The sequence below is a fragment of the Mus caroli genome, unplaced genomic scaffold, assembly GCF_978045245.1.
Source record: "Mus caroli unplaced genomic scaffold, Mus_caroli_1 scaffold_7, whole genome shotgun sequence".
In the NCBI taxonomy this organism is placed as follows: Eukaryota; Metazoa; Chordata; class Mammalia; order Rodentia; family Muridae; genus Mus; species Mus caroli.
In genome coordinates this window covers 91034612-91092036 of record NW_028227262.1, presented here as the reverse complement: position 1 = coordinate 91092036, position 57425 = coordinate 91034612, and the positions used below count along the sequence as shown (strand labels likewise).

The following is a 57425-nucleotide window of genomic DNA, read 5'->3' as shown; positions in this document are numbered from 1 at the left end:
CTGAAATCATTTATATTTCTTCCCCTGTGATCAAGCTACAATAAAGTCCAGAATCCTGAATTAAACATCTTTCATGTGTCCACTGTAGTAAAATGTAAGATAAATTCTGAACTTTGTCTGAACCAGATATGAAGGTAGAAAAGACAAGTGTTCCATGTTAGTGTGGATACCAAACATCTGGGCCAGTGTCTATACCTAAGACCAGTACTTCTCAACCTTATGTCCAACCTCTTAATGCTGACCCTTTGACATGGTTCCTCATGTTAGTGACCCCAAACCATAAATCTATTTCATTGCTACTTCAAAACTATAATTTTGCTACTGCTATGAATCATAATGCAGGTCACGACTCACAGGTTGAGGACTGCTGGATGAGAATAAACAATTGGCTTCTATGGCGCAACCCAGACACTAAGCAGACATAAACCTGTGCTGTTCTGATAACTGTCATTTTGCAACACTTATTTTCTAGCACTGAATACCTTGCAGACACATTCCTAATGTGTATGAGAATTTAAATGTATCTCTTACATTGAGAATTATGAAGCAAAATAAATAAAATAAAGACTCTCATTAAACACAAACAAGGATGCCATTAATGAGACACCAGCCACACATCTTGGAGTTAACTTAGAGAACATTCTCACCAGTGAACACATGTCCAAGACCAAGGATTTTTCTATGCTGTTTGGGTTGAAGTTCATCTGCCTTGATTACCACTTCATCATATTATCAGTTGTCTAGTGGGTATGCAATATTTGATGGCAAAAAGAACCCTTGAGATTTCCCACAGTCTGATGAATGCAATGACAAGAAATACCCTTCTCCCTTTGCAGCAGGAATGTGTACTTGCATCAGGTGTTAATTCTATTGGCAATATTTCAAAAATGCTAATGGTGAAAATTAAAAACTTTACTTTAAAAACTATCATGGAATATACTCACATATGCCTATATATTTGATGTATTCTTCAGCCTATCACTGTTACTCCTTTTTAATTTCTACAACAGGAGTCACTGAGGTCATGTCAATCAACAGTACCTTAAATTCCTGATTCTCAGAGGTCTTCCTATTAAAAAGATGGACTACCAATGATGAAAGGAGCTAGTTTGGATTTGGAAATAACTGGTAAGGATGGCCCATATTATCTCCTTGTAGACTCAAAGAATGAAAATATAGAATATTCAGGAATTTTAATTCATGGGACATATTGTGTATCGCTGACCTTTTCTTAGTCAACTTTTACAATTATGAATAAAATACTAAAAATAACATTAAATCACTTACTATTGGAACAATAAAACCATCAGTTGAAAAAAAAACACCTTAGTATTATTGAGGAAATATAATGAATCCTTGATGTGGGTAGTGTAAACTATTTTTATTAAACATGAAGGCAAACGTGCAATTTTGCGCCTACTACTACAGCCATTATCTTAGTTAGGTTAGCTTAAAACTTTATTCTTGGGAAAGGGTCCTGTTCCCTTGAGAGTTTATTCAGACTCACAGAAAACAATAAACATGGGTAGCTAGATGTGTCTGGTATTACCTTGTGCTGGATAGTTTTTGTCAACTTGAAACATGTTAAAATCATCTGAGAGGAAGGAACCTCAATTGAGAAAATTCCTCCCTAAGACTGGGCTCTTGGCAAACCTGTAGGGCATTTTCTTAGTGATCAATAGAGTAGGGACCAACCCATTGAGTGGTTCCATCCATAGGCTGGTTGTTGGCATCAGGACATCCCAAATCTATAACACACATAGGCGACAGTGTGACCTGCAGATTGGTTGCCAACAGGCACCATATTTCTAGCATCCACTTGGCTCACCTCTCACGTTTACCTTTATTACGTCATTTTCCATATAAATAAGGAGAACACCCCTTTCTCATTCTCTTTCTTCCGTCTTCTCTTTCTGCCACTACCTTGTCTCTCCCTTCCAATAAAACCTCTTCCATATGGAACTGCCTTGGCCTAGTGTGCTGTTGAGACACGACCTGCCATTCTAGTCCTGGGTTCTCTAAGAAAGTAGTTAGACTGAGCGAAACCGAGAGAGCAAGCCAGTGAGCAGCATCTGTATCAGCTCCTGCCTCCAGGTTCCTCCCTGTTTGAGGTTTTTGTCCTGACCTTCTTTGATGATTGTGATGGAAATGTAAGCCAAATAAACCCTTTCCTCCCCAACTTGCTTTTGATCATGGTATTGCATGGCAGCAATAGAAACCCCAACTAAGACATATCTGCTATTATTTTCTGAGTAAGCATATTAATTATGCAAAATAGAACAGAAAATTTTATCCATGCATAAAATGCATTCTGATCATGTTTATCCCAGTACCCTCTTAATGCCCCTACCATTGAAACACCTTCCTTTTCTTGTCTTCTTGGTGACCCAATGGGCTTCATTAGTTTTGATAAACAGTTCTCTAGCTCAAGATGTCCTTGACTGACTTCCTGATCCTGCTGCACATCTCAAGTGCTGGGATTCAGAAGAACTCCCTGGCTCAAGTAGATACTGTAATGCTTCTTTGTCTAGCTGTAAAATTGTGCTATTATCTCCTCTCCAGGTTCTGAAAATAAAGACTCTGTACTACGCCAATAACTGCACCCAGGGTTTTCTGTACAAGTAGATTCTTTGATGAGAGAATAAATACTGAGCTCCCTTAGAGACAACTGCTCAGATGATTAAGTTAAAAAAGCTGCAACTGACTTATCAGGTTAACACTAGCTTTATGGAGAAAACTCCACTTCAGGAATGGAGACACTCTATGATCTAGTTCAGCTCTGTGTTGCCACTGGATAATATAAGAATGCAACTTATATTGAAAATAGGAAACAATTATGACAGGCTTTAATTTTCTCTTTCCCAGGGAGAATCATGTACATCTTTTATTAAACTAGTCTAGGAGGCTAGCTCATTTCGAATCAATTAAGGGCCAGTGAGACAATTAGGATGATAAAGGTCTCACCACCGAGCCTGGCCACCTGACTTGAGGCTCCATCACCCAATGGTGCAAGGAAAGAATCAACTCCACCAATCTGTTCTGTGACTTCCCCCATGCTATGGCTCTTCCCCACACAGAGAGTAGATTAATAAATCAGGGGGAGAGGATTTCAGTGGTCACACACTTGCCTAACATGCACAAGGTGTTGGGCTGGGGCATGTGCAACCAGTTACATTTATAACCAATTCTTGCATTTCTTTAGGGGAAGGACTGAAAAACTCAGGCTATGTTTCTAAAGTAGATACTATATCATCCTCAATCAGTTCTGTTACAGTTCTAGAAAACTGAGGTTAAAGGCCCGAGGACTTATCACAGTTTCCAGGGCAAGAAAAACTGGAATGTACTTTGAAACACTAAACTTAAAAGGATATAACCAGCTTCCCATTCCTGACTTTACCTACTGAAGGGACCTCACTGGAGAATTATTCTATTTTGAATAGTAAATGACTCTGTATAGAAAATGTAGTTACATAAACTATTTTCACATTTTTTCTTCCTATCAGACTCTTGAGATAAAACCATCCATTCAAGCAGACATCCTTCCACCACTGCAAACTGTGAGCATCTTGTTTTATTATTGATGTAACCATGTAATACCAAAGTTCTGAAGGCAAGTTTACAATGTCAGAATTTTCTTAGCACTTAAGCTTACCATTGACCTTGAAACTAAACAATACTTGAAATCACCAGCTTTCAAATGAATGGGATTTGAAGCAAGCCTCAGCTGATGACTGAAATGCTTCCTCTGACAGTGGTTGTAAGTGAAATCTTCAAAAAACAAGGATATAACATGCATGAAAAAGCTTCCACAGCCTGCTTCCTGGTCCTAAGCCTGAGAGAAATAAGACAAACAGATCTTGTTATGTTATAAATCAAATGGGTTTATATGTAGTTTTCACAGATGTTGCTGCAGATCTCTTATTAATCCATGTGCTGTCCCGGGTATGGTTGTATTAACTACGCTTAAAGAGTTTTAGACCTTTCTGGTTCCAAAGGTGGGAGAACACACACACTGCCATGTTGGTTGGCAAGAGCACACTGTAAAATCAAAGTCTGTCTGTGGTCTGTGCTGGTGCAGCCCTGTGGGACATTCTCCTCCAGAAAAGCAGATCAGAATAGTCCTGCTAAAGAGGGCAGGGGAAGAACAGTCAAGCAGGCCGAGGCAGAATTACTGTTCCACCCCAACTCTCTCTCCCTGTGTTAAAGGTGTACAGGATTAAGAGAACTCAGTAGTTATGTTTTTAACAATCAGGGTCTAGGGCTGCTCAGCTTCTTCTTGCTTCTCATTTTGACGTGTGGTCCTTGCTGCCTGTGGTATCATATTAGGGATCCCATCAATGATTGGATATGCTATTCCCAACTCTTCATTAACCAATTCATTTGTCGATGCTTCATATCTAAGGGAGAAAAAGAACAAAACGAATTGTGGAAACTAAAAGCTTAGAAAGGCTTGATGCTCAATAAATGGCACTATGTATCCACTATTTATAGTTATTCCTCCAGTCCTCCAGTAACTTTAGTCTTAGAAGCATAGGCCGATCCAACCTTTTCTTTTAGAAAAATCATCTTACAATCTGTAATTATTCCCATTAGAGTGTTTCTTATATTATTATTATTATTTTTTAGTTTATTCCCAATTTATGACTTAGCTTTTTCATAGCAGTGAATTGCTTTGGACTGCAAGCCCCACATTGCTCCCAAGTTTGAGATTCAGTCTACATTAGATGCCACCGTGTACGCAGAAAACCTTGAGACTCAGTGGAAAGGCCCTTATCTTGTATTTTGCTTCTGCTTTTCCATGTGTGTTAGAAAATAATGTCTAGTTCTAAGATTAGAACTATTTACTAGAAAGAGTGGGGAATGAAAGCTCCTGAGAGTGAAAAATTATTTAAACCCTTAGACCTGTGTCCAAAATAAAGAACCTGACCCATTGGTCCAGGATGCCAGGTGTTTGCAGTTTTGCCTTTCTAGAGCCTAATGCCAGGTGTTTGCTGTTTTTACCTTTATAAACCCTGACCCCTTTAGCTCGTGGTCTACTCCTCTATCCCTGTGTGGGATACGAGTTGTCCCTAGTGCACTGGTCTTTCCCGATTAAACCTCTTGCAGTTTGCATCAAGACCGTTTCTCCTGAGTAATTTGGGGTGTCACCTATCCTGAGTTAGAACATGGGGGAGTCCTCACGTTGTGGGTCTTTCAGGATCTGCCTTGATCCTTTATGGTTCATATCCATGACAGGAAACTGGGAATGATAGGCGTTTTAAAAAGACTGAAGCCAAGCCAGACATGGTGGCACGCGCCTTTAAGCCCAGCACTCGGGAGGCAGAGGCAGGAGGATTTCTGAGTTCGAGGCCAGCCTGGTCTACAAAGTGAGTTCCAGGACAGCCAGGGCTACACAGAGAATCACTGGCTCAAAAAACAAAACAACAACCAAAAAAAAACAAAAACAAACAAACAAACAAAAAAAAAACAAACCAAAAGAAAAAAAACAAACCAAGCAAACAACAAAAAAAACCAAACCAAACAAACAAAAAAAAAAAAAAGATTGAAGCCAGAGGTGGCAGTTAACTCCTGTGAGCTCCTGCTCTCAGGAAAAGTATCACAACTTTGAGGCTAGCCTGGGCTATAAAAAGAGTTCCAGGAAAGACCAAACCAAAGAGAGAAACTTGTCTCCTTTTCCCCCATCAAAGAATGGAGAGGCTGGAAAGATCAGTAAGTCAATAGTATTTGCCCTGAGTTTTGATCATATCTGAATGTCTCTCTCCCAGTCTCTGTCTCTCTCCACACACACACACACTCAGGCAAGTGCGCATGCGACTAAAAAGAAAGGGAAAAAGGAAAGAATGAAGAAACAAACCAAAGGAAGAAAAGAAAGAAAGGAAGGAAGGAAGGAAGGAAGGAAGGAAAGAAAGAAAGAAAGAAAGAAAGAAAGAAAGAAAGAAAGAAAGAAAGAAACCAACCAACCAACCAACCAACCAACCAACCAACCTAGGTCCGGACGCTGGCCCTGATACTGTGTTTCAAAAGGCTCTGGAGCCTCGCCAGTCTCAGAAACCAAGTCTTTCTTTAAAGCCTCCAGGATAGATTGTAAAGAGCAGCCAATGGCGAGCCAGAGAAAAGCTCACGCGGGTCCTGGGCGGGGCTGACCCTAGCATAGGGCTCAGCCGGGCGGATTGCGTCCAGGGAGTGAGCTCCTGATCCGCTGGCGGGCCCACGGGCCACCATCCTTCCCCAGGCCAAGGGGGCAGGTGAGTCTCACCTAAGCGGCTTCTTGGAGAGCGGACACACCAGGAACTGCAGCAGCGCCGGGTGGAAGGTGTGGGGCTGCTCAGCCCTCTCGCTCTGGTCAGAGCAGAGCCTGGCCCCGGGCACCTGCAGAAACCTCCCGGCGACCGCAGACAGTGCGCAGGGCCTCCGCAGCGCCCGGGCGAGCCTGCGGCACGTGGCGCTCAGCATGGCGGCTCAGAAGGCTGACGAGGCAGCGCTCGGAACTTCAAGGCTCTCACTACTCCTAGCCGCGGGGTCACCCTGGCCCGGCTCCGCTCCGCCCCCGGCGCCCGGCCCCGCCCCCCGGCCCCGCCCCCGGCGCCCTGCTGATTGCTTCGCCAGCACAGCTTGAGTCGGTGGTGTGGTTCCGAGGGCAGACCGACATTCCCCGGGTCAGTGGCTGCTCCACCGCTTTTGCAAAACTGTAAACTAAAGCAGTATTCATTCGGGTGTCCAACTTTTCAGCAGGGCTAATCACAAAGGTGCCAATTAGTCAGGGACCGGACTCCAGTCACACGGAGCTCGGCTTCAACTTAGTTTTATCTTCAAGGAATCTTCAACACAAGCGTATTGTGTTAGAGGCAACAGCAGGTTTAATATTAATCTTACAGTAAGTATCACAAGCAAAAATTTAAGAGCCTGAAGAAAATGGCTTTTTTTCTCGTATTCCGTAAACTGTGAAGGCTTTTACAACTTGAGGCTTGTTAGTTGTGAGTACGATGGTAAAGCACGTCTAATGCATGATTGGACTTGGACCCCTTTGGGGGGCAGGAGGATCCTTTCACAGGGGTCACTGAAGACCATCGGGAAAACACAGACGTTTATATATTTACAATTCATAACTAGCAAAATTACAGTTATGAAGTAGCAATGAAGATAATATTATGGTTGGGAGTCATTACAACATCCTTTATTAAAGGGTTACAGCATTAAGAAAGTTTGCTTTGAGTTGCAAGTAGGAAGTGTCTGAAAGTCAAACAGAGGCAGCTGAGATTGAGTTAATGTGTAGGAAAGGCCTCCTGAGTGCTGGCATTTCTGAGGGGCTTTAGCTGTCTGCTGGGAACCCATATGGCTACTGAAATCTTGTCAATGCTCATCCTTTGAGCTCTTAAAAAGTACACATATTCTGCCTCAAAGCTTTGCCACTATATGTGACCTATGAGGGAAGGGACAAAAGGGCAGGAACAAGAAAGGCAGGAAGTCACTTAGCTGGACTTCTGGCAAAAGATAACTCTGACCTTACAGATGTCTCCTCTGCATACCTGCTTTCTCCAGCCCAGGCTCCTCCTGTCCCAAGATGTATGCAAAGCTCTCTGATATCCTTGCAAAAGACACTGGTCTCTGGAGGTCCCCCAGATGATGAGGGAGCGTGGAAGGAAATCGCAAGAATGCTAACATTAAGGCCATGAGTGGGACTCAGCAGAAGGCTTGCCTACCCTGCCCTGTCCTAAGTTGTAAAACATCTTTTTAAAACAATTTAGAGCTAATGTCTCTACAGCTGTGAGCTGGGTGTAGGCTGAGAGCCAGTTGGACTAGTTTCTTACTGGGTGAAGGGGAAATGGATCTTCCAGGTCCCTGTGTTTCCTAACTTATCAATTAAAACAAAAACAAAAAAACAAAAAACAAACAAAAACCATTTCTGAGCAGCCCCCAGAAGCAATGAAGGTTAGGCTATATTAGTTGTTAGTTGTAGCATAAATCACTCACTTCTGAGCGTTAAACATGCATTAAGCACTCTGCAGTTAGACTGTTGTATTTAGAGCACCTGGGATGACTCTCCTTTCTTCATGTTCTCACTTCCCAGGGCTAAGTGGTGGTGTGGTGTAGGGGTTGGTGTGGGGTGGTATTTAGTTCCACTCCCTAAATAATTTCATCTCTGTTCCTGATGCCACCTTTCCATCTCAAACTCTCTCCTTCGCCTTCCCAGTCTTTTTACTACGGCCAGGGGAAGTTGGAGGACACTGTTACGCTAGTGGCCAAGAGTGTCTTGCAGTTGTCCATGGGCTGCACTGTGGATTTTCTATTCTGATGATCCCTACCACTAGGGATCTTGAATTCCTGCCTTGTCTTCCTTTAGTGCTGGACTGTGAGTGGGATATTTAAGTCAAAGAAATCCTTTACTCCCTAAGTTACTTTGGTCAGTGTCCATATGAACATGTGTATGTGGTGGGTGGTGGTGTCTGTGTATGTGTAAGTGTGTGTGTGTAGTCCAGAAGAGATCATCAGATTACTTGGAACTATAGTTATAGGCCCTGTGAATCGATATGGGTGCTAGAAACCAAACTCAGGTCCTCTGGAAGAACATTAAATGCTTTTAACTGCTAATCCATCTCTCTAGCCTCATAGGTGGTAACTTTTATAATGCTATTTGTCCTCTCTGAGATTGGTCTTTCGTGATACGATATCAGGGACTAATTAATCTCTAATTATATGTATAAACATCACTGTATTATTGATGCAAGCAGTTAGGGACTGACAGAGTGCTTTTACTTATTTTTGGATTTTTTTTTCTCTCTAGGATATAAGGAAAATCAGAACAAGGTGATTTACCTGTTCTCATGGGGAAAAGGATCCTTTCAAATAGGCTGGCATTGGGTCTGCATGCAAGTCATCAGACCACCTCAGAAAGAACCTCCTGGTTTTGTAGCCCTACTGCATTGTAGATTTCCCTTTCAAACATTTTAACATCTGTTATGTTTTGAGGCACTAAATCTGCCCCATGACCATGCTGCTTTCCTATGTGAACGGCCTGAGTCAGAGTTAGGAAGGCAGTGGAGGCATTCAGCTACAAACACCCTCAAAGATAGGAAACTAGTGGAGAGATACTTACATTATCACACATTATATTGGATAACATATCACACATCACACATTCCATGAGGACCAGTTTCTGTATTATTTACTGAGGTCTTCACAGGGGAAGAATGACTCTTAGTATCAGTCATTAACAGGTGGGGCCCCACACTCTGCAGGCACGGAAAATTTGAACATTGAGGATATTTTCTTTGCTGAAGGTGGGAGAAAGATGAACTATGCAGCTGAACACAGGGAGGTACAGCATGCTGATGGGATGCTACCGTAACAGCTACTTGTTCTGTCAGTACTGTTTCTTTGACTCAGTTTTGCCAAGTGCCATGTGCCATCTTTGAGATGGGGCTTTCTCCTACACTGTGTGTTGTGATCAGGCCATGATCAGTTCTAAGTCACTTCACATTGTGGAAAACAGTGAGCGTTTACAGTTTTTAAGGCTTATTCTGGGGGACTCCATTACAAAAGCAGCTTTCACTCCATTTCAAGGGTGGGGGATCATGGTGTTCCTGAGAGGACAAGAAAACAACCCAATCTGTCCAGCACCACCCATGAGGCACAAATGATGTATTCCTGTAGAAAGGGTGCCACCCTGTACATTTATTGGGGGCAAATTGAGACTGGGGGGCAGAATATGGGTGTATTGAAATCATATAATGGAAGCCAGCTCAGGAATTTGTAAGACATATGACACCAAAGTGAAGTTTCTCCTGGATCCTATAAAGTGGCAAACACCCATTCCTGTATGGCACTGGCTCTGCACCTCCTATCACAGAATACTTGGTGTCTGCCTCAGGGACCGCCAGGCAGAGAACTTCTAACTGTCCCAGATGCCACAAGCCCTTCTGGGACTTCCCTTTTATCCCTGCAGCTGACTACATCTTCACTCTCAATCCTGACTCTAGTAGCCTGACCTCCAGCTGCATCTTCTTCATGATGGCTCTTTCTAAATCTGTTATCTAATCAATACAGACTCCATTTGCAGTAAAAGAACAATCATTTGCTTTGGCCCTATTACCAAAGTAGGTAGAATAATCTGTTATTGAGTCCACTAAAACTTGCAAATTTATTGTTTTCCAATAAAGTTTGTCATTGTAGAAAGGCATAAATGTGTTTTCATTTACATTTCTGTGTGGGACAATGGGCTATGCACAGACAGTCTGGTCTCTAGTGGAGCTGAGGTTGTGAACCTCAGGGAACCCCAGTTGGTGGTAATTCCCACCTATATGGGACGGAAGGCGTTCCCTCATGTCTCCTGGACTGCTGGTTCCTGTCAAAGTTACCATCCCCACAGCACCAACAGGAGAAGCATGTGGCTAGTAGTCACGTAGACAATGTCCCAAGCTTCTGATCTTCAGGCTAGACTCCTCCCAGTTACCTAGCAACAACAAGATAAGAAGCCCACTATAAGAGGGGCTACTTGGCCCCTCCTCGCTCTCTTAAGTTTTTACTTTCTTTACTCTCCCTCTTACCCTCACTCTCTTACTTTCTCCCCCTTACTCTGTCTCCTCATCCTTTCTCTCCCTAACCTCTTACTTTCTAGCCTTTCCTCTCTCTCTTTTCCCCTTCCCTCCTCTTGGCCATGGCTGGTCTCTCTCTCTTTCTGCCCTCTCTCTTTCCCCCTGCCTTTCTACAATAAAGCTCTAAAACCACTGTCTCTGTTCATCAAGGACTGGACTAAAGACTTTCGCCTGCGTGGGAACCTCTCTACCTCTGCCCTCCTCCCATATCTCCCATTCTGTTCATAGCTCCTCTGCTGTATCCAGTGTAGGATGCCAGAGACTGAGAAACTGGTATGGGGGCTGCCCCTTGACCACCTCCCACCAAGTAGAGTCAGTGGCTTCACACAGCCAGATGCCCATCCGGCCGAGTGGAAAGCATCCAGCAGTCCTCCCTCTTCCACCTGCCCAAAGCACAGGAACTCTGGCCAGTTGTGAGCTCTCTCCCTCCGCCCTCTTCCCCTGCACCCAGCCCAACATTTCTGAAATAGCATGATCTTGACAACTGGTATAGTTGTCAGGATTCCATGAAGGAATCCAATTGGATAAATAGCAGACCACTGGCAAAATAACTGAAGATACACACTTTTCAAACTAATTGAACTATCTGGTAATAATACAATGAAACACTCCCAGCAAGGTTTCGTGACCAGAGACTAAGCTTGGTGTACTGCAGTACTCAAGGCCTGGTTTGCAATACAGCTCATCCTCAAACGCCTCATAGAACTGTGGCTCGAGGGCTGTGCGTGGTGGCGCATGCCTTTAATCCCAGCACTCGGGAGGCAGAGGCAGGTGGATTTCTGAGTTCAAGGCCAGCCTGGTCTACAAAGTAAGTTCCAGGACAGTGGGCTATACAGAGAAACCCTGTCTTGAAAAACTTAAAAAAAAAAAAAAAAAAAAAAAAAAGAACTGTGGCTCGGGCTGAAGGAGGAAAACCCTCTGCTCCATGCAAAGAGATAGAGATAGGAGAGCTAGAACTCATGAAAAATGATTATCAAAACTGTAATGGTTTGTATATGTTTGGCCCAGGGAGTGGCACTATTAGAAAGTGTGGCTCTGTTGGAGTAGGTGTGGGCTTTAAGACCCTCATCCTAGCTGCCTGGAAGTCAGTATTCTACTAATACTAGCAGCCTTTAAATGAAGATGTAGACCTATCAGCTCCTCCTGCGCCATGCCTGCCTGGATACTGCCATGCTCCCACCCTGATGATAATGAACTGAACCTCTGAATCTGTAAGCCAGCTCCAATTAAATGTTGTCCTTATAAGACTTGTCTTGGTCATGGTGTCTGTTCACAGCAGTAAAACCTTAACTAAGACACAAAACCAAAACAAATAACAAATACTGAGGAGGAAGAAGAAGTGACAGAAGAAAGAGCGAGACAAGCCTCAGGCCATACTCCTTTGACTACTTGTATATCAGGTGGACTATAAAATTGACTGTATTAAAAGCTTTTATTTGAGCAGATCATGAAAAATCATCTAAAAATGTTACTTCTGAGGAAGAGGTAAGGAACAAACTAAGAAGGAAGACATTTCCCAAGATAGTGCTAGGCTCTGTGGATCCACATCCTACAGAGCCAGAGGTTAAAACCCAAAAGCTAAGGAATATTCCTAGAAGATATGGGGTTATATTTAAAGGACGCCAATAACACAAATACATAATAAAGCACCACAGAAGAATCATCCACAATACTGTTTTAAAGTCTTTTACAAATTAATCAGACAGAAGGGCTAATAGCTGAACCCTGAATTACTTAAAAATGTAAATCTACAGATACTATTATGCTCTATGGCCATACCACAGTTAACATTCCAAGTCTCATTAGATAATACTGTGACCAATAGCACAAACAACATAGTAAATGATCACTTGGGACCACAGGACTTCCATCATGAGGATCCAGAAAGTTTTAATGATCTCTGGAGGAGGTTCTATGTGACAAGACCAATTATAACTAGAAAGAATGTGATAAAGTACTACTATAAACAACTAAGTCCTCAAAACAGCAAACTATAGGGAACACACTGGGACAAAATGCCAGACCTTTAAATTTCATCGGAACTGCCTGGATCACGTCAAATAACACTAATAACAAAATTCTTCTCAGCTCATGACTCTGAGGAAATGAAACATTTTCTACTTTTAACATTAGAACCCACAACAGATCTAACATGTCCAACACAGACTATACACCTAAACACAGTTATATTTCAACTCAAAAAGAACATATTCATTAAACCTAAATAACGAGGCACTAATTCCTGGAATGTGGACTACAAGCTTGAAATAATTTCTAGAGAACTCCTTTCCTTCAAAACAAAGAAAAAATATATGAAATGGCCAAATTTAAAATATTAAAAAAAAAACCCAAACCAGTAAGAACTCCAGGTCAAACACATATTTATAAGATCTGGGATAATAGGCATATATCCAATTAACAATTTAAATTTGTAGAGACACAAGACATTATTTTAATAGACAAAGATTCTAAGAAAATGTTATTAAATTAATAATAACAACAACACCAGAATTAACAGGTAGCTATTGTAGTCAAAATGAAAATGTATGCTGTAATAATGACCCAATAAAGTAATCATATATAATTCCTCTATAATAGAACATATTTTGAACCTGGATATGGTATCTATAATATATAAAAATTGATGGCCCATAAAATATACAAAAACTATACAATATAGTAACAAAAGTACAGATAACCCCACCTCCCTAATCATGCCCAGGTCAAATATACACCAAAAAGTTACAAAAGATACAAATGGTTACTAATCCCTAAAAATGTTGCTAAAGCCTGATTCAAAATACTTCAATGGCCCTGTATGGCCAGTTTTAAAATCTAATGGCTTATTATGGATCAATTACATATTATAAAAACTTAAAGAATATACAAACATCAAAGGTGCTTTGCTAAATGTAAAAATCTATTCACACAGGTGCTATGAAGGGGAAAGGAAGTAATGGAACAGAAAGCATTAAATGAGGTGGGGTTTGAGAGGGCAGGGTAGAGGAGAGTGTGAGGGAGAAAACTAATACTAAAGACCTTTTTAATGGAAACATACTACTTTAGAAGCTTCTCTAAAATATATATTTATGAACAAGGAGTTTTTACTGAGTTACTCTATGATTATGGTATACATTCTATGTATACCATAAAATATCGACCCCCCCCCCAAAAAAAAAGGCTGAGAGCCAGAGCCGGTTATGGGTTACCTTTTTTGGAACTATTGGTCAGTGTAGTTCTATAGACACCCCCTGTCCAAAGGTTACAGCCTATTGATATTGCTCTTGATTACCCGCCCCACCCCCAGAGTCTGATGGTAAGACCCCATTTTTGAAGACACCACATATGTGAGTTGTAGAAGCAAAGCTGGTACCTAACTAGCAGTTTCATTTGTACTGGTCGGCTTTCATAATACTATGTACATATGCTATTGGGGAGCAAACAAACAAACCATTGTATTGCCCAGTTGTGAATTCTGGGAGCTACAATGACTGGGCTGGCAAGATATGTGCACTCGTGCAATAGTGTACTGGCTGTTTTTTTGTGTTAACTTGACACGGCTGGAGTTATCACAGAGAAAGGAGCTTCAGTTGAGGAAATACCTCCATGAGATATAACTGTAAGGCATTTTTTCAATTAGTGATCAAGTGGGAAAAGGCCCCTTGTGGGTGGGACCATCTCTGGGCTGGTAATCTTGGTTCTATAAGAGAGCAGGTTGAAGCAAGCCAGGGGAAGCAAGCCAGTAAAGAACATCCCTCCATGGCTTCTGCATCAGCTCCTGCTTTCTGACCTGCTTGAGTTCCAGACCTGACTTCCTTGGTGATGAACAACAGTCAGTATGGAAGTGTAAGCTGAATAAACCCTTTCCTCCCCAACTTGCTTCTTGGTCATGATGTTTGTGCAGGAATAGAAACCCTAAGACAATGAATATTGATAAGTTATTTCTCAGGCAGTCAAAGGAGCCTATTCAAGCCAGATTAAAGTATAGATAAATGCAGGTTTATTGGCAAGCTGGTCTCTGGCAGAGAGTTCACTGGCACCAAGGAAGGAGACCATGAAAGTTACCATGGGGAAGGAGACGGAGGGGAGGGAAAAAGAGAAAGAGAGCAAAAAGAAGAGGAGGAGTGGGAGGAGGAGGAGGAAGAGGAAGGAAGGAAGGAAGGAAGGAAGGAAGGAAGGAAGGAAGGAAGGAAGGAAGGAAGGAAGGCAGGCAGGCAGGCAGGCAGGCAGGCAGGCAGGCAGGCAGGCACTCACTCAAATGTCTGGATTACAAGGTAAAGAGCCTGGAGGTCAGGGATGGGGTCTGGATCAAGCTTCAGTAGATGGTCCTATACCCATGCACATATGGGCAGCATTAAAAGGAACTCAGTTGTTTTAAAACAACAACAAAAACCCCATATGAACTTGGGAGGGAAAGGGGTGTGGGAGGGCCTGGAGGAGAGAAAGGGGGGATATGCCACTTTCATTCTGAAGGACAAATTATCCATTTGTAAGACTTCCAGAGGGATAGATAGTCCAATAATAATATATTTAGTCCTGTTTCCCCAAATTAATCAGATAAGTTGTGACTCTTTAATTGTATCCTATATACATGATATAATATGTAATGATAAAAATTAAAGTCAACAGAGAAGCATGAGAGCTGGGAATACACAATAATGAAGAAAAAAATTGTAAGCTTTGGGGTGTGCCATAGTCATTAGATAGCAGATACCCAGACAATGATAGACTAAATAGTGACAATTAGGAGTATTTGCATCTAAACAGCAACCACAAAGTTAATTGAGTCCTTTAAATATTGGAGCAAACGCATGCTCTTCTAAAATATTTTGAGAACAAATTGTTTCTGTAGACCTCTGAAATATTCCTGAATGTACTACCCCTTGCTTTCTGGGAAGTAACCTTAGTTGATGTTACTTGGGAGTCTTCTCTATGCCTTGAAGATTGCTATCTGCCCCTAAAGCAAACTCAGAAACAAAATAACTAGAATAGTATGAACTCAGAGGAGGCTGACTTGGTTCAGCAGGACAGGAGACATGGCAGCAGATCAGAGCACAGAACTTATACAGAATATTTAGATTTCTGAGAAATATAATATACAAGGTAAAGGGCCATACATATTAAGCCCCTAATAAGAGCTCAGCAACAAAAAGCTAGGATGACTAGGATAATATAACAGCATATATACATAGTATAAGAATGATATAAAAGATTGTAAGAAGAGTAAGGCATTAGGATTTATCATTCCTTTAAAGATTGGTTTATACCTGATTGTTGTAATGTTGTAACTAATTTAGAAACAAAAGAATTGTTTTATTAAACAAATTCTTGTAAGATTATAGATACAAATATCACAAAATTAAATTACAGCTACAACAATTCCTAAGTCTGATTTCTCAGACTTAGGCTAATTTGCAAGTAACATGATTGACCATTAAAGTTAAAAGTATAGTGCTTAAAGCAGAGTGATTCATCTGGACTGACTCAGATTCCATCTATTTTCTATCTAAGCATCTTGAAACTGCAAAATGCTGCCAGCCTAAGAATGGGTTGCTGTATCATGCTTGCTTAAGCTGAAATGATTTGCAGAATTTTAGGAATAGGGATATGGGGTTGATGATTACATCTATTCTACCTGTGCTTAACCTAGAAACCTGGACATAGTAGAAACGCATGGCCAAAACAAAACGGTTATGATCCATATCTGAGAAATCAGGAGTGTTTTTGAAACCTTTATATAAATACATTTCTGAATGCTAGTCAGTGTTGCAAACGACCCCTGACTTGCTGTCTGACTCAACCTTCCCCTTGCCCGAGCCTTACATCTTCTCTGGAACCTGTTCATTCCTGGGCTGGGCTCCCATACCCCAGCTGTACTAATAGCATAAATCTACATGCAATCTGAGGACTTTCTCTGTGAGTAACATAATAGAGGCTGAAACTTAGGCTAGCCAGAGGAAGAACTGTCTCCTAAAGATTTCACAGTGGGAGGACTTACCACCTTGCAGAAGGTAGAGAAGCATATACATATACGGTGTTGGGCCAATGCTGAGCCAGACCTGGGCTGGACCATCTGGACCTGGGCTGCTTAGTCAGGCATATAAATCTCTGGTCTATCATTTAATCCTCAGCGAAAGGGTCAGGATCTACCAACAAGCTGGGTAGGCCGTGTGTGTGTGTGTGTGTGTGTGTGTGTGTGAGAGAGAGAGAGAGAGAGAGAGAGAGAGAGTCCTTGAGACTGCCTGCTTGTGTTTTTCTCTGGTTTGTCCCTCTCCCCAATGTAGGTACTTTCAACAAACCTTTCTCTGCTTTTCACTGTTGTCTCTTAATTGGATATTAAGGCTGGTGGCAGAGCTTAGCTAGTTAGGGCGTCCAGGAAATAGAGTCTGACTCTTGTTAACTCTGATCTACACTTTCATGATCATGCACTGGAGGTTTGTGGTTGCACATATGATGATAAGGGAGGGACAGGATAAAAACCTAACCCTTTTCCACTTTACTCCACTCTGAGGCCAAAGGCAGGAATGCCTGAAATCCTGGCTGTTTGATATTGTTTCATTATGTCACCTTTGGCATTAGAATAACAATGTACCTTGCTTGGGCTAAGGGAATCACATACATCAGGCTCTTCTCTGATTCTTGATTTTCTTGCCTACTAACCTGATATGCCCAGAGGGCAGAAACATTTTGTCACCAAGTACCAATATTTACTAAATGAAAGGACTGCAATACAATATTTCCTTTTAAATCATTACACAGATTTGGTTCTAGTAAACAGTGCAAAAAAACCCCACAGAACCAATGAAGGCTGTGACTTTGTATATTGTGATTATAGAAATGCAAAGATCTATTTGCTTGTATCCTCTTTGCCATCCATGTTATTCTGCTGGCCAATTATGTTAACCTCGTGACCATGGGGTTCTCTGGTCTATAAAATATTTAGCTGATTTAATAATTATTCTTCTATACTATTTCTCATTATTAAAGATGTGTACTTACTCAAAACAATAAGAATGAAAACAAAACATTAAAGGCCTGTGGCTCCTCCTCCAAGCAACCCCCCTCCCAGAGGTGATGAATGGGAGGGACTGTATCTCCCCCCCCCGCCCCCCGTCGGGAGGCTATCTTTTCACTGTTTTAGGCCGTTTTGAAATTCTTTTCTTTAGAAGAGGTATTTTTAATCAAAGTAGCTACTGTTCCTGTGATTGGCGCACGACCAGGGGCCGAGGACACTGACGGGCGGCAAGGCTGGGCTGGTGAAATGCAGTCCGTTTGGTGATGGAGCGTCTGAAGGTGCGCCTTTCCCTGGTCTGCGAACCGCTCACACTTTGAATGAACCCATCTTTACAGGCTTTCCCTACCGGAACGTGAGCTTTTCTCTAGGTGTGCGTTTTCTCTAGAATCTCTCGGAAGGACACGGCCACGGGAGAGGCGAGGGTAACTGGGAGACTCTGCGGTTCGGCGGGCTGGGCTGGCAGGCTGGGAGCCACTGCTGGGAGGGCGTGACTGGCGAAGGCTGGAGGTTCGGCTTTTTCGTGCTAGCTGCATCCAGATGTGCAAGCCACCGCTCTCCTGGAAGGCTTCGCCGCGGAGCCCCGGCCTAAACGCCTTCCAGGAGGTTTGTCCCTGCCTGCGCGCCGTGCCCTGAGCTCTCAGGCAGGGAAAGCGCGCGGACATGGGCGAGACCATGTCAAAGAGACTCAAGTTCCACCTAGGAGAGGCAGAGATGGAGGAACGGTCGTTCCCCAATCCCTTCCCAGACTATGAGGCCGCCGCCTCCGCCGCAGGGCTCGCAGCTGGAAGTGCGGAGGAAACCGGCCGTGTCTGCCCTCTCCCCACCACGGAAGACCCGGGCCTCCCTTTCCACCCTAACGGGAAGGTGAGTTGGTTGCCAGGGCCGGGACCAGCGGTTGGGAGGGTGAGGCTACCTCCGCCAATGGTAGCGTCCGGCGGTCACGCCCTGGGTGTGCTGACGTCATCGGCGTACGTCCCGCCCGGTGTAGGGCCTGCCCAAGCGGCCGGGGAAAGGCTGCAGGGTTGTGCTTTCCCCCTGATGAGACACTGAAACAGTCTGATGGAGCACTGTGATGGTTCCTGGGAATAAAATGTGAAATTGATGTTAGGTATTTTGTCACACCTGCCTGTGGGCACGCCCTTGCTTGGAGAAACGCTAAAGTCACGCCCTCTTAATTTTTTTCCGATTTGTTTTCTTTAACAATTTCATACATGTATTTAATGCGTTCTGGTTGCTTCTACCCCACTGTCTTTCATCTCCTTCCCTCGTCTGTACAGCTACCTCTCCTATGAATTGCCCCACCCCATCCATTTATGTCTTTGTTTCCCCCCCCCCCCCCCCCCCCCCGGGGCTTGACCAGGACTGTCTCTGTGAACTGTCCCTTGGAACCTGGTGGGTTCAGTGGGGTATACAACTGAAGACAATGGCTACCCCTCTTCCAGAGTCAGTCTGTTGCTAAGAGTTTGGCATTAAGGATTATAGTCCCGTGAGCCCCTCCCCGTCTGTGACTGACTGTTGGGAGGGCCTGTCCTGTGCACATCCTGCAAAAATAATTATAATTATAGCAATTTTGAGCTCATGGTCACATTGGCTGTATCGTCTAGGATTTTTCCATTCTTTTCCCCTATCTTTTGGCTCTTGATTTTTTTCTTTTTCCTGACCATTCTTCCTCAATGTTCCTAAATCTTAGAGGGTGTAGTTCAAATGGCTTGTTTATGGCCAAACCCTCACGTGCCAGTTGTAGTGATAAGGATCCTTTGACTATGTGCCCAAGAGTGTATAGCTGGGTCTTAAAGTATTATTTGTGTTTAAAACAAGAGCCTCACTATGTGTCCATCCCCTAGCTGGCCTGGAACTTACAGATACCTACTTGCCGTTGGCTCCCGAGTGCTGGGATTAAAGTTATACTCCATCATGCTCAGCACATAAGGTGTTTTTGTTTCTAACTTTTGAGAACCCTTTAGATTGATTTCCAAATCGGCCGCACCATATTACACTCTCACCAATAGTGTGAAAGGATTCCACTTTCCCCACACCTGTCCTAGCATTTCTTTTTTAAAAAATATTTTTATTTGATATTTTCTTCATTTACATTTCAAATGCTATCCCAAAAGTCCCCTATACCTTCCCTCCACCCTGCTCCCCTACCCACTCACTCCCACTTCTTGGCCCTGGCATTCCCCTGTACTGGGGCATATAAAGTTTGCTAGAAGAAGGGGCCTCTCTTCCCAATGATGGCCAGTTAGGCCATCTTCTGCTACATATGCAGCTAGAGACACGAACTCTGTGGGTATTGGTTAGTTCATATTGTTGTTCCACCTATAGGGTTGCAGACCCCTTCAGCTCTTAGGTACTTTCTCTAGCTCCTCCACTGGGGGCCCTGTGTTCCATCCAATAGATGACTGTGAGCATCCACTTCTGTATTTGTCAGGCACTGGCAAACCTTCACACGAGTCAGCTATATCAGGGTCCTTTCCGTGCTAGCATTTCTTATTTGTATTCTTGATGACGACTGAGGCACGATGGAATTTTAAGGCAATTTCCATCTCCATGGCACTCATCGCTGAGGATGTTGAATACTTTTGAAAATGTATACTATTTGTAGTTCCCTTTTGAGAACTTTTTTTCCAGTTGCACGGTTCCACCATGAAAAATAATTTTATGGAATTGTTTTTCCTGCTGTGTGTATGTGTGATGTACATACCTAGCACCTGAGGAGGTTAGAAGAGTGTGCTGGACTCTGCAAATGTAGTTGTGGACAGTTATGAGAACTGTGCAGGGCCAGGAACCAACCCCAGATCCTCTGCAAGAACAGTCAATGTTCTTAATCGCTGAACTTTTGCTCCACTCCTACATAGCCCATTTTTAAACATTTTGTTGTTTGTTAATTTGATGCCCAGGGTGGGCTATTTTTTTAATTTGATTTGATTTTTAAGTCTTTGTATATTTTAAACACTAGATGCTCCTTTTTTGTTGAACGTGTAGTTGGAAAAGACTTTCTCCTATTTTGAGATCCATCCATTTGTTGACTGTTGTTGGTATTGCCTAGGCTACTGGAGTACTGTTTGAAAAGTGCTTACCTATGCCTGTACATTGAAGTATACTCTCTGCTTTTTTCTCTAGTAGTTTTAGAATATTGACTCTTACATTGAGCTCCTTCATCCTTTTGGTCTTGGGTTTTGTGCAGGGTGACAGATGAAGATATCATTTCATTCTTTTGTATGTTGCGGTCTGATATTCCCACGCTGCCATGACCTTCACTGCTTTGGGATGGAGCAATGGAGGGAATGGAGAAACAACAGATACACTTACAGAAAAGCTGGTGTCTGCTGAGCTGTTTTCAGCAGGCCAAACTCAGTGCATTTATTATCTAGATCTTTTTGTTCAGGATTGGTTTGGCTGTCTGTGTTAAATTTCAGTATCAATTTTAGCATTATATGTTTTATTTCTATAAATTGTTGCTTGGAATTTGATAAGGATTTGCAGCAAATCTGTAGATTACTTTTGATAGGATCATTATTTTCACAATATTTATGTTCCTAACTTATATGTGTGGCAGCTATTCCCATTTTCTAGTATCTTCTACAGTTTCCTTGGGGTCTTAACGTTTTCACTGTAAAAGTCTTTAATGTCCTCAGATTCATTCCTGGGTATTTTGTGTGTGCATGCTTGTGGTGTGTGTGTGTGTGTGTATTGTGAATTGGTTTAATTCCCTGCTTTTCTTTTTCAGTATGTTTGTCATTGTTATATTGAAAAGCTATGGATTTTGTCTGTTAAGTTTATATGCTGCCAAATTGTGGGAATTGCTTATCAGTTCTCAAGAGATTTGTTTGTTTGTTTGTTTTTTGTGGCATCTGTAGGATTACTTATGCATAGGATTGATCATCTGCTAATAGAGATACTTTTAACTTTTCTTATTGCTATTGCTTTGTTTCCTTATCTTATTACCCTAGCTAAGAACTCAAGCACTCTGAAGTGCAATGTAGAGCATGAAAATCTTTGTCCTACTCATGATTTTTGTGGGACTGTCTTGAGTTGTTGTCACTTAGTTTGATATTGGATCTAGGTTTATCATAGATAACTTTCCTGTGATGAGGTATACCCTGCGTTCCTTAGGCTTTCCATGATTTTTATTATGAGAGTGGGTTGGATTTTGTTCAAGGCTAGATAATACCTTGATTTTCATCTTCATATGATGAATTACATTTACTTATGTATGATGAGCCAACTGTTTATCTGTGGAATGAAATCAGCTTGATCATGGTGAATATCCTTTTTATCTGAACTTTAATTTTCTAATATTTTATTGAGAATTTTCACATCTATGTTCATGAGAGAGAGAGAGAGAGAGAGAGTTGGGTCTGTGGTTTTCTCATTCTTGTGTGTTTTTAATCCATTACTTATTATTGAAATTTGTTTTACAACTAAAACCTATGGCAAAGATTTAAAAATGCATTATTCACATTTAATATCCATTGCTTTTTAAGTATGTATCTCTGGGGAAAGATGCCCACTACAAAGTGAAGTATGCTGGCAGCTGGTTGGTGGAGTAACTGTATCCATGAGAATAGTGAATGCAGCATTGATATGGCCAGCAGGTGACTTTCACTTTCAGTCTCACACAAAGAAGACTTAGTCCAGTTTAAAGTACTGAGATTGAGTCGTTTTCTTTTTATCTTTTATCTCTGGGCAAATGTGATTATGATATCAAAAATATATCAAATTTACTTGTTTAAGAAAGAAAACTCACAAACAACAAGGCTTGTGATATCTCTATACAGTTAAGTGGTAAATTGGTATCTGTGGTGGTTTGAAAACAATTTTTTTTGTGAGGATCTAATCAGAGGAGGAAAGATGTCCTGAATCTGATAGAGGAAAATTAATGTAAGGAATTGTTATTAAACTGTAATGAGATTGGCACAATGAAAAATGTCTCCTAAGTAGTTAAGAGAACTCTAGAGAATATAGAAATAGCAGATATGAGAACAACCTGTACTGTTAGGACTGAGAGATCATATAAGGACATAAGAACAAGGCTCTAGGTAGTAGCTATCTGATGATGGGTAATAAATTACCCTGAATTTAGCAACTTTTAAACACTTATCTCACACAGTGTTTGAGGGTGAGGAATCCAGATCCTCACAATATTGCAGCTAGCTGTGTGGTCCTAACTCAGGGTTTATCATGAAGATGCAGTCATTTTAAAGTTACTAAGGTAAAGACCATCTTCTCACCTCCTTTTCATTGTGGTTGGCAGGCTATTGGCTGGCGGCTTCACTTAACAATGTTTTTCTTTTCCTTTGTGTGTGTGTGTGTGTGTGTATGAGAGAGAGAGAGAAAGAGTGTGCACGCATGTGCACATGTCTATATGCATTTCTGATGCTTTTTCTTTGGTTCTTTCTCTTATTTGGTCATTTTGTCCTTCTCTAATATGTTTGTTTTCATTTTATCTTACTATATTTCATTATTATTCCTTAGATCGTTGTTTTCTAGTGAGAAACAGGAAGGATCTGAATCCAAGTAGGAGGGGAAATGGAAAGGAACTCATAGGAGTGGGGGGCACCAATCAGAATATATTAAGAAATATATGTGTGAAAAAATCTATTTCAATAAACAGAACTAAAAGAAAACAATTACCCCATTAAAAATGGGTACAGATCCAAACAGTATTCTCAAAAGAGGAAACACAAATGGTTGAGAAACACTCAAATAAATGTTTGACATCTTTAGTCATCAGGGAAATGCAAATTAAAAGTACTTTGAGATTCCATCTTACACCAGTCAGAATTTCCAAGCTTAATAAAACAAATGACAGCTCATAATAGCAAGGGAGTAGAGTCAGAAGAACACTTATCCATCACTGTTAGGAATGAGAACGTGTGCAGCCAGCACCCAGCATGAGTATCATTGTGTCGGTTCCTAAGAAGTTGAAAATAGATCTACCCGAAGATCCAGGTATACCACTCTTGGGCACATACTCAAGGACTCTATATTCTACCACAGAGACACTTGCTCAACCATGTTCATTACTGCTCTACTCAAAGTAGCCAGAAATTGGAAACAACCTAGATGTCTGTAGGTAGATGTCTGTATGATAAAAAAGTATACTTTTAATTTAAAAAAGAATTTCAACAAAAAGGAATTGCAAAAAAAGAAATATCATCCACAAAGTGATTTACAAGAAGTATGACAATTTAATAATATGTATAAAGGTAATATTAACTTACTACTTACACTGTGTATGGAATTTGGATTCACATCTTGTTCAGAAAAATAAAATAACCCAGAAACAAACAGATGAGATGGAGAAATGTTGACAAGAATGTAAGGATAAGTTTATACTTTGGATAAAAAAGATTAAAAAGAAAAAAGTTATATAATAATAGGATTTCATGAATAAAATATTTTACTTTAAAAATGAAAGGTAGAGAATGAAGGCAAATTAAAAAATTAGAACCAAGGCACACAGAGTCCAAGTAAGTTCTTCAAGGTTTGACAGGGATAAGACTTAGTATGATATATGTTTGATGATTAAAAGCTTATAAAATTGTCAATGCCAAATTTCAATACCCAAGTTAAAACCCATCCATGATTCTCAGTTCACAACAAGGGTTTGTTAAGTATTGATCAGTTCTTAGTATGTGTGCTGTTGTTTGTCATCTTGACACAAGCTAAGGTCATCTGGGAAGACAGAACACCTCATTGAGAAAACACCTCTATCAGAGTGCCTGTAGGCAAGACTATGGGCACATCATCTTGATTAATGATTAAAGTAGGAAGGTCCAGTCTTTGTAGTCCTGACTTATACAATGAAGCTAGGAGAACCTTGGAGGGCAAGCCAGTAAGCATCATTCATCTGTGCCTTCTTCAGTTCCTACTTTCATATTCTTGCCTTGATTCCCTGCCCTGACTTCACTTCATGATGGAGTGTTTCCAACTCTGTTGGACACCGTGTTTACCACAGCAATGGAAACTAACCTAATGCAGAAATTGGTGCCTGCTTCATCAGGTGTTGCTGTGACAGACCTGGCCCTGTTGATTTTGGGAGGATTGTAGAAGCCTTTTTAAGACTTTGGGATGAGAGCATTCAGAGCTTGATGAGCTGCTGTTTTGGGAACCAGGAAGATAATAATGGTGTGAGAAATGCAAATGATAGAGGCCTGGCTTGTGAGGTTTCAGAGAAAAGTTTCACAGATCCTCAAAGATTATTAAGGCTCTTCATATGCTATATTTTGTACTAAGAACTGCTCATCTGGGGCTGAAGAATCAATTGTGGTTAACAAGCTATTAGCACCACTGAAATGAACCCTTTACTGGGGTGTTGATGCTGGTTAGCTGGGTATGAAAAGAATCAGCTATGATTAAGAGACTAGCATCATTACGATGAAATCTGGAATTATTTTCTCAGGGTTAGCACAGAGAAGCAATGATCCATAAGGGCCCAAGGCTGCGTCTCTTGCTGGTAACTGAACTTGGTAATGTGTAAGAGTCTCCTATGAGTACTGGTTTATGTGGCATCAGAGCCTCAGGATTAAGGGGAGATGTGGAGGCTTGGCACCATTAAGCAGGGTCAGAGTCCTGAAGAGAGTTTAGGAGAGGCTATTCGTAAAGCCTCCGCTGCAGTGGAAACTTGAGCTTGTTGGAGATGCTAGTCTGATCTGATGAGCACGATAGCAGCAGCTGTGGTGTGAAGTCAACCTGAACCTGTAAGGGAAGCTGTGTGTGCTGTAGAAGGTAGAGAGTCACAGAAGCTGAGCTGCCGAGCTTCCCTCTGGCATACCTTCATTAAAAGTATGGATGTATATGTATTATACACTTACATGTTTTATATGTAATTATAGGTAAATAAAAATAATTTGATTCTTTGTGGCTTTTTCAAACACTTATAGTGTTGCTTCCCATGCATCTTCTTCTTTTGTATTGGCCTCCTTCTCAACGAATTGCTCCCTTCCCATTTACCTTTCATATCACTGTATCTATGATTCCCCTCTATACTGCTCCATCCATGCCACTCCATGTTACTTTAAAAAACATCTGGTTTCTGTTTTTACTCCAGACTATATACTTGTGTTGCCTAAGGGAAAACAAACAAACAAACAACCATCATAGGCATTGCCTTACAAGATACAGGTATAGGAAAGGACTTTCTGAATAGGACTCCACTTGCCCAGGAATTAAGACCAGCAATTGACAAGTGGAACCACATAAACAGCTTCTGGACGGTGAAGGAAACAAGTGAACAGGAAACTCACAGTTGGTGTGGTGTCTGCCCGCTATACATCTACCAAAGGATTAATATCAAAAACATGCAAAGAACTCTAAAAACAAAGAGTCAAAACCTGAAATATGGACTATAGATCTAAACAGAGAGTCTTCTCCATATAGCTGTTCAGTTTGACCAGCACAAATTGTTAAAGATTCTCTCTTTCTCTCTTTTCTTCTTTTCAATGTGTATTTCTGACTTTGCTATCAAAAGTCAGTTGTCCTTAGCTGTGTGCATTTATATCTGAGTCTTCAATTCTATTCCATTAATCAGCATATTTGTTCTTATGCCAATAATATGTTACTTTTATTAATATATCTCCATAGGACATTTTGAGGTTGGGGATGGAGATACCTACAAGCAGCTCTTTTATTAGTCAGGATTATTTTTAGCTATCCAGGATTTTTGTGTTTCTATATGAAATTTAAAATGATTTTTTTCAGTTTCTATGAGGAATTATTTTGGAATTTTTATGGAGAGTGCATTGAGCTGTAGAATGCTTTTGGTAGGGTAGCCATTTTTACTATATTACTCCTACCTATCTATGAGCACAGAGTATCTTTCCATCCTCTGGTGTCTTCTCTGGGTCTGTGCCTTTACACTAGGACATGTTAATTGATTTTAGGAATCAGAAATTTGTTAGTTGATTGTTATTTGTTCTGTCCCATTTGTTCTTTGAGGTAGGTATGATTGTGATGAAGATCAGGCCTGCAGCATATTTGAGGTGTCATTTTCCATGTTTAGACTGTGTTCAGGGTAGTGTGATCTATCACTAGTCTTCTTAGGGTAGTTTTTCTGACTCCAACAGTTGGGCCTCTGATTCCTTGGTTCTACCTGACAACCTGCACATTTTTTCTATTTTTTAGAAGCCTTGACTCACTGCCAGGAGTTGCTCTGTAATGGATGGTCTCATACCTGTATTCTCTGTTTCTAAGGACTATTCTGGACCAGTGTCCATGTCTTTCTATATTTCTGGCCCCTATACCTGATTTGTTTTTGACTCCTACTATGTCTTAGTGTGCTTCAGACTATTTTTCTGGCTGATGCTTCTATTTGGAACTTATTTTGCATCTGGATTCCTCTTATCTTTTTAAATGAGTTCCTGGCATTTCTGTGTTGAGTGTATGCTTGAGCTTTGTGCTCCTTGTGGACTTAGCTTCTTTGGGTTAAATACTATGTGCAATGTGAAATTAAGTTGTAGAGAAAATGGCTGTTTGCTTGTAGGTAGGTAGCTGTAGTTAGTTTCTGCTAAGGAACCTTGGTTAGTTGGTTGTAGTACAGTCTCAAACCTCAAGGGAATCTGTTGATGCTGCACAGTTCAGTGGAAGCCAGGGGGCAGGTTTTTCTTTTCATGGAGGGTGCTTGAAGGATGTGTGGGTTGGGAGGAGTCAGATGGCAGGCAAGCTTTTCTGGCTTCATGAGCATAGACTGATGATATGTTGTGGCAGTGGAAGTTAGAAGATAGATGAGTTGGCACACAATTCCTGGTCTCAATGGAATGGCCCAAGTGCATGTGTGAGCTGCTGGGCATGTAGTCTCTAACTTCACTGAGTTTGTACAGTGAGTGATACGTGGGCTAACAGGCTCTTGAAGGTATGTGGGTGTATAATCTTTGACCAAAAGGGGATAGTGTGAGGGCAGATGGGACAGTAGAAACCCTTAGTTTTTTCTTTTAGTTTGAGAAAGGGCCTGGCAGAGCCCATACTTAACTTGAACTTACTATGTAGCTAAAGCTGGCATTGAATTGTATCATTTTTCTGTACCTCCCACATGCCAGGATTAAAGGCAAGTGCTACTAGGTCTGACTTTGTTTGCTATCTTTATTTAAGAACTATGACAAGAAGGCATGTCCCTGGGAGAGTGAGAATTTGAGATGGGTTGTCACATTGCATCCTTAGTCACACACACAGGGAGAAGAATGCTGGCATTCAGTTGACTCCTCCTTTCCCTTCTTAGTCATGGAGACTAGTTAATGAGTGGCTGCCACCCAGATGTACTGTAGGTTTCCTCTCAGTTAAACCTACTTACAATTGTACACACACACACACACACACACACACACACACACACACACACACACTGGCAACTTCCCTAGATGATTCTAAATCCAATCAAGTTGACATTCTAAATTAACTATCACCCAATTTTTCTTAGTTTCCTTATATGGACTAAAAATGTTTGCAGTCAAATCATTTGCTTTTCTTTTGTTCCCTTTCCTTGATTTCTGCAAATTATTCTCTGTGACAATAATTAAGAGTTATCATCTACATAAGGCATTGTTTCATTAAAACATTAACTCCAAAGAACCAGAATAGGCTCTAGTCACCTGTGATATGCTAAATAAGATCATTTCTCTCGTGTCCAGTGCAACTTTCTACTGGTTTCATGATGTTCTCTTTTTGTGCAATTTAATTCATTTTTTCCTTTGATTTTTAGATTGTTCCCAACTTCATAAAGCGTATCCAGACCAAAATCAAAGATCTTCTGCAGCAGATGGAAGAAGGACTGAAGACAGCGGACCCTCATGACTGCTCTGCATATACTGGTTGGACAGGTGGGACTCTGTTCCATTCCTGAACTATGGTGTGTCAGCTGAGACTTTGACATTCGCTCCTATTTTAAGATGGTGACCTTTATACCTTTGAAACACTAGACAGTTTTATTATGTGATGTTTTATAGTTTTGTTGCTGAAGAACTACTGTCTGAAGGTTTGATCTTTAATATGTAGTATTTTTATAATATTATTTAATCCAATGTACAACAGTGCAAATGGCAAAAAAGGCCTACTTTATGATTAATTTTGTTGGTTTTAATTTTATTATATTTTTCTTTATGACAAGTGACTAAATGGTTTCTCTGGTCTATTTCATAGATGATTACTTTGTTGGCTATACTTAATTTGATTCAAATAATTTTAATTAAATTATTTATATACATGTATATTTTTATTTTATGGATGGATTTTTTTAAACATTATTTAAACAAAAAGTCATATAATTCAGAACAAAAAAAGTCTGATCTCAAAATTAAGAAGCCATAACTAATTTTACATTTTTACTATTATAACACTAAAATCTTTTTTTCCTGGTCCTCATAATGTATGATGAAGGAATTTAGATGATATACACAGAATATAGTTTAGGAAATGGCAAGTATTTATCGCAAATTAAAGTTGAGCACATTCTCGAGGGGATAAAAGTAGATAGTGGCTAAAAGGAGTGAACGAACAATGGATGAAGGGTCATTGTGCAACCTATGTTTTAGGCTAAATTTACACTATTTCTGGAACAGATAGCTTTTTCTGAGAGGTCTTTCCTGTTCAGGACATTGACCAATCTGTTTGGATGAACGATTGGAGAAAGGGACTTGGAGCTCTTCTTGTCCCTTTTCTGGGTACCTAATAGATAGTAATCCTACTAGATTTAGAGTTCCTGGAACAATGTTTAGATACTTTTCTATTAATGTTATTCTAGACAAGTCATTTATGTCACATCTCCCTCTAGGGCCAGAAATATGACTAAAGTCTTATTCTTTTGACTAGTAAATTCGTTTTAGACTTGGTTTTACAAGATGTTAATCAGGAAGGAGTTCAGCTCTAATGTCCTCGAAGCCTACTAATATCTAACTAGCTACTTAACAGTACCTGGGAGTCAGAACATTTTTATAGCTAAGTGAGTTATCTAAAATGATAGATCTTATTCTCATGAAGTACAGTAAAGCCTGATTAAAGTGCTAAAGATTCACATACAAATTTAGAGACTTTTCTTATTAGTTTTAAAGTTGTATTTTTATTTCTTCTTTGATATAATATTTTCATTGAACAGTAATGCTGGGTTATTTTCTGGTCTTGTTTAATTGGAGCACATTTGGCCTTCTTTTTCCTCTTAAAATATCTTCTATCTTTAGAGCTAAGGAGTGTTTCTTGTAGATAACTTACACTGATTTTGTTTTGTGATCCATTTAGTCAGCCTATGTCTTTTGATTGCAGAATTAAGGCTATTAATATTTAAAATTAGTATTGAAATGTTTGTGTTGGTTCCTGTAATTGTCGTGTTGATTTTTATTTTTCTTTCTTTTCTTTCTTTGTGTGTATGTGTGTGTGTGTGTGTGTTCTCAGTGGTACTTTTTGTTTTAGAAATTACAGTATCCCATCTTTCTACAGTTTCTCTGGGCATTCCATTTTTCTATAGTCTCTAAATTACATTTGCATCAGCTTTGACTTGTTAATATTTGTTAGGCTAGGGCAATCCCTTATTTCCTTTTATAGATTACAGGATTGGCTGGGTGGGATTTCACACTATGGGTACCACTCCATTTAGATTCAGGTATTTCTTCAAACTTCTCATGTTCTGATCACAAAATTTGGTTTCAAAATTACATTCCTTGGTGCTCTTTTTCTCCTCAGATTATACATTTTGTTATTTTTTTCTTGCCTGCTTGCTCTTTTTCATTATAGATCTGTATAAGAATAGTCACTGCTCATCATATAACAGTCAGCACTAGGTTATTTTGAAATCTTTGCCAGTGATATTACTCCAAAACTCTTCAATTTAGACTTCAGAAAAAAAATTTAGAACAAGGATAAGAAGCAGCCACATTTTTCCAATGTATCTCAGGAATGTTTCTAGTCCAGTTGCTATTGCTCTTCTCTGAATCCTCTTGATTTGGGCCTCCATAGTCTACAGTGCTTTCAGTGCTATTGCTTTCCAAGCTCCTACTAGGATAGCCCATTAAGCCCTACTTACAAAGTTCAACTGCTTTCCTAATCTGAAGCAACAAAGTCTTCCACACTCCTAAAACAGTGGTTCTCAACCTTTCTAATGGTGTGACTCTTTAATACAGTTCTTCATGTTGTGGTGGCCCCAACAATAAAATTACTTTTGTTGCTACTTCATAACTGTTATTTTGCTACCATTATGAATCACAATGTGATATGTAGGATGTTTGATATGAGACCCCTGTGAAAGGGTTATTTGACTCCCAAAGGGATTACCCACAGTTTGAGAACCACTGCTCTAAATAATAACATGGTTAGTATCATCACAGCAATATTCCAGTTCCTGGTACCAACTTCTGTCTTAGTTGCTCTTCTATTGTCAAGAAATGCCATGACTGACCCAACTTATAGTGAAATTCATTTAACTGGGGGCTTGCTTATAGTTTCATAGGGCTAGTTAATGATCATCAAGGCAGATAGCATGGTGGCAGGCAAGCAGGCATGGCACTAGAGCAGAAATTGAAAGTTTATATCCTGATCCATATGTAGGTGCCAGAGAGACAGTGAGACTGGGCCTGGCATGGGCCTTTGAAACCTCAAAAGCATATCCCAAGTGACCCCACCCCCTCCACAAAACCACATGTCCTAATCCTTCCTAAATAGTTCTACCAGCTAGGGACCAAAGTGGTTCAAACACATTAGCCTATGGAAGTTTTTCTCATGAAACTCACCACACAAAAGTTCTGTCAGTTTAGAGATTCTCTCTGGAGATCTTTAGAAACTTATAGAGGGCTCACAGGATTCTACAGGTGCACTATAGGGGTCAGTCACAAGTGGAGGCGAGTGTGGTAGAGGCCAGATTTGGTGACTTTGATTAGGGTTAAGGACTCAAAATGCTAATTGGTCCTGGGGATTCTTGGCAGGTGGGTTTACCTCACTCAGGATGGTCTTTTTTTTAGTTCTACTCATTTGCCTGTAAATTTTATAATGTCATTGTTTTTAATAGCTGAGTAATACTCCATTGTGTAAATGAACCACATTTTCTTTAAACATTCGTTGAGGAACATCTAGGTTTTCCAATTTCTGACCATTATGAATAAAGCTTCTATGAACATAGTTGAGCAGGTATCTTTGTGGTATGGCTACTCCTTTGGACATATGCCCAAGGGTGGTATTGCTGGGTCTTAAGGTAGATCTGTTCCCAATTTTCTGAGAAATGGCCAAATTGATTCCCAAGTTTGCACTTCCACCAGTTGTGGAGGAGTGTTCTCCTGGCTCCACATCTTTGCCATTATGATCTGTACCTTGATTCTGATGGGTGTAAGATGGAATCTCAGAGTCATTTTGATTTCTATTTCTATGGTAGGTAAGGATGTTCAACATTTCTTTAAGTGCTTCTTGGCCATTAGAAATTCCTCTGTTGAGAATTCTGTTTAGATCTGTATTGCCAATTTTAAAGGGGTCATTAGGTTTGTTGATGTCTAGTTTCGTGAGTTCTTCAGATATTTTAGATATCAGTATCTGTCAGATCTGGGGTTGGTGAAGGTCTTTTCCCATCCTATAGGCTACCATTTTGTCCATTTGATGATGTCCTTTTCCTTACAGAAGTTTTTCAGTTTTATGAGGTCACATTTATTAATTGTTAATCTTAGTGCTTGAGCTATAGGTATTCTGTTCAGTAAGTTGTCTCCTGTGCCAATACATTCAAAGCTATTTCTCATTTTTTCTTCTGTTAGTTTTAGTGTATCTAGTTTTATGATGGGGTCTTTGATCTACTTGGACTTGAGTTTGAACAGGGTGATAAATATGGATCTCTTTGCATTCTTCCACATGCAAACATCCATTTAGACCAGTACCATTTGTTGAAGGTGCTTTCTTTTTTCATTGTATAATTTTGGCTTGCAAAATCAAGTGTCCATGGGATTTACTAGTGTATTTTCAGTTAGATTCCATTGACCAACGTTTTTTTATGCCAATACCATGTGGTTTATATTACTGTTGCTGTGCAGTACCACTTGAAATCAGAGATGGTGATACCTCCAGAAGTTCTTTTTTTGTACAGGATTTTTAAAAAAAGATATCCTAGGGTTTTGTTGTTGTTGCTGTTGTTGTTGTTTTTCCATATGCAATTCAGAATTGTTCTTTCAAAGTCTGTAAAGGAATTGAGTTGGAATTTTGATGGGAATTGTGTTGACTCTGTAGATTGCTTTTGGTAAGATGGCCATTTTTACTATGTTAATCCTATTGATCCACGAGTATGGAAGATCTTTTCATTTTCTGATATCTTCTTTAATTTCTTTCTTCAAAAACTTGAATTTCTTGGCATATAGAACTTTTACTTGCTTGTTATAGTTACATCAAGATATTTCATATCATTTGTGGTTATTTTGATGGGTATTGTTTTCCTGATTTTATTTTCAGCCTGTTTATCATTTGTATAAAGGAGGGCTACTGATTTTTTTTTTTGAGTTAATTTTGTATACAGCCACTTCACTGAAGGTTTTTATCAGCTATAGGAATTCCCTGGTAGATATTTGGGAGTCACTTATGTGCACTATCATCTTTTGGATAGTAATACTTTAACTTCTTTTTTTTTTTTTTTTTTTAATTTGAATCCCCTTGATCTTGTTTAGTTATCTCATTGTTCTCACTAAAACTTCAGGTACTAATGAATAGATGCAAAGAGAGTAGACATCTTTATCCTGTTCCTGATTTTAGTGGAATTCCTTTAAAGTTCTCTCCATTTAATTTGATGTTGCCTATTGTCTTGATGTATATTGCATTTATTGTGTTTAGATATGGGCCTTGTATCCCTGATCTCTCCAAGACTGAATAGTCCATGAAAGGAGTGTTGGATTTTGTCAAAGGCTTCTTCTAATGAGATGAACATGTGGTTTATTTCTCTTTCAATTTGTTTTTATGGTGGATTATGTTGATAGATTTTCATATGTTGAACCATCCCTCCATCTCTGGGATGAAGCCTACTTGATCACAGTGGATGGTAATTTTGATGTGTTCTTGGATTCAGTTTGCAAGTATTTTATTGACTATTTTTGCATCAATGTTCATGGGAAATTGGTCTGAAATTCTCTTTGTTGAATTTTTTGTGTGGTTTAGGTATCAAGGTGACTATAGCCTCATAAAATGAGTTTGGCAATGTTTCTTATGTTTCTATTTTCCAGAATAATTTGAAGAGTATTGGTATTAGCTCTTCTTTGATAGTCTGGTAGCATCCTGCACTAAAACCACCTGGTCATAGATTTTGTTGTTGTTGTTGTTGTTGTTGAGAGACTTCTAATGACTGCTTCTACTTGCTTAGCAATAGATCTGTTTAAATTGGATATCTGATCTTGATTTCACTTTGGTAAGTGGTATTTTCAAGAAAATTGTCCATTTCATTTAGATTTTCCAATATTGTGGAGTACAGGCTTTTGAAGTAAGACTTAATGATTCCTTGGATTTACCACATTACAATAGTATCTATTGTTATGTCCCCCTTTTCACTCTGAGTTTGTTAATTTGGATGTGTGATTCTCTCTCTACCTTTTAGTTAGTTTGGCTAAGGATTTGTCTATCTAATTGATTTTCTTAAGAACCAATTTTTTGTTTCATTGAGTCCTTGTATTGTTCTTTGTTTTTATTTTATTGATTTCAGACCTCCCTCAGATTGGTTATTTCCCACCCTCAACTCCTCTTGAGTTATTGTTTTTATTCTAGATCTTTTGGGTGTTCTGAGAAGTTGCTAGTATGAGATCTCACTAATTTCTTCATGAAGGCCCTTAATGCTATGAACTTCCTTCTTAGCATCGCTTTCATTGTGTCTCATAAGTATGGGTATATTATGCATTCATTTTCATTGAATTTTAGACTTCTTTATTTCTGTCTTGACCTGGTAGTCATTCAGTAAAGAGTTGTTCAGTTGACATGAGTTTGTGGGCTTTCTGTTGTTTCTATTAATATAGTCCAGCTTTAATCCGTGGTTGTCTGATAAGATACAGGGGGTTATTTCTGTCTTCTTGTATTTGTTGAGACTTACTTTGTAATCAAGTATATGGTCCATTTTTGAGAAGGTTCCATGAGGATATATTCTTTTGAGTTTGGGTGAAATGCTCTGTAGATAATCTATTTGAGTCATAATGTTTGTTAGTTCCATTATTTCTATGTTTCGTTTCTATCTGGTTGACCTGTCTATTGGTGAGAGTTGGGTGTTGAAGTCTCCCACTATAAATGTGTGGGGTTTGATGCGTGATTTAAGTTTTAGTAACCCTTCTTTTACAAATGTTGGTGCCCTTGCATTTGGGTCAAGTTTATCCAGAATTGAAACATCCTCTTGGTAGAGTTTTCCTTTGATGTGTTTGAAATGTCCTTCTCCATCTCTTTTGTTTAATTTTGGTTGAATATCTTTTTTGTTAGATATTAAAATAGGTACACCAGCTTGCTTCTTGGGTGCATTTTCTTGGAAAATCTTTTTCCAGTCCTCTATTCTGATGTAATTTCTATCTTTGATGTTGAGATGTGTTTCTTGAATGTAGCAGAATGATGGATCCTGTTTTCACATCCATTCTGTTAGCCTATATCTTTTTTGGGGGGAACTGAGTCCATTGATATTGAGTTTTAATGACCAATGCTTGTTAATTCCTGTTATTTTGATGTTGGTCATGGTGCTGGTGGTGTAGGTGTTTCTGTGTTTGTGCACATGTATGTGTTTCCCTTTTTCTGGTGTGAAATTATTTATTTCCTGTGTTTAACCTTCTTGGGTTGGAAATTTCTTTCTAATATATTCTGTAGGATTAGATTTTGGATAGATATTGTTTTAATTCGATTTTGTCATGGAATATCTTGTTTTTTCCACCTAAGGTGATTCAAAGTTTTGTTGGGTATAGTTGTCTGAGCTGACATCTATCTGTGGTATCATAGAGTCTTCTTGACCTCTGTCCAGGCCATTCTGGCTTTAGAGTCTTTGTTGAGATGTCAGGTGTAATTCTAAAGGTCTGCCTTTATATGGTATTTGCCCTTTTCCCCTTACAGCTTTTAATATTTTTCTTTGTTCTATACATTTAGTGCTTTGATTGATATGTGGCATAAGGTTTTCTTATTTGTTTCAATCTATATGGTTCTGTAAGTTTCTTGTACATTTATAAATATCTCTTTTCTTAGATTAGGGAAATTTTCTTCTATGGTTTTATTGACAATATTTGTTGGGTGTTTGAGCTGGGTTTCATCTTCTTCTATTCCTATTTATTTGTAGGTTTGTTCTTTTCATACTGTCCCATATTTTCTGGAAGTTTAACGTCAAGTACTTTTTAGTTTTAACATTTTCTTTAATGATGTACCTATCACTTCTATTGTACTGTCTAAACCTGAGATTTTGTATTCTATAAGCGATGCTTTTGTATATGTCTTACTGTTGTTTTACCTAGATTTTATGTCTCCAGGATTCCCTCTTTTTTTCTTTATTTCTTCTATTCCCATTTTCAGGTCTTGAACAGTTTTATTCATTTTCATTACCTGTTTGCTTGTAATTTTTTGGTATTTCTTTAAGGGAATTTATTCATTCCCTCTTTAAGGGCCTCTATTATGGATTTATTTAGGATAGAATTTTCTTGTCCCTTCAGCTGTGTTGGAATATCTAGGGCTTGCTGTAGGATAGCTAAGTTCTTGTGGTGCCATATTGCTCTGGCTGTTGTTGGTTGCATTCTCATGCTGACTTCTAGTAATCTGCCTTTTGGGAGTTATTATAGGTTCAGGGGCTTATTCCTAATTTTTGTCTTTGTTAGATGGGTGTTTTTTTGTTTTTTGGTTTTTTTTGGATGTTTTCCCTCTTAGTTTCTATTTCTTTTCTGATCTTGTGACCTGAGTGACCAGAAATTCCAATGACCAGTGATTCTTCAAGTCTGGTAGTGTGCTTCTGCTGGCCTTTTATTTTATTTTATTTATTTGTTTGTTTATTTTGTGGCCTGTGTGACCTCTAGTGGTTTGGGTGCCAAGGTTGCTTCTGAGGTCCTTAGAACCAGTGTGGCCTCTTGGGTCCCTGGTACTGTTGTCACCTTTAGTAAAGCAGCTGAAGTTGTGAGCCTGAAAATGGAGCCCAGGGGATGAGGTGCAGTTCACTGCTATTGTCTGTGCTCTAGGGAAAGTTGGCAGGCATTGGGCATAGGACAGGGTCTTATCTAGGGACCCTGGTACTGCTGTGGCCTCTAGGAGAGCAGGCAGAGTTATTGTTCAGAAAACGGAGCACATAACTCAGGAGTTAAAATATGCTCTCAAAGCAAATCATTTTCTAAAGGGTTGCTGCAAAGAGCTCTCAGTAAAGTTCCTGGTTCTTATCTTTGGTGAGGGAAGACATTGATAGAGAGTCTCAGAGTATCCCATTCTGGCCTTAGGGTCAGTGTCATATAGTTGAGAATGTCTTTGAACTCTTGACTCTGCTGTGTCCATCAGCCACATGCTGAGCCACTACACCTGGCTTTGGATTTTTATTTCTATATATACAAAGAGGTTGGTCACAGGCTGCTCCTGCTGTCCCTGTTCTGCGACATCATGTGGTACTCCCTAAGTGGGGATCTGAATCACTGGTTATATGCTCGATTGCTTAATGAGGAAAGGAAAACAAAATGAAAAATTGTAGAAAATTAGAATGTAGGCATAAAGTCCAGAAAAGTAATCATTTACTCTGGTATCACATAGAATGAAATTATTTGAGAAGAAGCATAAGGAAAGAGTTATATTAGTTTGAGATAAAGAGAAGATTGAGGCTGGACTGGTGTGAATGGGAATAGGGAGTGAGTGACAGGAGCCGCAGTGTGTCTTGTGTCCTTTTTCTCTAACAGTAAAATGTGGACATACTATATCAGGTTAGTTAACCCATGATAAATTTCAACCTGTTTCTTGTTTTTTTTTTCCCACCCTAATATTTGGGTCTTTTTATTTTCAGCATTTTCAGTTTTCTGGAATAAATTATACTTTTTCTCGTTATTGTTTTATGTTGTCCATTTCAAAATACAGAATGTTAGTAGATGTTTGTGTAATTATAAAATAACTCCCTGAGGGTACAACTGAAGATAGTAATGCTTTTCTTTGTGGGGTGGGGATCATTCCAGGCATAGCACTTTTGTACCTGCAGCTGTACCGGGTCACTGGTGACCAGACATACCTGCTTCGATCCCTGGATTACGTGAAGAGAACACTCCGAAATTTGAGTGGTCGCAGAGTCACTTTCCTTTGTGGAGATGCTGGGCCCCTTGCTGTGGGAGCTGTGATATATCATAAACTCAAAAGTGAATGTGAGTCCCAGGAATGCATCACAAAGTGAGTTTTAAAACATCTCCAAATATTTTGTTGAAGAATTACTGTGCAAAGATGTTCAACAATTAAAGTATTTTCTAATCTGCTATTGCAAACAGGTCTCTCTGAAAAGTGAAGTATGTTAGTTTAGTAGTGGGACCATGTGTACTTTTTCTGTACGTACATGAGTGTGTCTTAATTTCAGTGGAACTTTGATATTCATTTCTAAACAATTTTTGGTTGTCTTCAGTGTATGAAAGCAAGTGCACGTCCATGAAAATAGCTTGAGAATAACTAATCCTGAGTTCAATCTTTAGCTCTTAGTTATGGTAATGAGGGAATGATGGACTGTGAAGGTTTCTACAGTGGGCAGTTTATATTCTTCTCAAACAAGTAGAAAACAAAGTCCCATCTTTGGATCTAGTAGAGTATCTGACACGTGCAGACATTTGACGTTGTTGAAAGATTGAGAGACTTAGCCTTGCCTAGGTAGTAACCACATCTCGGCTCCATCTTTACATACATTTTATATCACTCGCTTCTAACACTAGATTTTAAAGTATGTACTCTGTTTTCACTATATGATTTAGAGTAATAGAAAGGTAGAAAGTTTGGGCTGAAAAAAATCTTTTTCAAAGCTGGAGATTCAGTTCAGGATCTCCTATACTTTTAATACTGACCTATATACCCATCCCATATATTTGTATTCTTAAGTTATTATTTGAAACAGGAATCAATATATAGAGAGAGGTTTTGATTGTTTTATGAACTTGAGAGATTTTTAGAAATTTTCTGAGATATGTCTTGTTGGTTAGACTTCTACAGATGCATAGAACTATTGTCTGTCAAGAGTCAGAGCTTCCTGATGAACTGCTGTATGGACGGGCAGGATACCTGTATGCCTTACTGTACCTGAACACAGAGATTGGCCCTGGCACTGTTGGTGAGACAGCTATTAAAGAGGTATTGTGGGCCTACTGGACTTTCCGGTACTCGAAACTGTTAGCATGTAGTTATATTATCACCCAGCCTCTGCTTCTAGGTGAGAGTAATTCTTTACAGGCATCTCATAAAATGTTTTTTTTAGAAACAGGTATGTATCTTATCAAAGGTCTTTAAAAAAATCTATGAACTTTATTGGTTAAGTTATGTTCCACTTCAAAACCTCAGGATGAGATGACTGTGATTTGATGTGCATACTCTTTCATTTTGTTCTCCTGATCTCTACATATGCCCTTACCCTCATAACCAAATATAGCTTGGCTCCCTTAGCCTGCCTGGAAAAGGAAAGGAAACAGCTTCCTTTGTCAGGGATCTGTTTACATGATGCCCACCTCGTGTTTGCTTGCATCTCATTCTAAAAACTTAGATGACTGGCTAGAAGGCCAGATCCCATGTAAAGTGAAGTGAGTCTTTGCCACATAGTTGTTCTAGACATTGATCCATAACACAGAAGACCACATAGCTCCTCCCTCATCAACAAAGCTAGTGTGTGTACTCTGTCTTGGGGATGTAATTGCTGTCTTTTAGGAAAACTGTTATAGCTCTGAAGCAAGTAAGAAGTTTAGGATAGTTTTTAATAGGAAGACCATAGAATTTAGTCAACTTTTTATACTAAGAACTTGAATTCCATAGGTAGACTTCTTACATGTTTTTCTCCTTAGGCTTTATTTCCTGATTTCTCTCTGTCTGAATTTATTAAATAAAAGCAATTGTTAGATAATGGCTGCTTCCATTTCTTTTATTTAATAATCTGCATTCTCCCACACACTGTTAATTAGAGTAGATGAAGGTGCTTGTAACTTTGTCTGATTTCCGATGTCTCCTTGTCTCTGTAGGTAGTCAGTGCTATTATTGAGTCGGGAAAGAGTCTATCAAGGGAAGAAAGGAAATCTGAGCGCTGCCCCCTGCTCTATCAGTGGCACAGAAAACAATATGTTGGAGCAGCCCATGGTATGGCTGGCATCTACTACATGCTAATGCAGGTATGTGACAATTGTCTGGAATAATGAATATAGTGACCATATCACAATATATTAGACCATATGAATGGGGGATTAAATTCTTCATAGAGTTCAAGTAGGCTGAATTAAAGGTTCCTATTTGACTCACAGATAATTAACTTGGCTTTACTTCAGTGAATTCCTAAAAGTACATTCTGTGTATAGTTTGTACCAGAATAGTTGCTTATCACCCACAGCTTCCTTCTGCTCTGATCCTTCTAATGGAAGTAGGAACTCCTTAATGGAGGTTGTGTGATTTACATGCTTAGGTTGGTTTTGTTCTTTAAGAGACATACTAATCATGTGACCTTTACTTCTTTGCTTTTAAGATGAAATACATAGAAGCGCTGTTTAGTAACTGCTGTTTTTAGAAACATGCCAGCTTTTGCAGACATAGCTAAGTAGTGTGACAGAGCTGGCTTGCTCCCTTTACAGAGGTGGCTAAATGGTGTGCTGAGGCTGGGGTGAGAACTCTGTGTATTTATCCTCTGTGCCACACCACAACTTGTAGCTTCTGTGCCCTACTACATGTCCTGGGGTTATCTCAGTTCTTGGTTGTCAGTTAGAAGGCTGTCAGTAGAGTCTATATGAAAATATTTCTAATTACATTTGGAAAATGAAAGCTCATTTTTGTAGTACCCCTACAAAGACAAAGCTTTCTTACAATTTTTTTTTTTCAAAAATACAGAACAAGAACAGGAATTCTAGTTCTTTGGAAAGAACTTGGAGACATATAGGAACTCAAAATGAAAAGATATGAATTGAAAATAAGTTTAAAAAATGTAGGAGAGCAAACCACACAGAGATGGCTGAGGAGCAAGAGACTGTTTCTCCTGCACGGTATAGAACTGGGGGAGTGTAAGTGACATGTACCACAGTCTCTGCACCAGGTGTATATGTGAGTTGAGATGAAGCCAGTGTAGGAGAGGAAGGGGCTTCTTCAAACCTCTCTAAGGAGCATTTGAATCTGTTAGACTCTTCCTTCCAGTAATTCCTATTAGCCACAAAAGGAATTGGGACTTGACAAACAGAAACCATCTGTTTTGAGCAGAGAAAGCCTGGCTTAGAAGAGAGCACGCCTTTAATCCCAGCACTCGGGAGGCAGAGGCAGGCGGATTTCTGAGTTCGAGGCTAGCCTGGTCTACAAAGTGAGTTCCAGGATAGTCAGGGTGATACAGAGAAACCCTGTTTCGAAACCCCCCTCCCCCAAAACAAAAAAACAAACAAACAAAAAAAGAGAGCAAAGGGAGGACATTCTACACGGCACATGGCATCACTATGTTGCGCTTCAGACACTTCCACTTCTCTCTCACAGTGGGGCAATACAGCCTCTACCCCAAAGATGAGACCACACTCTCCTTTTGGAAACACTGATTTAATAATGTGTTGTTGTTGTTCCTGTGTCACTGGGCTCTCACTCTGGACTCCTCTCAGTTCCCAAAGTCTTTGTGATCTATTGAAAACCTTCAGTTCAGACACATGAAGAATGTACTATATACATACATTATTTCAAGTGCAAAGGGGTAACAGGAAGAGGAACCATCCTCATTTTCGGGAGCCTTCATACTATTTCTCTGGGATCAGCAGCTTCTCTGAGGGCCATGCTATAATAGTTTTTTAAAAAAATCAGAAAAATAAATTGTTTTCCTTTTTTGTGTTTTAAAGCCAGAAGCAAAAGTGGACCAAGAAACCTTAACTGAAATGGTGAAACCCAGCATTGATTATGTGCGCCATAAAAAATTCCGATCTGGAAATTATCCATCATCATTAAGCAATGAAACAGATCGATTGGTCCACTGGTGCCATGGTGCTCCAGGAGTCATCCACATGCTCTTACAGGCATACCAGGTTAGTGCTTCTCTATATCACAGGCATACCAGGTTAGTGCTCCTAAATTACAGGTGTTCCAGGTTTGTGCTCCTCTCTTATCCTGAGCTTCCTTCCAGACAGTCATTGTTCTCATGCTTTCATGTTGCTTCTTCAATTGTACACTGAAAACTGGTTTTAAATTTTCATCTCTGTTAGAGTGAGTAGACATGTGCCAAGTCATGCATATGGACTCAGGGGCAGCATTCAGGTTTGGTCTTTGCCTTCCATCATGTTTGAGCAAGGTCTAGTATGGTTTTGTTGGCCATTGTGCTTCCGAGGAGTTTCTTTTCTCTGCTTCCTGTCTCTGGGAAGGAATGGTGAGACTGCAGATGTGCACCGTCTTAGCAGCTTCACATAGATCCTGGGGGTCTGAACTCCAGGACTCATGCTTTAACTACTAACCCATCTCCCCACCTCACTTTCCACTTTCTATTTTAATTATTTATCTGCTCAGTTGTGTGCATTGTGTGATCACGTATGCTTGTGTACACACGTGTGTCCATGTATTGAGAGCCAGTAGTTAGCCTTGGATATGGTCCTCTGGAACCAGTCATCTCACTTTTTCTGGATTTCTCACTGCTGCTGAGCTCTGGGGATCAGTGTTTCTCCACCTTTCCAGCACAGGATTACAAGCATATCCCACAAATCTGACTTATTTATTTAAATGAGAGGGGAGGGAGAGAGATTATAAAATAACATTATTTTATCCCTTTCTTCTTGTACTGGCTAGTTTTGTGTCAACTTGACACAGCTGGAGTTATCACAGAGAAAGGAGCTTCAGTTGAGGAAATGCCTCCATGAGATACAACTGTGAGGCATTTTCTCAATTAGTGATCAAGGGGGAAAGGCCCCTTGTGGGTGGGACCATCTCTGGGCTGGTAGTCTTGGGTTCTATAAGAGAGCAGGCTGAGCAAGCCAGAGGAAGCAAGCCAGTAAGAAACATCCCTCCATAGCCTCTGCATCAGCTCCTGCTTCCTGACCTGCTTGGGTTCCAGTCCTGACTTCCTTGGTGATGAATAGCAGTATGGAAGTGTAAGCTGAATAAACCCTTTCCTCCCCAACTTGCTTCTTGGTCCTGATGTTTGTGCAGGAATAGAAACGCTGACTAACACACTTTTCCTTCCTATAACCCCTCCAATGTATCTCCAGCTTCCTTTCAAATTTATGACCTTGACCTCTTTTTCTGTAATTATTGATATATGTATATTTCCCAGTGTATAAATAACAATGTGTTCAGTCTACATGACACTACTTGTATATGTGTTTTGGGCCTGACCACTTTTTTTTTATTAGTAATCTTTTTGTTTATTTAATATCACCTCCATTTTATACCAAAGGAGATTTCAGTGGCTAAGCTAATGAAATTCAGAAAGCAATCCCTTGACCACACTGCACAATTTCTCTGTCCTTTAGAAAGTTGTCACATGAAAACATTCATTGTTACGATAGATAATTATGTTACAGCTGAGGAGTTGGTATTAGTTAGAAAATGAAGAACAGATATATTTGCATGACCATTTTGTATTGGATAACCATTTCAGTGCTCTTCCAGTATCAGCATTCCTTAATTTAAAAGCAGGAGCAAGCTGGTCATGGTGGTATACTCCTTTAATCTCAGTACTCAGGAGCCAGAAGTCAGGGGATCTCTGTGAATTTAATTCTACACAGTAAGTTCCAGGCCAGCCCGGGTTACATGGAAAGAAAATCTATCTCAAAACAAACAATAAAACAAACCATAAAAACACAAAGCAAAAATAAAAAAAATCAGGACTGAGAGCTGTTCACTATCCCGCTTTTTTCATTATAGTGTTAGTCACTATAAAGCAGAAAAAGAAAGTAAAGGGTCACAAGTCAGAAAAGAAGTTAAGCTATTTCTTTGCAGACCGAACAGCTTCTTTATCAAAATAACTTATGAATGGCTAGTTAAGTAGGAAAAAACAAGTGTATACATATATCCTAGTGCATACATATAGATGAATAGGTAGAGAGACTGGGGGAAAACAGATAGATGGATGTTAGATGGTAAGTAGATGGATACCAGATGATATATAATTAAATAGATGATAGACAGACAGACAGATAGTGCCAGGTCCAGCATGGCTATGTAAGGGGAGGTGTGACACAGTTCCCTGGCCCTGGGTCATCGCCAGGCCTTTATTCCCTGTGTGTGCTGATGGTTGCTGTTGCCCTGAAGCTGATCTGCTGTCTCTTCTACTTTACTTTCAATCTCTCTTTCTGGGGCATATACTTCTCCCATTGCCCGGAGCTAATCACTCTATAACAAATGAAACATTCGGTTCTCAAGAATGAGGAATGGAGGAGGTCATGAGGCTGTGGAGGATGAGGAACAGACCTTCTTGCATTTTAGGGCCATGGGAAAGGATCTAGACAACATAACCGCAGAGGCCATAAAGGCCTACATGGTCATTCGTGGAAATTGCTCATTGCTAGACCTGGCCTTCAACTTGGAATTATATGAGGAGATACAGATACTCTCTGGGGCAATGACTGAATTAAATTAGCCAGGTGAACTTGGGGATATCAATGACAGAGAGTTCAAGTGGTCTAAGAAGAAAAGGCATGTATAAGAAAGAAGAAAGAATCTGTACAAAACAAGCAATGGATAGATGGGTTTATCTTATAGGAGGAAGGCTTGTGTATGATCTAGAAACAAATAGTATTAGAAGGAGAGTCTGGCTTAATAGAAAAAGGATGGTGGGCTAGAGAATTAATGTTCATAGAGAGGTTGTCAGTTTTGGAGAAGATGCCATGGAATTGCTAGGACAAGGAACAAAGATTAGAGCATTAAAAGATGAAGTACAAGCATAAGAAAAGTTAGCACTTTGTTCTCCTAACTACTTGAAGGATTAGAGATGACCATGCCTAGAGAGATATCGGAGAGAGCCAGCTGGTTTACTTTCATAAATTTTAAAGCTTTGTGAGAAATCATTCCAACCTAAGTAGTCCATCACTTTTCTGTTCTTACATGAAAGTAGTTACTAAGGACTGTTGTGTGCTGTACCAGGAGACCCAAGAGCTGTGCCTAGCTACCCATGAAGAGCAGGCTGTGTAAAAACTGTAAGGAAATGTGCTTCTGCTTGGTGTTTAGTTTCTGTTTTTTGAGAAAGCAATGGTTGAAACTAATGATCTGGGATTCATACAATTTATATAAATTTAAGGTTTTCTAAAAACAGTTGTCAAAGCATTGAAGACGTGGCGTTAGTGAATAAAAGTCTGAGTTCAGGCTCTCTGGTTGAAAGAAGGAAAAAGAACGGAGAAGGAAGAAAAATGAGAATCCCTGGGCAAAGAAAGAGCGGTTGAATTGACAGCTTGCAACCACCACTAACTCCGAATTATTATTGAATCAGTGCTGCTCCCATTCGTCCTTTCTCATGACCCTCTTCATGCTGAGGCAAGATAGGTGCTACCAGATACACTAGTATATATGGAGCCTAGTTGCTCTTAGAGTTCTTGCTTCTTTCCTGAGCCTCTTTGGCCCTCCTGCTACAATCTTCCTTTCTCTCCAGTCTTAGTCTCCTGGTAGGACAACGTGAAAAGCCCTGCTTGTAGAATTCAACCACTTTTCTAGTTCAAAGTTCCAAAGATTTCATTATTCCTAAAAACAAACAAATAAGCCAAAACAACAACAACAAAATCAAACCAGTATAGTCAGGTTCTTGACAGAAATATCCCCATAAACCTAGAACTAGTTTCTATGTCAGTTTACTTTTACTTTTTCTTTTTTCTTTTGAGAGAATAAATTCGACTATTAGACATACCACAACCACAATTTAAACATGACCAAGTTTTCAGGTTACGGATGTTAAACTCCATTTAGTAGAACCAATGACCATGATTCGGTTTAAACCTCAGTCTCGCCATTGTGTGAATTCTTGCTTCCTTCTCTTTCAGTGTTTTCTCTTGGAGTTGTATCTGATTTTGTACCAGTTTTCATCTGCATCACTTGAGGAATAGGATGATTTTGCTTTTCTTTCTTGGCTAGGAATCTGTTAATTCTGAAAGTATTGTGAAAAGATATAATGAGAAGCCAAGTCAGGAGTATGGTGCACAGTGGAGGAGGAAAGGAAAAGTGGGGGCCTCATATTAGTTTACTTTTCTATTGCTATATAAAATTCCATGAGCAAGGCAGCTTATACTTACAGAAGTGACTGGTTTTTTGGCTTATGACTCTAGAGAGTTTATAGTCTATCATGACAAGGGTGCGTGGCATTGAGCAACACTTACACTGCTTGAAGCAGAACTGGAGGCTCACATCTTAAATTGCAAGAAGGAAGCAGAGAGTGAACTAGGAACCCATGTGGCTTTAGAAACCTCAAAGCATATCCCAGTGATGAATTTTTTTATAGCAGGGCCATATCTCCCAAGTTTCACTGAACTGTACCACCAACTGGAGAGCAAATATTTCAGATTCCAGTGCCTATAGGAAATGTTCTTATGCAACTTACCACAGGAAGGAATTCATACCTGACATGGTAAAACTAGCCCACTACCCAGAACTGGTGAAGCCAAGGACCATAGAGGAGAACTGCCATCTCTCTAAATTAGTATAATCTTCAAGCACATTCTAAATACTTATTCTTCTACTCACAGGCAAGTATAGTTCTCATCTCATTAAGAAAAAAAGAAAAAGAAAAAAAAATCTTTTTGCAGTATTGACCATTACAGAAAGATGCAACTGGTTCAAATTCAGAGAACAATTTTTTCTCTATGGGGTTTCCCACAGCAACTGATATATATCTGCAGTACAACCCCTGAATGTAATACTCAGAGAAGACCATGAAGTTGTGGTAGAACAACTGCTACAGGATAATTGTTGTATATGTGATAGAAAATCTGAACCCATGAAATCTCAACAATATGGGCTCCTAAACAAGACATGAAAAATGACAATACAAGTTGACATACCATCACGAATAGGGAAATCTCACAAGGCCCCACCCTAAATAAGGGAGTTTCAGTTTTCTCCTGGGAGGAGTCCCCAGATAGGTGATCCAATCAAAGCTGTCAGCCTTAAACACATACATATGAACAACACTAAATGACTTGAACAGATTATACTAAAATTTTTATATATGTGTGTGTAACAATAATAATTATTTAGAGGCCATGAGTTTGAGAAGGTAAGATGAGGGTATGGATTGGATCTGATAGGGCAACCATTTTGTGTAACATGATCTTTCTTCCAGCTCTCAACATCCATTCTTCTGTAAATTTGACTATTGGATGACATGGGAGGGGGGGTTCTTTTACAGTTCTGTCTATTTGGTGTTTCATGTTTCTTTGATCCTCTTTACTATATTTTCATGTCTTATATTGTCTTGCTACTCACAGCTTTCAGTCTTCATTCTGGTATTTGTTCATATCTTCTTTGATATCCTTGTTCATATACGTTATTGCTGTGTTTGAATCATTATTTTATACATTAGCTGTGTTGCTTTTATTTCAGGTTACAACACTATGGGGGTACTGCTTTTATGGTGATAATCTATTCTCTTGGTTCTTTATGTAGCTTGTGCTATTGAAATGGGACCTGTAGTTAGGTTGTTAGTAGTATTTCTTGGGGTGCAAATTCTGCTGTACCTCTCCTTTGTTAACTGTATGTTTGGATCTCTGATTCCAATGACCCCAACTTGCCAGATTGTGTTCAGCTCAATGGGGCTTAGGGTTCAGTCTGGTAACAATGTAGTGTTGATGCTCAGAAGTTTCTAAGCCCAGTAGCAGGCCTTCTAGTTAAAAATCTCTTAACTCTAGGTAAAAATCTTTAGTAGTCTGGGGGAGTTGCTCTCAGTTCTCAGAGAACCGTGGTGCATGAAGTCATCAGTGAGATTCTTCGGTTCATATGTGGAAACGGAGCTCTGAGAATGGGCAGAAGTGAAGAAGTGAAGCTGAAGGACAGTGGTTCTGGGATGAGATTCTAGGGTAATTACCTAGAGAGTGGAGGCCTACAACAGGACACAAGACCTTTGAGTGTGATGCAGGGAGCAGGCAGATTTGATGGTGAGTGTCTAGGGTCCTTACCTAAAGAAGTGTGACCAGATAATAAACTGTTGGGATCGGAGTTAGCAGGTCCCTTACCTGCCAGGATGAGTTGAGTTGGTGGTCCTCTTGAACTTTGTGAGTTCACAAATTTACCTTCTTTACTACACTCACTTTGTAAATGCTTGGCCATTGTTTCCCTATAAGGCTTTTATATTTGAGTTTCTTTTTCTTTTCTGTAATTCAGATTGGATAGTTTCTATTAATTTAACTTTATATTCACCAGTTATTTATTTTGTCATGTCTACTCTGCTGTTAGCCACACTACTTAGTAAATTTTATATTACCCATTGACATTTCTCTGGGTCTAGAGAGAGAATTTATTGCATTGATCTATGTACTTGATCTGTATCATGCCACATTGCTGGGTTTTTTTTTTGTTTGTTTTGTTTTGTTTTTTTAAATTTTCTAGTAAGACTTTTGGAGTCTCTAATATAAATATCCTGTCAAGTAGGGATAGTTTGACTTGTCTTTGTATTAGTATCTATTTAATTTCACTTTCATGTATTCCAGCTAGTGCATGGAGCACAATACTGAAAGTCAATGGGGATGGTGGGTATCCCCATTCGTTCTTGTCTTATGGGGGATGCTTCAAGCTTTTCTTCAGGATGATGTTGGCTTGAGTTTCTCATATATAGCTCTTATTATACTGAGGTTTCGCCTAGTTCTGTATTATCTAGGACTTTTATCATGGAGTCAGGTTGAATTGTGTCAAAGACCTTTTCTATCTTGAGATGATAATTTTTTTTTTGGTTTAGGGCAATTTATGTTGTCTATAACATTTATTGACTTATTTATGTTGAACTATTTAGATTTCAAAAATAAAGCCAACTTAGTCATGGTGGATGGATAATCTTTTTTTTGATATATGTTTGTATTGCAAGTGTTTTGTTTTTATTTTTATGCCTTGTTTAAACTCATTTAATTTTTTGAAAAAATCTATTTATTATTCATTTAAATCTGTATCCTATGGCTTATCTAGGTATTTCTCTTTGGCAAACATTTCTACAGCACTAGACAGTTTTGGAGAGAAGATGCTGGTGTGACCTCTTGTATTGCTCATAATTTTTCGAATGGGACCTAGTTATGGAGACCTCTTTTCTTAGTTCTGTGTCTGATATGGATAGAGTAAGTTGGAGCAGAAGAGAGAATGTGAGGGTGGGATCGTGCTTAAAAGTTGAAAATGAGTTAGGTGGAATGAAGTTAGTTGAACAGGGTAGACTGGTATGGTATGTAAGATGTGAGCCCTGGTTCAAGCCTTGAGTATAGGGTAGATCTGGGCGGATAAAGAGGTTGCAGGTGTTGTGCCAAGGGCATGTGGGTTCAGAGGCAGGCATGGCAGGTTCTGGTGGGAGCTTAAAGGTTGGTTGCCACATAGGCACAGGTGGCCAGACTAGGTAGGCCTGGACACTGGATGTGGCACCAGTGCTAGGCCTGGTGGATTAAGGAGGATCTGTGGAGGGGAGACTCACTGAGTTAGACTGTGAAAAGGACCTGACTAGGTGGAGAGGTTCTTGTGTGTATTTAACCCAAATGCCTTATCTGTTTCATACTGTATAGTTTTTTAATCAACGGGGAAGTATTTTTCTGACTCTAATGCAAAACATTTCGCTAACACTGTTTTCGGTTTCTTTCTCTCCAGGTTTTTAAGGAGGAAAAATACTTGAAAGAGGCCATGGAGTGCAGCGATGTGATTTGGCAGCGAGGTCTGCTCCGGAAAGGTTATGGAATCTGCCATGGAACCTCTGGCAATGGCTATTCCTTTTTGTCCCTTTATCACCTGACACAGGATAAGAAGTATCTCTATCGAGCTTGTAAGGTGAGTATACCTCTAATCCACGCGGCTTCTGAACTTCCCAGAACAGATTCCAAAAGCACAACTCCTCCTCCTCCTTGCACCTACTCCTCCCAGGCTCTGGTTAATCTGTATCTTCTGGCGCAGCCTTGTCCTTGGGCCCTCTGTGTCTCTCTGTGAGGTGAAGGAAGCAGACATAAAGGTTGCTCTGAAGAGCACAGGTTCTGGAATCATACTGTCTGGTCAGAGTACAGCACTTATTTATTTGTTCGGTTGGTTTTTGAGAAAAAGTCTGAGCTAGCACAGATGGACCTCAGTTTGCTGCTGCCAAGAAAAATCATGAACGTGAACTGATCTTCCTGTTCCACCTCCAAATTCTAGGGTCACAGATCTTTGACGTCAAACCTGCCTTATATAAAAGCTTTATTGTCTTAAAGTACATTTATTCTTCCAGCCTCAATTTGCTTATTTGAAAAAAAGGGGAGAAAATGATTATCTACCAAAGATGTTTTAAGAATTAATTGATATAACATTCATACTTTCTACAGTTGTTCCTAGTTAAATCCTTCATTGGTTTCCCATTAAACTGCATGTCAAAGCTACCCTCCTGTCTCCCGAGTTTCTGTAGTCTGCATGCCTTGACCCTTTCCTATTTCTCTACCTCCCATCCTATACCACTTTCAGGCATACTTCACTAGATAGCACTGTTCTTCCCTCTCAGCAGAATGGAGGCTAAACTGTTATTACCTATTTCCTTCACCAAAAATGTACGTTCCATGGGCAAGTTGCATAGGAAATCTTTGCCTCTCCAGTGTTACTTTAACTATGATATTTTTCAGGGTCTTTAATACTACCAGTCATCTATTGAACGTTTTGCTTTATACTTGGCTCAAACTGGAAAAATATAAACTCCATGATTGTACTCGTCCAGTACAGTAGCGAGCTAAGAGCTGAGATCTTTCCACACTGGAGTGTTGTTCCAGCAACTGTTATAAGGCAGTAGATGTGAGGACACTGAGGAAAAGAGGGATGCTGAGCATGTTCTCCATAAGTAACCCAGGCTAGGGGAAGCCAGCGGCCAAGGCTGAAGACAGGTTCAGAGCCAAGGAGTTTTATTCAGATGGAACATGTGCTTGGAAGGAACAGGGTGCTGTTGAGTTATTGTGCATCTCTTCTCCAGGTGTCCCTACAATGTTTTAAGGTAAATATAACCTACAGCGAAAGAAACCAGCAAGGAAAGGTCTCTAGCTTTCATCCTTCTAGTGGGTTTTGGCCATAGAGTACAGTTCAGAGCCCTGGAAGCACTGCTACCCAAACTGGCTTCTTTAGTTATTGTTTTCCAAGTTATTTTTAATGTTCTTAATTGTGTGTGTGTGTGTGTGTGTGTGTGTGTGTAGGAATTTTCATATAAGTGTAAGTGCTCAAAGATACCAGAGGGGACAGTTCCCATCAAGGATGGCATTTCCGGTGTTTGTGAGCCACCTGGTGTGGGTGCTTAGACTCAAGCTAGGGTCCTCTGGAAGAGCACAGGTGCTCTTAATCTCTGAGCCATGTCTTGAGCCCTCTTCAATTCTTCTTCTTCTTCTTCTTCTTCTTCTTCTTCTTCTTCTTCTTCTTCTTCTTCTTCTTCTTCTTCTTCTTCTTCTTCTTCTTCTTTCTTCTTCTTCTTCTTTCTTCTTTCTTCTTCTTCTTCTTCTTCTTCTTCTTCTTCTTCTTCTTCTTCTTCTTCTTTCTTCTTCTTCTTCTTTCTTCTTTCTTCTTCTTCTTCTTCTTCTTCTTCTTCTTCTTCTTCTTCTTCTTCTTCTTCTTCTTCCTTCTTCTTCTTCTTCTTCTTCTTCTTCTTCTTCTTCTTCTTCTTCTTCTTCTTCTTCTTCTTCTTCTTCTTCTTCTTCTTCTTCTTCTTCTTCTTCTTCTTCTTCTTCTTCTTCTTCTTCTTCTTCTTCTTCTTCTTCTTCTTCTTCTTCTTCCTCCTCCTCCTCCTCCTCCTCCTTCTTCTTCTTCTTTCTTCTTCTTCCTTCTTCTTTCTTCTTTCTTCTTTCTTCTTTTTTTTTTAGCTCATTAAAGTGTCCAATTCATTGCCTCTTAAAAATTCTATTCTTAAAAAGACTCGTCTTTCCTTTCAGTTTGCAGAGTGGTGTCTAGATTACGGAGCACATGGATGCCGCATTCCTGACAGACCTTATTCTCTCTTTGAAGGTAAGAGTGTGAAAAATAAAATAAAACTGTACATTTAAACACTTAGTTTAGTAACACTGATTTCCGTGCTTTGAGGACTAGCATGAGGACATTTGCTGTTGCCTGAGTAAAGCCTCAGAACTAAAACACAATGATAGCAAGCCTGTTGTTCTTGCTATATTTTGGTCCTGCAAGTATCTTCAAAAATTTTAGAACTTGTATGAAGTACATATGCAGACAAAGCCTGGAAGGCTTAGTGAATGGGGGAAAGATAGTATGCTTATTCTTCTGCATTTCCTCTGTGATATTGTATATATAAATAAAATATTCTATGTGTTCATGGGAAACTTGAGTAGATACTTAATACAGTTAATTCTTTAAATGATATAAAGAATTACTAGTAACTAATATTAATAGAAAGTAGTAATTGGATATTAATAATTAGAAAAATAAGAGTGAATGTTAAAAAGAGTGTTCAATACTTCTACTGATGGTAAAAACAAGACCATTAGTTAAAGTAACAATTATTAAATCTTCCCAGTTAATAAATATAGTATATAAGAATATACTATAACTAATATATTATTATAATTATAATTGAAGTTCTAGAGACAGAGAGATCCTTATTGTTTGTTTATTTGATTTTTTTATGATAGGGTCTCTCTATGTAGTCCTGGTTGTCCTGGAATTTGATATGTAGATAAGGCTAGCCTCAAACTCATACAGAACTGCCTGCCCCTGCCTCCTAAGTGCTGTGATTAAAGGTGTGCACCAATACATTTGGCCTCCTAAATACTTTGTGTGTGTGTGTGTGTGTGTGTATTTGTGCACACAAGCACTTGCATGTTTTGGCTAACTTATAACCCACAGTGCCAAGAATTTATAGCATTAGGATAAATTGATAATATCTTTAGAACCACATCTTATAACTATATCCCAAACCTCGGAAAAAAATTATTTTAAATCATGTAGATAGGAAATGGATTTTATCACTGCTTTTTCTGTATAAGCTAAAGTCATAAGAAAAAATATTTCTCAGAATAAAATCTTTAGTTGTTTACATAACAAAAATATATGACAGACATTGTGGTCATTGCCTGTAATCTCATCACACTGGTAGAAAAAGCATTAGATCATGAGTATGAGTCTGGCCTAGGCTCTGTATTGAGGCCCTATCTCAGAAAAAAATAAACATGAGATGTGTTTGTTTTTGTTTTTGTTTTGTTTTTCGAGACAGGGTTTCTCTGTATAGCCCTGGCTGTCCTGGAGCTCACTCTGTAGACCAGGCTGGTCTCGAACTCAGAAATCCGCCTGCCTCTGCCTCCCAAGTGCTGGGATTAAAGGCGTGTGCCACCACGCCCAGCATGAGATATGTTTATATCTGACAATATTCAACTTTAACATGGAAACTTTAATTAAATGTGAAATTTTGACCCACAAAGTAAATTTAAGTAAAGTGCGTCAAAATTCCACAGTTGAACTTCTATGGCTAGGAAGTCAACTGACCATGTTTGCCCTGTGCCTCACCAATGCATGGCAGATAGAACTGGCAATAACTACTAACCAAGTTCTTATGTAGAAGCCTGACAGCTCTACTGAGAGAGAACACTGAATGGTATCTGATGTCCTCCGGGAGCACCCACTCTGCCAAAGGCAGCATTCTGTGGGACTGGCACCTGCCTATGAAATCCAGAAACCAGCTATTCTGAGGCTTCTCTCTAGGGTCCTCTCAAAGGCATTAAGGGCAACTTTCTGATTCTGATGGGTTCTAATAGGTCCGGGATTCTTTTATTCATTAAGCTTCTAGAACACTTTCTTCAAGTAAAAAGTTTCAGGGAAGGCTAGGACCAACCCAGATTTTCTTTAGCAACAAAATAAACAGTCTTTGACTGTACTCTGACAAAGAAACAGTACTTAGTAAGAAGGGCAGACTATTGGCAGCCATAAATCAGATGCTAGCTGCAGGAATCTGACTTAAGAAGCCGGTCCCCAGCGGCTGCATATGGATTCCATCCTGAAACAGACAAAGCTTATCTATGGCAGTTAGATACCTCTAATGACAGAATGGACAGAGTGCAGGAACACACAGGCCCACATATGCTGGTAGATCCATATTGTAACAGACGTTTGTTTTATACAGGTTGTACAGTTGTCAAGATTCAAAGAATACTTACGATCTATGTATTTGTTTGTGTGCAAATTTTGTGGCAAAAGAAAAGCTAAGCAGACTGAAACTGTGACAGGGGACAGTTTGACTGTCAATTACTCTGACTCAGGTGGACACACAGGCCTGGAGGCACATGAGGACAAGAAGCTCACACCCCAGACCCCCTAAGGTTTTAGTCAGTCAATTTCCAAAGCTGTTGTTTATTCGTGCCCGACCTTGTTGACATAAACAAATTGCACTTAGTTAAAAATTACTTTCTTTGAAGCTAAAGAAGATATAAAATACGATGGAGATTATAAAAGCTCTGAGAGGAGAGTTTCATTCTTGGACATATAGTTGACAATGTTCTTAAATTACTCAGGGCATTTTTTTTTTTTTTGCCTTTTTGTTTTAAATCATGTATGCTGATTATGCTCCTTAAGCCCTCACACCAGTTAGATAAGCACTGTAATACTGAGCCACATTCAAGATCTATATCCTTAGATGCTGCAGTGTCATCTTAACATTTCAAATGCAAGGAAAGAATCCAAAAGCCATTTCTTAAAGCATAGAGTAGTGCAGTAGAGGAGATAGCTCAGTAGATAAACTTACTTGTCATACAAGTGTTAGAATCTGAGCTTAAACCTCCAGAACCCAGAGTTCAGGTGTATTATTTCAGTTTGAGAGAGAAATTGGGAAGTGAGACTGGAGGAAACTCAGACACTTGCCAGTTAGCTACACTGGAATGTATGCAGCAGAAAACAATGGGGACCCTGTCTCAGACAAAGTGGAAGGCAAGGACTTACTCCTGAAGTTGCTTGCTGAGGTCTATACTCACACTGTGGCATGCATTTGCCTGAATACACACACACACACACACACACACACACACACACACACACACACAAATGGTATAAGTGCTGTTTTTTGGTTTGATTTTTGTTTGTTTGTTTGTTTGTTTGTTTTGGTTTTCCGAGACAGGGTTTCTCTGTGTAGCCCTGGCTGTCCTGGAACTCACTATGTAGACCAGGCTGGCCTTGAAATCAGAAATCCGCCTGCCTCTGCCTCCCAAGTGCTGGGTTTAAAGGCGTGCGCTACCATGCCCGGCATAAGTGCTGTTTTTAATGATGTCATTTTAAATTGATGATGGTACTTTCCTTATGTCCTTACAGCCCCTGGTAATGGAAGAGATTAAATATCACTTTGTTTTATTCAATAACCTGTGTGGTTTCTAAAAGATGCACATTTTGCTTTGCAGGTATGGCTGGTGCTGTTCACTTCCTTTCTGACATCTTGGTGCCAGAGACAGCACGGTTTCCAGCATTTGAACTTGGCTTTTTGCAGAAGGATTAAAAAGGTGCAAAAAGACAACTAACATACCCATTGGACCAAAAGCTACCTGATTGATTAGTGCCTGACACAGAACCCACTGTAAACCCTAAAAGAAGAAGACAACAGAAGGACAGAAACCTTCACAAGCCCCCTTTGTTGCAAAGACCCCCAATTAGAGCATGAGTGATAGAAATCACGTCATCAGCATTCTGTGACAGCGTGTCCCTTAAAGGTGTGAAATCTGAATCCTTCATCTCTAGGCTCCTTTTAGTGTGCATGTTTCTTGGTGCTTGTCTATAGGTGTAAATTGAATAACTAGAAAAGCCACACTCATTACATGAACTCTTAGCTGAGCACGTGTGAGTGTTAAAGGTGACAGGCACACATTTTTGTATATAGTATCTAAACTAGGGTGTCATCTCTATCAACAAAGAAACAGTTGTGTGATGTCTGTCTTGACCATCAGCTAGCAGATCTAGATATCCTGTGAGAATACCATGTTAGCATTTTCCATGGGCATGCGTGAGAGGCGGCTTCCCAAACCAGAATGAAGGCCAAGTCAGTGTACACTGCAGAGCTCAAGAAGGCACAATTGACACCTCCTCCCTCTGTGTGTCTTGTGGTCAATGTAATTAATGGCTAAGCATTAGGAATTCTGAGACATTTACTCAGATACATATTATTAAAACAGATACCTCCTTACTGTTTTCAGAATAGCTTATTACTATATAAAACAGAGTAGCTGTAATGCCAGAAAGATCTATCCATAGCCCTTCAAAAATTTATTTCACATTTTGGTAAACTATTATAAATTTGAAATTAATATGTTCCTTATTTTTTCATCCAGTTTGAGGCGATAAAATAAATTCTAAGCTGAATTTATACATGTAAGAAACAAAATATTTTAAATAAGGCAATTATTATCTGGGTAATTTTTTAAATTATGTTTAAGGGTATTAATTTTGATTCACATGCGGTTAGAAATCCTGTCATAAATTTCAGAGTTTGGTTGTTGTTTGTGGTACAAGTAGGCTAGATTTCCTAAGCATGTTTTATTGTGTAAGGGAAATTAATATATGTTTCTTGAAGGAAGCACCTGAGGCTGTCTTGTAAACCCTTCTCTGCATCAATGTAGAACTTGTAGGGCCATGATTTTGGCCAAGGGCCCTCAGAGTAGCAGCAGTAGTGGTGACTCTCCCCAGTATGTTTACTTATACTTGTTTGGTAGATACTATTATCTTTTTGACCAACATGCTGAGGGAAAAATAAAATGACCATAGAATAAATGGAGATGATTTTGTTTACAGATTTCCTGTTAAGACAGGTGGATTGACACCTTCCTGCTTACCACTAGGTATCAACACATGTACATTTCAGTGACGCCATTGACTTCCTTCATTATATCCACTACATGTGCTGCTGTGCATCCCATGAGGGTGCAGCCCCAATCCCATGAGGCAAAGGAGAAATGGCATGTGAACCAGGATTTAGGGGTCACTTATGGCCATTTCAGAGTTATAAATGTTTAAAATTAAATTTAAGAACATCTCACTTTTGTTTCTTAGGCTTGTACTATGTCAACAACTGTACTCTAAATGTGTTGGAAAGCTTAAAATATGTACACACAAAATAACATTTTGAAATCTTAAGGGAAAACGTTAGTGTTCACAAAAAGTGTTTGGGGTTCTTTGGTTTTGTTAATAAAAGACAGTTTTGTGGTGATGACTTATAGAGTCTTAATATTTTCTCATTTCTTTTTCAGTTCAACAGTGTTAAAGTGGGTAGTTCTGTGATTATCTTGGTTGTTATCTCTTGGTCACCAGCTAGCTTTTGTAGTTATGATCAAAACAATGCAAGCAGGCATGTGGCAATACCAGCAAGTTCTGTCCTCCTTCTGAGAAAGAGATTATTTGAAAGCCTTTAGAGTAGTGTTCCATGGATGCTTGGATAGTCAGAATTTGTCATATCCCCTTCTCCCACCATAAAGAAGAGTGAAGAAATTAATATATGTGGTTTTCCTGATGATATAAAAGCCAAGACTGGGGTTAGGAGGGAGGGGTTGGATATACCGAGTAACCAAAGGGTTGTTCCTCATGATTCAAATAAGGAAGCCTTTAAGAATGGTAGTATAGATCAGGCAGTGCTTCTTCGACCAGATTGTTTATGAGTGTCTTAG

The 57425-nt window shown here is 39.6% G+C and overlaps 2 protein-coding genes across 4 annotated transcripts; one reads left to right on the top strand and one right to left on the bottom strand.

Moving 5' to 3' along the window:
- Positions 1-3553: 3553 nt before the first annotated feature.
- Positions 3554-6557, bottom strand: Pyurf (PIGY upstream open reading frame). Its single transcript, XM_021165331.3, has 2 exons — positions 6257-6557; positions 3554-4397 (listed from the first exon to the last, which is right to left on the bottom strand). The coding sequence occupies exons 1-2, from the start codon at positions 6451-6453 to the stop codon at positions 4256-4258; spliced, it is 339 nt and encodes a 112-aa protein (XP_021020990.1). The 5' UTR covers positions 6454-6557; the 3' UTR covers positions 3554-4255.
- An 11115-nt stretch (positions 6558-17672) lies between these two features.
- Positions 17673-56971, top strand: Lancl2 (LanC like glutathione S-transferase 2). 3 transcript variants are annotated; one of them, XM_021164658.3, is made up of 9 exons: positions 17673-18471; positions 28307-28424; positions 37689-37896; positions 38688-38835; positions 39711-39857; positions 41541-41723; positions 49444-49620; positions 51720-51792; positions 55176-56971. In XM_021164658.3, the coding sequence occupies exons 1-9, from the start codon at positions 18268-18270 to the stop codon at positions 55268-55270; spliced, it is 1353 nt and encodes a 450-aa protein (XP_021020317.1). In that variant the 5' UTR covers positions 17673-18267; the 3' UTR covers positions 55271-56971. The 3 variants fall into 3 exon arrangements, with proteins under 3 accessions (XP_021020317.1, XP_029334419.1, XP_021020318.1); XM_029478559.2 differs by having other exon boundaries at positions 17680-17885; XM_021164659.3 differs by lacking the exon at positions 17673-18471 and adding an exon at positions 18605-18715.
- Positions 56972-57425: the final 454 nt, after the last annotated feature.

Coding starts and splice junctions, on each gene's coding strand:
- Pyurf (XM_021165331.3), bottom strand. CDS start 6,453: ATGCTGAGCGCCACGTGCCGCAGGCTCGCCCGGGCGCTGCGGAGGCCC. Junction 4,398..6,256: donor CTCTCCAAGAAGCCGCTTAG/GTGAGACTCACC, acceptor TTTCTCCCTTAG/ATATGAAGCATCGACAAATG.
- Lancl2 (XM_021164658.3), top strand. CDS start 18,268: ATGGGCGAGACCATGTCAAAGAGACTCAAGTTCCACCTAGGAGAGGCA. Junction 28,425..37,688: donor TGCATATACTGGTTGGACAG/GTGGGACTCTGT, acceptor GGATCATTCCAG/GCATAGCACTTTTGTACCTG. Junction 37,897..38,687: donor TCCCAGGAATGCATCACAAA/GTGAGTTTTAAA, acceptor CTTGTTGGTTAG/ACTTCTACAGATGCATAGAA.